The following is a 72,089-nucleotide window of genomic DNA, read 5'->3' as shown; positions in this document are numbered from 1 at the left end:
AGCAGAGGAAGTAGTCGACGTCGTGTACATCGTGGAAGAAGCCGTCGCCATCCGGTTGCTGCGGGAACGGAGCCTCCACGGCCACCGCGTCCTCCTGGTGCTGACGAAGAGGCGGAGGAGCACGAACTGCTGCCTGTTGCGACCTCACTGAAGCCGTCCCATGGCGTCGGCGTCGGAGGGCTTCGACTGGAGGAGAAGGGGGAAGTGGAACGGCCTAGGGCTGGAGAGGGCGACGAGCCGCTTAAATGGCCTCGGGAGGCGCGCTTGGAGCCGCAAGATAATAGGGGAGGAAGGATCAGTGGCTGGCCTTCGGTCATACAGTGCTGACGTCGAGAGGAGGAAGGAGACGGTCGCGGGATGGGCTGCGTGCGAGGAAAGAAGGAGATGGGCCCGGGGAAGGAGGGAGCCAGCCCACCTGGCCACCCTGTTTAAAACAAAAGGGTTTTCACGTTTTAAATAACACCTCCAAATAGAAATGCACACAACCACACATGGGTTTGAAGAAAACAAAATAAAAATACCTAGGGCATAAGGGAATTATGCCTATTTAAATAAAATATAAAACAGATTTTTGGAGCAACCAAATTAAATCCAAAACAGGGATTTTAACTGTTGTTTTTGTAATTCACACCCCATTTAGCTTAAGTTTTTAAACCCCAAATCAATGCCCCTTCATCACAAGATATCACCCTAAAAGATCAACATTTTTAAAACAGGGTTTGAACAAGTAAATACATGAGCTCAAATAATAATGGGGAAGGTGGTTTTAAACCTTGTTTGAAAACAGCAATGTTTGGAAATCATCATCACATCAACAGAACACACTTGCACTCATAATGGATCAAACAACATCAGCACAAAGGGGTTACCATGAATGCAATGAATGCCTTGATGCAAGATGGAGACACAATACAAACCACATGAAATGACCACGTGAAATGACAACTCTATAGCATTGAAATCATGATCCAAAATCGGAAAGGGTTCCAAATATGGCAAGTGTTACATCTGGGGCATTACACATGCGCGCCACCAGGTTCACACCAGACGCACGCCCCCCTGCGGTCAGCGGCTGCAAGGCGCGAAGGAGGGGTGGATGGGCCCCCCGACAGGTGGGGTACACCTGTCGAGGTAGTCTTCCACCTCTCGTCATAGGGGAAGAGAGGCTCGCCGGTGTGGCTACCGATGTCCTCAGGCCCTAACAACGGCGGGAATGGGTCCGGCTCGTCTTCGCCTACCTGCTGGTGGTTGAGTCGACGACAGGGGTCCTGGTTCGCCGACGACGAGGTGGCCGCGGCGGAGTTGTTTCGGTCGACGGTGGGGATGGTGGCTACGGGCACGGAACCGGTCGGGGAAGTGAGGGGAAAGGTTCCTGGGGTCACGGTGAGTGTGTAGGCGGGCAGAGCGGCGCGAGAACTGCCATGTAGCCGGAGATCGACCGGAGCTCCAAGGCGGAGGGGCCTCGGTCGATCTCGAGCAACGGGCTCTTCTTGCTCGAGGGGGTGGCTAGGGAGACGATTGGGGATAGGTGGAGTGGAGTGAGGGGTGCTGGAGCAAGGGGGTGACCTATTTATAGGCCCGCGACGGTGCACCGGGTGGGAAGCGCCGATGGTTTCACCGTGGCGCGCAGGGGGCGCAGACAGAGGTTGGGGTCGAAACCATGGTCTCAGGACATGGTTTTGGACCTCCGAGCTCACTGCAAGAGAGGGGGAGTGAGGACTGGTGCACCTGCATGGCCGCGCTCCTCTAACCGAACCTGGTGTGCGTGCGCACGCGTCGCACCGGCCCTTAGCACGGTAAAGGAGGGGCCCTAGGGGCTGTTTGATGTAGTGGAGTTGTCGGGGAGAGGAGGAACACCGTGGGGAGGCTGGAACTGGCCGTGGGAGGTCGCCCCCACCTCGGTTGCTCCTTGTAGCGCGCCCAGAGCGCGGCTTTGGCATGCTGGCGCGCTCTGGGGTGCCTTGAACACGCCTGGCGTGTCGTGGGCCCTTACTTGGAGATGCCTAGCCGTTGGAATACCATGGGAGCATCTGCTAGTCAAAGGAGGGGTGGTAAACAGATGTTGTCAGCCTTGGGCTAAAGCTTAGATTGTGGTTTTTGGCTTTTTTACTTAGAACCACAGAAGGACCACTCGTCTGGAGTTGGGCATTGATGCTGGCCACCTAATCAAGGAGTTTGAGAGAAAAGGGAATGGGTGTAGCTGGGGTTAAGTGGGGTTTTGCCATCCTGTCAGAAGGTGCTCGACAATGGTTTGGGGTGGTTACACTCCACCACTGGCTATGAAACTTAACAAGACTAGGGTTGGTGCAAAAACATGAGGCTACACCAAGTTTTGGCTCCATTGGACAAGTTTAGCAATGTAAACTTGAAATCACTCCTAAATGGCCAAATTTGTTCCTTCCAAAGGGAGTGTGGGCAAATCAAGTCCCACAAATCCCATTTTTGGCAGAGGCTCCTCATTTGGGGTGTTCAACATCTCCACAAAGTTTCATCCCATTTGGAATTCAAAGTAGGAGATACCTTTGAAGCCTTAGCCATAAGGCAAAAGTGAGTCACAATAGATGATGATGTAGGATCCCTTGAAGCATCATTCAAGGCCACATCTTGTTCCATGGAGTGATGAATTTCCTCTACATTGTTAGCACAACAACTCGAGGAAATATATACATTTGTTTATCATGGCAACAAGATATAGGAGGCATATCATCATGAGATTTAGACAGGCAGTTTTTACATGATATGCACGGACTATGGACACAAGCATGTGAAACATTTAGAGTGCTCGAAGTGTTAACACCCAAAGATGAAGCATTGCAATAATATAGTGATGAGGGATCATCAACAATAAACCCACTTTCATTATTGCAATGGTCACCACTACTCACCATATCATTACCTTGTGGCAATCCACATGTAGGTGAAGTAGATGAAGTTGAGAAGACCACACGACCGGAGGTGGAGGGAGAACAATCATCCCTGCAAATCTTGGACACACCATATTTGTCTTGAAGCTTTGTCCACAACTCATGAGCATCCCGGAATGGCATGAGTTGAAATATAACTACATTGCTCAAAGCATCAAAAAGCACATTAGAAGCTTGAGCATTGAGATAAGAGTTTTTCTCATCCTCTAAAGATATACTTTGAGAATCCTTTGGAGGAGAAAAACCCATATCTACAATTCGCTCTAAATTTGGGTCCATGACCCTAAAGTGATTAAGCATGCGAATTACCCAAACATCAAAATTTGTGCCATCGAAACTAAGAGTGTCAGTGAATCCTAAACCCCTAGTCGACATCCTTACTCTCTAGGTGGTTAAACCTGATAAAGAGAGACCTAGCTCTGATACCAATTGAAAAGGACGTGGATGTCGCCTAGAGGGGGGGTGAATAGGCGCTTTAAAATAGTTAAGGTTTAGGCTTGAACAAATGCGGAATAAAACTAACATTTAATATGTCAAGCATAAAACCTACAAACAACTAGGCTCACCTACGTGCACCAACAACTTATGCTAAGCAAGATAAACAACTAAGTGATAGCAAGATATATTACAATAAACAATATGTCTATCACAAAGTAAAGTGCATAAGTAAAGGGTTCGGGTAAGAGATAACCGAGGCACGGGGAGGCGATGATGTATCCCGAAGTTCACACCCTTGCGGATGCTAATCTCCGTTAGAGCGGTGTGGAGGCACAATGCCCCCCAAGATGCCACTAAGGCCACCGTAATCTCCTCACGCCCTCGCACAATGCAAGATGCCGTGATTCCACTAAGGGACCCTTGAGGGCGGTCACCGAACCCGTACAAATGGCAACCCTTGGGGGCGGTCACCGAACCCGTACACGTGGCAACCCTTGGGGGCGGTTACCGGTACCCGTACAAATTGCTCGGGGAAATCTCCACAACCTAATTGGAGACCCCGATGCTTCCCGGAGCTTCACACCACAATGATTGAGCTCTGAGACACCACCCAGCTTCTAGGACGCCAAAGCATCCATGAAGAACAATATCAAGGGTACTAAGTACCAAAGGTAGTAAGCTTCTCAACTTATCACTTCCACGTATCACCGTGGAGAACTCAAACCGATGCAACTAATGCAATGGCAAGAACACACGAAGTGGTCAAGTCCCTCACACTCAAATCCCTCCACAACAACAAAAGCTATGGAGAAATATGAGAGGAAGAACAAGGAGCTCACAAAGAACTCCAAGATCAAGATCCAAGGGGTTCCCCTCACATAGAGGAGAAAGTGATTGGTGGAGATGTGGATCTAGATCTCCTCTCTCTTTTCCCTCAAGAACAAGCAAGAATCATTGGAGGGATTGAGAGTAAGCAAGCTCTAAGAGAGTCAACAATGGAGGTAGAACAAGAGCTCAACGGATGGATAAGTCCAAGGGGGAAGAAGACCCCCTTTATATAGTGGGGCAAAGAATCAGACCGTTACCCCCACTCTCTGCCCGAGCTCCAGCGGTACTACCGCTGGCTGCAGCGGTACTACCGCTGGCGCTCCAGCGGTACTACCGCCAGCTAGCGGTACTACCGCTGGCTGCAGCGGTACTACCGCTGGCACTCCAGCGGTACTACCGCTGTCCCCAGCGGTACTACCGCTGGGCCCCTGGTAGTGCAAAGGCACTACCACCGCCAAGAAAGTCTTCGCAAAAAGGTCCGTCCACGAACAACCGCTAGGCAGGCGGTACTAAGCTCCTGGAGCGGTACTACCGCTGACCAGGGGCGGTACTACCGCCAGCCAGCGGTACTACCGCCAACTGCGGTACTACCGCTAGGTCCAGCGGTACTACCGCTCGCCACTGAAACAGTCATAACTTTTGCATACGAGCTCCGAATCGAGCAAACCCAAGCTTGTTGGATTCAGGACGACAAGGGCTATCCAAACAGCGACCATGCGGTTATGAATATGCCAAAGATATAGAGATGTGAGATCTCTATGAATGAAGAACCGACAAAAACTCCAACATCGAAAACATCATAGTAGATGCATATGGACTCTGTTTTCGATGAACTCGAGCTTGTCACGAAGATGACCATAAGCTCTAAAACTCACAAAGAGAAACACCAAACAAGAACCAAGAATTATGATGCAAGGATGCAAATGGTTTGAGCTCTCGACGAACGATACGATCAAGCTACTCACTTGAGAGACCCCCTTGATAGAACAACAATCTATCCTAACCAGAAAACCTATCAAGGGCAAACCTATACCTTGCACCTCGTCCTCTTGAGCTAGATGATGATGATCTTGGCTTCCTCAAGATGGACCACCTTTCTTGATTGTGTTGGCTTGATGAAGACTAGTTGATTGCTCCCCCATACTCACTATGGGTGAGCCACTCTTCAGCATATCTTCACAAGTCCATTGCCACCACAATGGATGGCAAGCTTCAAGCATGCTATCTTCATGCTGATCCACTTGAACTTGCACATGGCAATCTTGATGACGATCACAACTTGACGTCATACTCCATGGGTTGTATGAGATCTTCCCTTTGATGCAAGCCCATGGAAACACACCTAACCCCCACATAGAACTCTCACGAAGACCATGGGTTAGTACACAAACACGTAATGGACAATGCTTACCATACCATGGGATCACTTGATCCCTCTCGGTACATCTTGTACGCTTTGTGTGTTGATCATCTTGGTTTACTCTTTGTCTGAGATCTTGATCAACCATTGATGATGATCACAACTTGACGTCATACTCCATGGGTTGTATGAGATCTTCCCTTTGACGCAAGCCCATGTAAACACACCTAACCCCCACATAGAACTCTCACGAAGACCATGGGTTAGTACACAAACACGTAATGGACAATGCTTACCATACCATGGGATCACTTGATCCCTCTCGGTACATCTTGTACGCTTTGTGTGTTGATCATCTTGATTTACTCTTTGTCTGAGATCTTGATCAACCATGTGTCTCTATGACCATTCTTTGGATAATACCTTGAATACCATCTTGGTCATCATATAAACTCCTTGAACCCAACAGATGGACTTCAAGAAGTGCCTATGGACAAATCCATACCATGGGATCACTTGATCCCTCTCGGTACATCTTGTACGCTTTGTGTGTTGATCATCTTGATTTACTCTTTGTCTGAGATCTTGATCAACGATGTGTCTCTATGACCATTCTTTGGATAATACCTTGAATACCATCTTGGTCATCATATAAACTCCTTGAACCCAACAGATGGACTTCAAGAAGTGCCTATGGACAAATCCTATAAATGTGACTTAAGGCAACCATTAGTCCAGAGGAATTGTCATCAAGTACCAAAACCACATATGGAGATATATGCTCCAACAGAGATGTTGAAGACGACAGTGGTTCAAAACGCCCAGTTCTCGCATAGCCTAGATAGGCTGCATTCCACTCCCCAGGCAAGCCACACCAGGAGTCGGCCAAAGGACCAGCCCGCTATAAACAGCGGACCGCGGCTCATCCCCCAGGACAACTCGCCCGATCATCAAGACCCGCCAGGCCGGGATCATCCGGACATCCAAGTCGCCCCAGCCCCTCTTGTAGGGAGCGGCGAACGAGTGGGGGTGCCATGCTTGGCCCCCGCCCTTCGCAACGAGCGAATGCCCAAGGATTTTAAAGGGCCAAGAAAGGTGCCTAACTACACTCCGGACCTTGAGCCGGCGTCGTGGGTCGAGAGTTATGAAATCGTCATGGACATGCTCGACGTAAACGAAGCAGTTTGCGCCAGATACTTGACAATGATGCTCGAAGGAACGGCGCGTACTTGGTTAAAAAACTTACCTCCCAACTCCATCCAGACTTGTGCTGAATTGAAAGAGCGTTTCATTAAAAACTTCTGAGGAACTTGCAAGCGTCCAATGACAATTGTCGATCTACAGCACTGCGTTCAACGCCCCGATGAGTCGGCCCACCACTGGTCGCGGCGGGTCGCGGAAATCATTCACTCATCAGACGGTATTACGGCGGCTCAGGCTGTGCTGATCCTCGAGCAGAATTGCCACTACGAACCTTTGGTGCAGAAGTTGGGGCGACTCAAACGAAAGGTCCAAGACATGGGGGAGCTAATGGATACCCTCACTAGGTACGCTGAGGCAGACGACACCAAAGATCCCGGCGAGGATGGTAAAGCTAACTCGCCAAGGAAGGGCGAGTCATCCAAAAATCATACCCGGTTCCAGGGACGCGCCCACCACAATCAGGGAGCGAATAGCAAGAGAAGGCAGCAGGAAGAATCTTCGGACTTAGTCGCCAACACCAACACCAATAATGGCAACCAACACCAGAAGAAAAGCGGGGGATACAGTGGTAAAAAGTTGCGCAACTATAATGAGTTAGTCAAGGGCCCATGCCTGCACCACGCCATGGCAGACGGATCGGCGACTCATTCCTGGGAGGATTGTTACGTGATGCGGGAGTTTCGGGCGGAGGCAATCAAAAATGGACAAAGCGATGACCCGGACCAACGGCAGGAACAGTTCGGCGCGCCCAATCAACGTCAGAACCCCTTCGGCGGTTTCCCCGAACCGGGGGCTCAGGGTGGCTCACAGCCGAACAGCGGCCAATATCCGGTGCATCACCAGCGACGGTATAACCCGCCCGGAGCGTTTCAACAACCACCCCCACAAGGGGCTTCGCAGGGGCAGGATGATAATGGCGGCTTCCGCAACAATCCCAAGCAGTTAAGCAATGGGCAGTACCATGTTTTCACCACCAATGCTTGCAGGCGCGATAAAAAGGTGAGTCACCGAGCGTACAGTGTTTCTGAGCCGGCACTCCCTAGATACCTCCACTGGTCCGAGCAGACCATATCATGGAGTAGGGAGGACCACCCGCCAAGAGTTGACAATCCCGGCGACTTAGCGTTGGTCGTGGCTCCCCAAGTGGGGGGTATACCTTGTCGAAAGTACTGATGGATGGTGGCAGCAACATCAATATTCTGTATTTCGACACTTTCCAAAGGATGAACCTGTTGGAGAAAGATTTGATGCCTTCAACCACAGTATTCCACGGAATCGTCCCAGGCAAATCGGCGTACCCCATAGGCCGAGTCAGGCTCACAGTTGCATTTGGAACAACATCTAATTACAGGAGTGAGTCGCTGATGTTTGAGGTGGTCAAATTAAAAAGCCCCTACCGTGCGCTGTTTGGGCGGCCGGCTTACGCCCGGCTCATGGCCCGCCCATGCTATGTTTACCTTAAACTCAAGATGCCTGGTCCTAAAGGACCCATCACGGTTGATGGTGATAGAAGGATTGCAAGAGAATGTGAAGAAGGGGACGCGGCTTACGCGGAAGTCGCCTGCGCTGCGGAGGAGCTCAAATATCATCAGGCCAATGTTGATCCGGCTGATATGTCACCCTTAAAAAAGCCAACGACAGATGCTGAGCCGCCCCTCAAGTTCAAACCAACGGACGACACTAAAACGGTGGATTTCGTCCCTGGCGACTCAACCAAGCAGTTCACTATTGGGACGGGTCTGGATCCCAAATAGGAAAGCGCACTCATCGAATTCATCCGTGAGAATCGGGACATCTTCGCATGGAAACCTTCTGACATGCCTGGTGTGCCGAGAGAATTCGCTGAGCAACATCTTAATGTTGACCCAAAGGCAAAATCCATCCAGCAATATCTTCGTAAGTTTAACGAGGAACGACGCAAGGCAATCGGGGAGGAGGTTGCCCGTCTCTTGGCCGCCGGATTCATTGTAGAGGTTTTCCACCCCAAATGGTTGGCTAACCCGGTCTTGATGCTCAAGAAGAATGGTACATTCCGTATGTGCATTGACTACACGGACCTCAACCGAGCTTGTCCAAAGGATCCTTTCGCTCTTCCCCGCATCGACCAAATTATTAATTCAGTGGCGGGATGCGAACGCTTGTGCTTCTTGGACGCTTATTCTGGATATCACGAAATCAAGATGGCCATAGAGGATCAAGAGAAAACGGCTTTTATAACCCCCTTTGGGGCTTTTTGCTATGTGTCCATGCCATTCGGACTCAAGAGTGCAGGGGCGACTTATCAGCGCTGCATCCACAATTGCCTTCGTGGCCAAATCGGACGCAACGTCCATGCCTATGTCGATGACATTGTGGTTAAAACCCACCGGAGGGAGACGCTATTGGAAGATCTCAAGGAGACTTTTGATAATCTGCGGGTATATCAGATGAAGCTGAATCCCACCAAGTGTGTCTTTGGTGTTCCTGCAGGAAAGTTGTTGGGCTTCCTGGTGTCTGAGCGCGGCATTGAAGCTAACCCGGACAAGATCGAAGCGGTTACCTCCCTTGGGAAGCCGGCAAATATTAATCAAGTCCAACGAATGGCGGGTCGCATTGCGGCTTTAAGTCGCTTCATAAGCCGCCTGGGAGAAAAGGCTATTCCCCTTTATCAATTGCTAAAGAAATCTGACCATTTTGTTTGGACAGATGAAGCCGATGAAGCTTTTGAAGCCTTAAAACGGCAACTGGTCAACCCGCCGGTCCTGGCCGCCCCGACTGAGAAAGAGCCCATGCTTTTATATATTGCAGCAAACTCCAAAGCGGTGAGTGTGGTGGTGGTCGTTGAAAGGAAGGAGGAAGGAAAGGAATACCCTGTGCAGCGCCCGGTGTATTTTATCAGCGAGGTATTAACTCTTTCCAAGCAGCGATACCCACACTGGCAGAAATTAGTATATGAGGTGTTTATGGCAAGCCGGAAGCTTAAATATTATTTTCAAGAGCATCCCATCACGGTGGTTAGTTCCGCTCCCCTCGGGGACATCATCCAGAATCGGGAGGCAACGGGGCGGATTGCCAAGTGGGCGATTGAACTTGGGCCGCACCACGTGCGGTACACCCCTCGCACGACTATCAAATCTCAGGCCTTGGTTGATTTCGTCAATGATTGGACCGAGTTACAGGTCCCGGAAGACAGGCATGATCTTACATACTGGACTATTTATTTTGACGGATCCAGACAGTTGGAAGGCTCAGGGGCTGGCGTGGTACTGGTATCTCCTCAAGGAGACAAATTCTGTTATGTCCTCCGACTCATGTTTCCATGCACCAACAATGCTGCGGAATACGAAGCTTTACTTCACGGCTTGCGACTCGCCAAGGAGATGAACCTTACGCGGGTCACATGTTTTGGCGACTCTGATCTGGTGGCTCAGTAAGTTTCAGGCACTTGGGATTCTCGAGACCCCGTGATGGCGGCTTACAGGAGGGCTGTGTCTGATGTGGCGGGTCATTTCCATGGCTATCAGGTTGATCACATTGACCGGCGCCTTAACGAGGCGGCTAATGCCCTTTCACGTCTCGGTTCCCAGCGAAAGCCGGTTCCCCCTAATGTTTTTCTGGATACTTTGCATAATCCTTCCGTGAGTTTGCCATCAAAGGAGGAGTTGGCGATACCAGATCCTGAGTCCCAGTTCGTGGCGGATCTCCATTTTACGTCGGATTGGGTTCTTCCTTATTTAGCCTATCTCGCCCGAGGCGAGTTACCTACAGATGAAGTGTTGGCCCGCCAAATTTTTCGGCGAAGTAAGTCCATGGTGATCATCAACGGCGAATTATATAAGCGAAGTACCTCCGGGGGTTTTCAAAGATGTGTTTCCTCCAAAGAAGGGTGCATAATTCTAAATGACATTCATTCCGGAGATTGTGGGCATCACGTCGGGTCACGTTCCTTGGTTTCAAAGGCGTTCTGTCATGGTTTATTTTGGTTGACGTCTCATGCAGATGCAGAGGAGATAGTTCGTTGATGCGATGGATGCCAGCGTTATGGGCGACAGGCTCATGTGCCGGCTCAAGAACTAAGGATGATTCCCATCACTTGGCCTTTCGCGGTCTGGGGGTTAGACATGGTTGGCCCCTTTAAGATGTCATCCAACAAGAAAACCCATTTGCTGGTGGCGGTTGATAAATTCACCAAGTGGGTTGAGGCAGAGCCTGTTGGAGCTTGCGATGCAGAGACGGCGGTCAAATTCTTGAAAAAGTTGATCTTCCGGTTTGGATATCCGCACAGTATCATTACTGACAATGGCACTAATCTGTCTCAAGGGGCGATGCAGGAGTTTTGCCGTCGAGAGCACATCCGGCTTGATGTTTCTGCGGTTGCTCACCCACAATGTAATGGACAGGCGAAGCGGGTTAACCAGGAAGTTTTACGGGGAATCAAGCCCCGACTCATGGTTCCCTTGGAAAGAACCCCGGGGTGTTGGGTTGAGGAATTGCCTTCGCTGCTATGGAGCATCCGGACCACCCCGAACCGGTCCACGGGTTTTACCCCTTTCTTTCTGGTCTATGGAGTAGAAGTTGTTCTTCCCACTGACATAAGTCATGACTCGCCTAGAGTCGCCGCTTATGTGGAACAGGACAACGAACTGGCGCGTCAAGACTCTTTGGACGCCTTAGAGGAGGCGCGCGATTTGGCTGCAGCCCGATCGGCCATCTATCAGCACGACTTACGGCGTTATCACAGCCGCCGGGTCAAGAGCCGAACCTTTCAGGAAGGCAACTTAGTGCTTCGGCTGATACAAGATCGCACTGGCATGCATAAGTTATCACCACCATGGGAAGGACCGTTCGTCGTCAACAAAAATCTTCGCAACGGATCTTACTATCTGGTGGATCTCCGGCCTAACCGGCCAACTACGGAGGCTGAGTCGACTCGCCCCTGGAATATTGCCCACTTGCGGCCTTATTACACTTGAGCTATTAAGCTTTACATTTTGTAAGTTTTTCATTTCTTATAAAGCAATAAAATTAAACGCTTCTCGACTTGGGGGCTTTCCTGCTAATTCATCTTATTGAAAGGTACGGATCTTTATTCTTTTATCAACAAGTCGCCCAAACATGGACGCTATCCATACCAAAGAGCTTAAGTCGCCATGATGCGCTTATTACCAAACTGGGTATTGATGAGCCAAAGAGGATCGAAGTCGCCACAAGCGCGCGATTCAAACATAGGCGCCTTATATGATTCTGTGGATTAGACCGACTTACTTAAGGACAATGTATTCCCAAGTCGTTTTGTGGTAATAGCGTATACGCTTCTACAATCCTATGACAGTCTTTCCCTTAATCATAGGTCACTTGGGGGCTTCCTCTCACTGAGATCAGCCTTACTACCCATTTGGCCTGCGAAAAATTACCGCATTACAAATGGTTATACTGGACTGTGTGTTGGCCGAATCGCCATATGGACCGATGAACTCGTGGCGAGTTATTCCGCTCATGGACCCTGAACTTGCTTTGGTTAAAACATGTCTGGTACCGGCAAGCGCCTCACATGGAAAATAGAGAAACCATTGGTTCATTGAACCCGCTTCACTGAAGCTTGACTTGTGCCTGATCAGCCGGTCTAAATACTTGAGCTTTTGATACAAAAGTCTCCCTTGGGTGGCGCTTGAGCTTGTTTGACTCGCCCTATCCTGTCGCGACCTTATGAGCCGACGAAATTGCTATTTTTTACCTCCCTAGCACTGCCACAAGGTTTTTCAAATTTTTTTTCTCACTCGCCTCAAAATATCTTGGGGCGATTGCTATTTGTTATCACCTATTACTCACTGAGATGGTTTGATATATGCTTTCAAGCTTGGAACAGGTTGATGATTAAAATCACTTTAGCCATGGCGGATCAAGCATCATAAAAATGCCTCAATGGCGGGTCAAGTATTATGATAAATGCCTCAAACGGCGGATCAAGCACTTCAAAACGCCTTAAGGGCGACATAAGGGGTTTTTGAAATATCACAGAAGCAGTTTTGATTCCTAAAGAGACTTATTACATGGCTCTCATGGCCAAATTTATGAAGTATTATTCTGCTGACGCCCTTGGATCAGCCTGCTGCGAGCTTTGGCCGACTTCAATTTGCAAGTCGCCCAGTACCCAGTTACACTTGGACAATGCGGCGAATTCATCTTCATCGGTCAGCACTAATGAGAGGTCCGCGTCCAAGTCAAAATGATTCTTGGGTCGACGCGAGTTAAGCTGGTCGTCACAAAGGTTGGCGGGTTAACCTTTTTGTTTTTGTTGTCATAGGCAGCTTGGTATTTTGATAAATCCAGGCTTGCAGCAAGCTGAGTCGCCGCCAAACGGGAGTCCTTGACAACACGCTGGTAGTCTTCTTCAGCGAATTCTGACCCATCGTCCTTGAGTTGAGGAAAGCCCGCTGCTACTTCTTCTCGGTTTATTTCTGGAGCATATGCTAAGCACCAACTCAGTGTAGTCAGTGCTCCTTTCCGTGCGGCTGACCGAGTTAACTCGCCAATTTGGGGAGGAAGAGTGGATAAGCAGCCAAGCATCTTCTTTATTGATGTTATAGGTTCCTTGGCGCCCATCACTGCTTTCATGGTCAGCACACTCCCGGTATACAGCTGCTCCGTCAGCGTGTAAATCGCCTTCAGCATCAGGACGCAATCATCCTAAAGGTTGGCGGCTCTCGGACATGTATAAGAGGTAATGATAGTCAGCGATTTATTCAAAGCTATTTGTTTACAAAGGTCAAGATTTGGTTTTTACTGAAGACAGCTTGCGCCATGTTTGAGATGTGTCGCTTTAAGCCGGACAGCTCCTGTTGCATAGTATCCAACTTGGCTTTAGCTTTTTCTGCTCACTTTGTTAAAGCATCTTGATCGGCTTGAGCCCTTTTTAAGTCGGCTTTTAGCTTCTCCATCTCAGATAAGATCAGTTGGTACTTCTCTTCTGATTTTGCCCGGGCATCCTGCTGATCGGTTAAACTTTTCTTCAAATCGCCAAGTGTTGATTCAGTTTGAATAAGTGATTCCTGTTGAAACATATAGTTAAGGGGCAAGTCTCAGAATTATTGCAAGCAATATCCCTGACACTTGGTGGCTAATGTATAATTTTTGAGACAAAATTATACAGTGTCAAGACCCGACTCATCTTTTCACTAATGACCCGGCCCTTGGGAGTTACAGGTCGAAAGTTTTTCAATTATCAAGACCCGGCTCATCATTTTACTGATGACCCGGCCCTTGGGGGTTACAGGTCGAAAGTTTTTCAATTATCAAGACCCGGCTCATCTTTTTACTGATGACCCGGCCCTTGGGGGTTAATGAGGATAATACAGTGTACGACAAAACATACCTCATGTTTGCACTTCAGCATTTGAAGCAGGCTCTTCTCCATCTCATAAATCGCCTCCAGGCGACTTGCAAAGCCAGAGCAAAGTTCTTTGAATTCGAGATTCTCATATTGGGAGAGCTTAGCCTTGGAAAGTTCATGCTGAAACACAGGTTGAGCTGATGATGATACATGCTTCGATAAAACCGTTGTGGCCGGTTTAGAGAAGCGGGTACCGGTGATAACCACAGCATCCGCGTCTTCTGCTGTTGTCAATGGACTTGGCGGGTTAGGCGCTTCCATGGTTTCCTTGGGTGAGCTGGGGAGATCCACTTGATCTTCAGGTTTTTCTTGGTCCGGGTTATCCTGAATCAGCGCCGATTTTTTGATAGGCTCCAAAGTTGTAATGGGAGTTGACCCGCCAATTTTCCTTTTCTTCGCCTGTGCCCTGAAAGGAGAAGAGAGTGCATTTAAAGGAATGGATATTATCGCCATCAGACTAAAGGTAAATATTATCAAAAGGCCTACCCAGGGACACGGATCATCGGTGGGAGTGCCGACATCACTGAGTCGCCAGATGTGGGAGGAGAACTCTGCCAAAAATCATACTTCGAAGATATGAGCGAGTTACAAACGAGATCCAAAAGGACTTGAAGAAGTGTTATTAAAAGATACCTCATTTGGCCTTTTCTTATTTCTTGTTCGTAACCCGGACACCAGGTCTCCAGAAAGACTTCGTGTTTTCCGATTTGAGGTGTGTTATGCTTTCTTCAGAAGGAAATTTGGATCCAAACAAGCATTTGGGTGTGAGAAGGCAACTTTCCCACATATTCGCCTGGCCGGCTTAGGTGGAGAAGGAGATGAGTCAGAGGAAACAGAAATTACCTCTACGGAATCCTCCTGGCTTTCATTATCTTCATTCTACATAAGAGATACAGAGGTGTAAACACAAAATGATCAGTAATGGATGGCGAGTTAAAAAGAGGTTGGATTTTTTACCTCCAAAAGTGCGTTGCCGACTTGGGATTCATCGGCTTCAGATGGCTCGGTAACAACAGCTTTACCCTTGCCCTTGGATTTCTTCTTTGGAGGCAGCCAAAATTTATCACCTTTCTGAAATGGCATATGTTATAAGAGGTCATAGTTCAAGTAAAACATAAGGAATAAAGAACAAAAGGCGGGTTAAGTTATTTACCTTTGGAGCCGGGTTAATCTTGCAGAAAGGTTTAAGACCTATTTGGCCTCATTTAGCCGCGGGTTCGCCGGTCAACTTCTTGATCATGGTTACGATATCATTTTCCCTCAGAGCCGTGCGGAAGTAGCACTGAGGATGGTTTAGGGTGCCATCAAATTCACACATTAACCCGTCCCGGCGGCTCAAAGGGAGGATACGACATTCGACCCAGCAGCGGATCAAGTCAACCCCAGTAAGCCGTTGTTTGTCAAAGATCTTAACTCGGACAATACTGGGATGAAGTCTGACTCCTCCTCTTCAGTGAGCTTGTCTGGGAGTTTGAAATTTGTTGGGAGGCGATCCGCCCTATAACCCAGAAGCTTGTTCTCGCCTTCAGGTGAAGTCTCCTCGCAGTAGAACCAAGACTCGCCCCAGCCTTTGGGATGGCTTGGCATGGCGAGTGACGGGAATGAGCTATCCCTGCGGCGCTGAACATTGACACCACCCAGCTCCAAGCTAGGGCCATTGTGAAATTCTGTTTGGCGATTCAAGTGGAAAAAGTACCAGAATAAAGGAACTGAGGGTTCCATCCGCACGTAAGCCTCACAAAACACCTGGAACTCGCATAGATTGCTTATCGAGTTGGGCCCTAGATCTTGGAGGCGGACATTCATAAAGGTCATGGCGTCTCTGAGGAATTTCGATCCGGGCGGCTTAAAACCCCGCTCAAGGTGTTCAACAAAAACAACTATCTCCCCTTCCTTGGGATTGGGGACTTCTTCTCCTAACCCGGTGCGCCAACCAATAACCTCTTGAGGGTCCAGATTCCCCGTTTTCACATAATCGTTGAGTATAACATCGTTAACCTTGGTTGGGAGACAGTCACTTTTGAAAACAGCGCCCATGCTACAAAGGGATAAAATTACGGGTGAATTGACATGCCAAGCATCTACAGGAAATGGTGAAACTAAGTTTGTTTAACTCGCCAAACAATTTGCCTGATGACTGAGGGAGTTTTTTGACCCACCAACGGAGGCCCGGGTCAGGTTGCCAGGGCGACTTATGAAACCCTTGCTACTTAAGGGAGCGATGTTTCAGAGCATCAGTGGTGTTTGTCAAAGTGGAAAAGTATGAGACTACAAACAGTTTTCACTTGACGATCGATAAATTACGGATCTACTCAGACGGAAATGAATGCGGAGAATGACTGGATATGACAACCTGTGACTAAAGTGGGGGCAGTACTGTTGATTTGGTGAAGCCCTACTCTAAAGTAGGCAAGTAAAAGCCGAACGAACAGAGGTATGCAAGTCATTGTTGCGCTCATTATCATCGCCGCCAACTAGTCGGGAACAAATAAAGCTATTCGGGAGGCACCAAGAACGCAACAGTGATGAACTTCAGAAAGAAACTTGGATCTGCTCTTGAAAGACAGAAAACTAACCTGGTGGATTCGGCTGGAGACGGTCGACGGCGACGAATTTCTCGGCCACGATGAGGTGCGCGGACGGCGATGAAGGTCTCGGACGGATGCGAAAACCTCGGGCGGCGACGAAGGGTTCAACGGCGACGAGGTGCTCGATGGTGACAAGACAGTCGACGGCGACGAACTGCTCGGCCACGGCAAAGTGCTCGACGGTGACGAAGTCTTCGGGTGGCACCGAAGCTTTCGGATGGCGACGAGGTCTTCGGGTGGTGGCGGAGCTCTCGGGAGGCGATGAGGGTTTTCGCTGTGGTAGTGGGGAAGAGAAGGGCGACAAGACTGGTAGGTGGAATGTGCCCAGTCCCTTCCTCCCGCCTATTTATCAGGACAGGCGCTAGGATCGAAGCGCCACGAGGAGGAACCACCAAAAGATAAAGATTCGCCATGATGGCACCCCGAAATTTTTGGGATAACGATGCCGAAGGATCCGTTGGGGATTACGTCATTATCTTTTCCGGGATTCAAGGGATAAGGAGGTACCAACAAGAAATGGTTTGGCGACTCAAGTTTTTCCGCAACAGATGGCGGGTTAAGTTCATGGCGTATAAAAGGGGTGAAGATGAATCGCCCTTAATTGAGTAAGGATATTGGCGTGAAGGAAATTCAAGTCAATCTGGGGCCTAATGTTGGGGATATTATCTGTTGATAACCCACCCTAGTTGGGCCGGGTCACCAAAGCTAGCGATTCATCTAAAATATGGTTCGGGCCTTGGCCTGGTAGGACCGAAGGTTGTATGGCGGTTTAAGACTTCCGGAAGGAGTCCATAATAGAGAAGGCCTCCAAGCTTTGGAAAGGTGGCGACTTAGAGATCGTAAGAGTCACGGTTTGTATAAAGGAAAGGACCCTTGTAAACCCTAGGGGCTCGACCTGTATATAAAGGCGAGTCCCAGGGAAGAAGAGGGCAGGTTAGAAATCATCGAGTGCTAGGTTAGGCGAGTTACGCCCTCCTTGTAATCGAAACTCTATCAATACAACACAAAGCAGGACGTAGGCTTTTACCTCCTCATGAGGGGCCGAACCTGGGTAAATCTCTGTCTCGCTCCCGTTCAACCCCTTTGAGTCGCCACCAAGGTGTGATGGCTCCAACACTAAGTCCTTTCACGAGGACATTTGCCGTGACAAAACCACGACATACACTATTGTATTCTTTGATCTGACCAATGCTATTTTCTTGCTCACATAGTTGTGGAAATCCATTTATATGGGTATTTTGATGAACTGTTGTTGAGCCCATTATCAACACCTTTGTCTTCTCCATAATTTATGTTGGACATTAAGCTAGTGCTGGAAACTTTGTAGACATTGTCTTCGTGTCTCGTGCACGAGGTGCATGTTAGGTGTAAGAAGTAAATTCCTCTAATTAATGTGCATCTGATGCAAGTTGTCGTCGTGAATTCAAGAAAAGTTAATTTGTTTTCTTCGGAATCATCTCAAGTCAGTCATGCACGTGCGAAGTATTCTATGGTCTGAGAGATTAGCTACCTCCATTCCATATGTATCTCCTAGCACACCAAGCCACTGATTGATTTGTTCAAGGAAAATAAGTTAGGTGTCAATCTCGAAGGGCCCAGACGGAGTTGCACATGGCTTCGATATCCGCAATGATGGTTCCCAAATCAAAACTCAGTAGTGTTTTGTTGTAAGACTTTTTCATGTGCTCATCATTGTCTTGGGCAGAGTGTTCACATGGGTCTTGCAATCCAACTCATGTTTTGGAGCTGTCTTCCGTAGTTCATTCCTGAGAATCTTGCAACGTTATCCCGTCGATTTGTGTTGCAAACCATATTTTCGGACATGCTGAGTCTAAAGCATCGTGTCACCAACCGGAGCTGAATCTCACGCAGTTATAATGGTTGGAACTTTCCCCAAGAATTATAATATTGGTCTCTATGTAACACGGTAAAGTGATGTAATGGCTAACACACCTAGCCGGAAGACCTAATATTATAATATCTTGTATCAGCAACCTTAGCCATCTCCCCGTGAGGACTATGTATGACTTATTTCAGAAGTTGTTCCTCATGGACTCCATTTGAGCCCCGAATCCCGATCTATACTTGATGTGCTAGATATCAAGCATGATCTATAATTGGGTTGTGCTAGTACATCAAGGAGAACATTAGAAGCGGAGTGCTAAATGTCTCTCGGTCGATCAGCCAGATTTCGTTCCCTTGGCACAGCTAAGGTGAAATCTGAGGAAGTGTTGTCTTCCTTTGCATCTGCATCCTCCATCACTGTTCATCATGGTAGTATGTTGTGTCACCAGGATCCTTGGCACGGATGTTGGTAAACCTTGATGAATATGGAAATGCTCAAGTTCTTGAAAGCACGCCCAGACACTAGGTTATATCCTCGGTAGTAACTAGAATGTGCCTTCCGTTCGCCGACTTGTTCTATAACCCTAGTTTCTTTCCAACCTGAGTATGCCATTCTTTCAAATTCCTTCAAACAATCATTTGTGAATTGCCTTACTCTGGTATGAAGAGTTTCAATGATCTTTGGATCAAAAGTAATTATTTTTGCCACTTAAGGGAATAACTCTACGAGTCACCCTCCTAGGTGCCCCGATGTGGTATGAAGGGCAACTTAATCCTCGCTACTTTGAAAAAAAACCTCGTCATCATCTATTTTAAGTGTGGATTTGCTGCCTACCAATTGAACCTTTGTCTTATGCCTCACTTCCTTGTTTCCATCATGAGTGTTGTGTCTCAGCTCAAGGGACGTTCCTACGTCTCATTCTATGAGTTGATCATGAGTTGCCCGATCTTCGAGAGGATCGAGTCTTGTAGAGTCTATCTGTTCTTTTGTTGTCGAGCTAGATGAAGACCTCAAAGACAAAGATGTCAAGATCAACATGATGCGATGACTCAACATCCTAGAGAGGAGCAAATGGATCATGAAGGTTGTGATAGTTTAGTGTCCCCTCTTCCTCTTCCCGACTACGCTTGAATCTCGGGACGAGATTCTTGTTTAGTAGGGGTGAGCTGTCACAGCCCTGGTTTCATCTTGCTTGACAAGCATTCATGCATGCATATTTAAACTCTTTTGTTTTTCTTTTGGGAAGTGATCAAGCCAAATGAGTTGAAATTGACACAAAGGCAATAAAAATATTACCTTAAAAGGAACCAGAAAAATGTTCCAAATATTTGGGAAAATAGTGACATGGAATAAATTTGTCAAACCAAATTTTAAGTCATAGGAACATTTTGAAAAGGATTTTTGATTTGATCAAATAACTGTTTGGAATGGAGTTATTTTGTTTTCTTTTAAAATAAAAGTTTCAGAAATGTTGAAACTATTATGTGGCATTGATTATCTTTATCTCTATCACATAACACTAATTTAGGGTTTATAAAATATTTAAACATTTTATTTAAAACCTAAACCTAAATGCCAGAAAGAAATAAAAACAAAAAAAGGAAAAACAGAGGGAAGCGACTTACCTGGCGCCTACCTGCTGGCCCAGCCCACCAGGGGGGTCTCCCCTGTCGTCTTCCTCCTCGTGCCAGAAGGCCGAGGAGAAGGAAGGCACGGCGCCCCCTCGCCACCTCCTGCTTCCACCTCCTCCCTGCGTGCCTGCCTCGTCGCCCTCCTCTCCCTTATCTTTGCGCCGCTGAGCCGTCCCGATCTCCCCCTCTCCAGTATCTCCCCTATCTCTCTGCTTCTCCCTCCCCCATGGATTCCAGCAAGGCCGTCGCCGCCGTCAGTCGCAGTCGCAGCCGCAGCCTCAGGCTTCCCCTCGCCTCCTCGAGAAGACCAGAAGGAGCCCCTCGTTGCCTTGCTCCTCATCGCCACTAGAATCGGGCCCGGGAGCCTCGGAGCGCCGCCACTGCCGCCATCTTCCTCATCTCCGGCCGCCGGATGCCATCGTCAATTCGCTGCTAGCAGGGCCTCCTCGAGCGTTCTGAGCCGCCAGTCGAGCCCCCCGTAAGCCACCGGTTCCATTTTTCCTCTTCCCGCAGTCGTCCGTCCCCTCTAGCACCTGTTTTGAAGAACACAAGATCCGGCCGCCGCACGAGCTCGTCGCCGGCACCTCCTTCGGCCACCCTAGCTTCGCTGCTTAACTCGCTGCCCAATCAGACCACTGATAACCTTGAGCCTGCATCCAATCAGACTCTGGAGTGATGTCGTCCTCTGAGCCGCTGGAGATATCAACATCAAGTGTCCTCAGGACACGCTTGTGCCTCTGACGGTTCTCCTTCTAGGGCACATGAGACTGGTACTGTCCCTTGGCCTGCATACAGAAGAGAGGCTTCATTTTATCCTTCAGTTTCACTGCCCAAGATGGCATAGCAGAAGAGTGGGACTGAGAAGCGGGGCCTCTTTCAGCAGCAGTCTCTGTGTCAGTGTCCATGTGCTGAGATGAAGTGGATGGGTTGGCCCATTTGTCCTTGATGCGGAGCCTAATAGGATCGTGCACAAAGTAATCAGCTTGAAGGTGGAACTCGTCAATCAAATAGACTTCGTGCCACCTCTGGCGAATATAGGCAAACAAGTAGGGCCCGTAGATGGGAACCTTGAGGTTCATGATGTAGTTCCAGAGCTCATTGAACATCATGTCAGAAATATCGAGAGGGGAAGATTCCTTAGTCCTAGCCTCCTCACAAAGTAGAAGCATCTCAGCTAGATAACCATGCACCTCGTCAAAGTTGCTAATGCGAGGAAAGAGAGTGTTGCGGAAGATCCGATGCATGATATCCAGATGCTTGGGGAGCACAACTTTCTTCACATAAAGTTGTTGCAGCCTGTCCTTGGGGGTGGCAGTAGATGAAGATGGAGCATGAGGATGCAACCCAAGAGGATTGTCAGCTCCCTGAAAGTCGACCTTGAGAAACTTCATGAATTCTGACCAGGAACCTGTCATCTTCTGAGTACCAGTCATCCAAGTCATGGTGCGCTCTTCATCAGGTGAGAAGTGAACAGTGACATAGAATTGGGTGACAAGATCTGGATCAAAGTCGCGCTTGAAGGTGATGATCTCCTTAATGCCAAGCTTGTCAATCAAAGAGAGAGCCTCACCAAAGTAATCCGGGTTCCGCTGAAGGTGAGCCAAGTCAATCCACTGAACTGGAACAAACATCTTCTTGAAGTGCTTGATGATGTCGCGATAGATCCTGCAGTGATCTCGTGACCAAACATGCTCGACATCCTTGATCTAAGCCTTCTCTTCTAGATAGTGATTGCGGGTGTGGAACCACAGAAAGTCCTTAGGGGGCATAGTGCGAACGTTGATCCCCTTGTCCTTGTGAGTTGTCTTCTTGAAAGACTTCTTTTTGGGATGCAGACCAGAAGTGGCGGAGCCCTCTGGAGCATCTGGAGTGCGATACTGCTTCGGCTGGGTGTCCCGTGGGGGATTTGAGCGGCGAGCACCACCTGTGACACACAAGACACACACCGAAAAAGAGCGACAGGAGGAGTCAAGGCAATGAACAAAAAGAGGCATAAAAGTAAACTCACATTGCCAAGAAAATGGAAAAGAAGAAAAATATCCTCCTGGCGGTAGTACCGCCACACCTGGCGGTAGTACCGCTGGGGTCCTAGCGGTAGTACCGCTACCCCTGGCGGTAGTACCGCTAGGGGGTTGACTTTCAGATCTGAATAGAAAAAGACCCATAGGAACGGCTAGATTTGATTTACGAGGGCCATGGGTACTACATAGAATCACTACAAAAACCACCATAGCCCTAAACACATGAGGATCTCAAGAATCATCTAGATAAAGACATGCCTAGTCAAGAGGATCCACGTTTTAGATCTAATCCAAAATAAGAGAAAAAGTGCTTGATCTAAAACATGAAGAACCTTGAGCATGTCAATATAAACGCAATGAATCATAGGACCTACACTCCCCTAGAATATCTCCTTCGTTCCATCCAAGAACTAAGCACAAAACCATAGTCATGGATCCAAATCACCAATGCTCCTACCCTAGAACAAGAAAATACCAATCAAGAGAATAAAGGGAGGAGCTTTACCGGAGTCCATGGCACTTGGTGGAGGAAGGAGGAGTGGAGCAAACCCTCCAACTCAACGGAGAGAAGGGGTTCCACAGATAGAGATCCAAATAGGGGGAGTTCGGGGTTGGGGAAGGGAGAGCCACAAGGAAGAAGAAAGAGGGCAGGAAAAACGGGCTCCCCCTCCTGTATATAGTCCAAGGGGTACGGGCCAACGATAGTACCGCTGGGGTCCTGGCGGTAGTACCTCTACCCCTGGCGGTAGTACCGCTAGAAATGACACAACGAGACATAGGATTGCATGATAAAGACGTGGGCAAACGACAAGTCAGTGTAATAAGAAGATAGCACCAGCAAGATATACTGACTCGTCATTTTGTATCCTTTCTTCCATATGAGAGAAAGGTGGGGGCGGTGGCCGAGGCCACCTATGTTTGAGACAAAGGTATGACACCGTGAAGAATTATCCTTGGGTTCATGACCAACGCTCGTCTTTGAAGCACAAGTGTCATTTGGTAATGGATAAAGTGAAAGACTTGATCAATTTATGCATAATGGGGGGAGGAAAAGTTCATTGAGAGAACAACACTCCCCCTATCTCCATGCCTACATCTAGAACAAGATCGAATGCATAGTGAGGTGCAAAGTGCCTAGCTTCAATCCACATTACTTGAATCAATGATATTTAGCTCATGCCTTAACTCCCGGAACCTTGCTTCATCTAGGGGCTTAGTGAAAATGTCTGCAAGTTGCTCTTCAGTGTGGATGAAGTGAACCTCAATATCACCAAGCTTGATATGTTCACGAATAATATCAATATGCTTGGTCTTGCTATGTTGCACTGGGTTGAGGGAAATCTTGATAGCACTTTGATTGTCACATACAAGAGGCACTTTGTCACAAGTGACACCGTAATCCTTTAAAGTTTGCCTCATCCATAGCAATTGTGCACAACAGCTTGCAGCTGCCACATACTCAGCTTCGATGGATGATAGTGAGACACAATTCTGCTTATCTGAAGACCAACTTACCACTGAGCGACCAAGGAATTGGCATCCTCCAGAAGTTGACTTCCTCTCCACACAATCTCCTGCCCAATCTGAGTCAGAATAGCCCACTAGGTTGAAGTTTGCTCCTTTGGGATACCATAGACCAAAGTTTGGGGTATGAGCCAAATATCGAAAGATTCGCTTAACAGCCATGTAGTGACTTTCTTTTGGTGCGGATTGAAACCGTGCACATATCCCTACACTCAACATAATATCTGGTCTAGATGCACAAAGGTAAAGGAGGGATCCAATCATGGAGCGATATACCTTTTGATCCACTGCTTTACCATTGGGATCACTGTCAAGCTTGCATCTTGTTGGCATGGGGAACTTGACCGGTTTGACATCTTCGAGTTCGAACCTTTTGAGCATGTCTTGAGTGTACTTGGCTTGTTTGATGAAGGTCCCTTCTAGGCCTTGTTTAATATCGAATCCAATGAAGAACTTCAACTCTCCCATCATGGACATCTCAAATTTCTCGGTCATTAGTGCAGCAAATTCTTCATTGAAGGAAATGTTAGGAGAACCAAAAATGATATCATCAACATATAGTTGGCATATGAACAAATCCCCTTTAACCCTCTTAGTAAAAAGAGTGGGATCTATCTTCACAATTTCAAACCCACGATCTTGTAACAACTCAGTAAGATACTCATACCACACACGTGGGGCTTGTTTAAGGCCATAGAGTGCCTTATTAAGTTTATACACATGATTGGGGAGCTTGGGATGTTCGAATCCCGGGGGTTGTTTGACATAGACCAACTCATTTAAAGGACCATTAAGAAAGGCACTTTTCACATCCATTTGCTATAATTTGAAATTATGATGAGAAGCAAATGCAAGCAGCATGCGAATAGATTCTAGACGAGCAACAGGGGCAAAGGTTTCACCGTAGTCAATACCCTCGACTTGGGAGTATCCTTGAGCCACCAATCTTTCCTTGTTTCGAATCACAATCCATTGGCATCTTGCTTGTTTTTGAAAATCCATTTGGTCCCGATGACATTATGTTCCTCCTTTGGTCTTGGCACTAAATCCCAGACTTGATTACGCTCGAAGTTGTTGAGTTCTTCATGCATGGCCATAAGCCAATCCTCACCATCGAGTGCTTCCTGTACCTGTTGAGGTTCACAATACGAAACAAACGCGTGATGCTCACAATAATTCCAAATCTGTTGACGGGTGGATACTCCCTTTTTTAAACCGCCAAGTACATTCTTCATAAGATGTGACTTGACTCTCGGCTTGTTCGCAATCTTGGCTGCTCGACGCTCCAAGAGTTCTTCATTGGATAACTGGGGAGCATCGACTTGTTTACTTTGCTTGCCCTTGTGTCTTGAACCTCCCTTGCCACCGGTTGTTGGTGCTGCAGAAGGGAATTGCAAGACAGTATCCTGATCATCTTGACTTTCGACTTGAGCAGGTTCACTTGTTTGTCCTTGTACTTGTGGTTGCTCTTGATCTTGATCTTGTGCTTCTATTTGGTCTGGATATTGTGGTTGCACTTGATCTTGATCTTGAGCAGGTTCGAAACCTTGGGTAAGTGCTTGAACATGATGGGACACATCACCATCGTTGGGCAATTGATCTTGACCTTGAGCTTGTTCAACTTGTTTAGAGTCTTCTCTTTGTTCATCGGAAGCGTGTGGGGCTTGTGGGGGTGATGGCTCCACTTGAGTAGAGCATTGTCCTTCTCCTTCGGCCACAAGGGGTTCCTCAATGGGGTGTATTTGACCAATTCCCATTCTTCTTATGGCTTGGGGAGGAATTTCATCACCTACATCACAAAGACCACTTTGCTCCACTTGGGAGCCATTATTTTCATCAAACTCCATGTTACACGTCTCCTCAATGAGTCCGGTGGACTTGTTGAGGACACGGTAAGCATGAGAGATTGTAGCATAACCAACAAAGATGCCCTCTTGTGCTCTAGAATCAAATTTAGCTAAACGTGCACCTTTCTTGAGAATGAAACACTTACAACCGAATACCCGGAAGTACTTGAGATTGGGTTTGTTTCCAGTGAGAATCTCATATGGAGTCTTGTTCAAGCCTTTGCGGATATATAGCCGATTGGACGCATGACATGCTGTGTTGATGGCCTCAGCCCAAAAGTTATATGGAGATTTGAATTCCGCCATCATTGTTCTTGCAGCATCCATCAAAGTCCGGTTCTTCCTTTCTGTCGCGCCATTTTGTTGAGGGGTATATGGTGCTGAATATTGATGTTTTATTCCCTCATCACCTAGAAACTCATCCAAGGTGTAGTTCTTGAACTCGGTGCCATTGTCACTTCTAATCATCAAGATCTTTGCTTCATGTTGGCGTTGAGCTTCATTAGCAAAGTTGATGACAGTTTGTTGAGTCTCACTCTTCCTTTTGAAGAAATATACCCAGGTGTATCTTGAGTAGTCATCAACAATCACCAAGCAGTACTTTCTGCCTCCAAGACTATCAAATGATGGAGGACCGAAAAGATCCATATGAGGAGCTCCAATGGCCTCTTAGTGAAAATGAGAGTCGTTGGACGATGAGCAGTTTCATGAATCTTTCCTTCAATGCAGGCACTGCAAGCACGATCTCTAGCAAAACTCACATTTGTTAGTCCACGAATATGGTCCCCTTTGAGAAGACTTTGCAAAGATCTCATATTGACATGAGCTAGTCGGCGATGCCAAAGCCAGCCCACATCAACTTTAGCCATTAAACACGTCGCAGTCTTAGTGGGTCGCTTTGAGAAGTTCACCACATAAAGACCATTTTCGACATATCCAACATAGGCTACTTTAAGAGTCTTGCTCCACAGGAGGACCACAGTATCAAGATTAAATAAAGTGGAAAAAACCCATAATTGCAAGTTGACGAACGGAAAGTAAATTGTAGGCAAGAGACTCAACAAGCATGACCTTCTCAATAGACAACTCTTGAGAGATGACCACCTTACAAAATCCCAATACCTTTCACGAGGATGCATCGGCGAATTGGACATGGGTGGGCATAGATGGAGAAGGATGCACATCCACCACTAAGTCCTTGCTTCCGGTCATATGATTTGTTGCTCCACTATCGAGCAACCATGACACCCCACCGAAAGCAAACTCCTGCAACAGATCAAGGCTTGGTCTTAGGTACCCATTTTTAATGGGTCCTTTGATGTTAGAGACAAGGGTCTTAGGAACCCAGATAGCCCATTCAATGGACTCATAGTAAGAACCAACAAATCTGGCATACACATGCCCATCACCAGCACGACATAAGACATAGGAAGGATTAAGTTTGCCGGCTGTGTTAGTAGGAATGGTTTTGCCCTTCTTGACGTTACCATCATCCACCTTGTTCATGTTCACCTCCTGAGTCCCTTAACCCTCTTTGACAAAGATGTCCATGAGGGTAAGGGATCGTTTGTTCCTGTTCCTCCTTTTTCCTTTTGACTTGGAGGTAAGTCCAAGTCCCTCCTTTCCTACAACACCCTTTTGATTGCTCAAGAGGTCGTTCAGGCTCTTCTCACCTTGTATGCATGCCACAAGGCCCTTCTCAAGTTTCTCCTTTAACTTGGCATTTTCCTCCACAAGATGTACATGCTCACAACAAGGATTAGTTGTACAAGCATTATCAATTAACACAAAGGGGGGACAAGTAGAGATCTCCTTGGTAAGCTTTGCTTGGAGTTGATCATGAGACTCTTTCAGAGAGAAATGAACACCTTTCAAGACCTTGTGAGCCTTGTCAAGTGTGTCAAACTCCACTTTGAGTCTGTCATGGCCAACCCCAAGAGCATACTTTTCAGACTTAAGCATACGAGTAAGAACAGTATCATGATCTAGTTTCTTTTGCATTTTAGCGCGGTCATCGTTGTATGACTCCTCAAGAGCCAAACAAAGAGTGCGCTCCTTTTCTAGTGCAATAGATAATTCAACAATTTCATCGGCATAGTCACGACTATGTCCCTGAAGCTCGGAGATGGTCTCCTCATGAGACTCGATGAGGTCATTGGCCTCACCCAGTTGTTCCAAGAGAGCAACAAAGTGCTTCTTGGATTCTCCCTTAATAGTGCACAGAAATTTTTCAAGATCATGCTCATTAAGTTCCCCAACATCACTATCATCAACACAATTTAACAATGAAGGAGCAGTAGCGATGTTGGTCTTAATGATGGGGGTTACCTGATTGATACCTTTTGCCATGAGGCACTTGGCGATGTGGTTCTCGTTGGGGGCGTTGAAGAGAGACACCTTCTTGGGAGAGGGGGTGGCAATAGCAACAGTTGCCGTTGCCACCATATCATCATCATCATCATCATCGGAAGGGTACTCTTCAAGGGCCACCATGCCCTTTGGGTGGGGTTTCTTCACAAAGTTGTTCTTGATTGGGAATGACTTGGTTTTGTCTTTGCGAATGAGCTTGCCCCCATTGTCTTCCCTTTTCTCATAGGGACATTCGGCCACGAAGTGACTCACGTTACCACAGTTATAGCATGTCCTCACTCGTTGCTTGGGTTTGAACCCACTTGAGTTGTTCTTGGTGAAGGTGGGTCTTGAGTTCCTCTTGTTGCCCCAGAATTGCCTTGACGCAAGAGCCATGTGCTCATGATAAGCATACTTCGTGTCTTCAGGGCAGCTCTCCTCTTCCTCATCCTCTTCTTCTTCTTCAAAAGTTCCTTTTTCCTTTAACGCAAGGTTGGGTGAAGCTGTCTTTGAGCGAAGACGAGCAAGTGCATTGTCAGCTGTCTCGTTCATGACTGACATTGCAATGAATTCATCCAACACCTCACTGGAAGACAAGGAGTGGAAGTTTGGTCGCTGACGAATGACAGATGACATGGCTTTATTGAAAGGCATGATGGCTTTGAGAAACTTGTGCTTGACCCATGTATCATCCACATCCTTGCTCCCATGGTCCTTGAGTGCCACATCAATAGCAGTCACCCTCCGATAAAGATCACGAGGGTCCTCGTCTTCCTTCATCACAAACTCATCGGCCTTATTAAGTACCACTTCATAGTTGGACCGTTGAATGCTTGAGCTTCCCTTGTACAACACCATAATGTGCTCCCAACAGTCCTTGGCCAAAGTGAAGGGACGCAAGTGAGGAAGATCATTAGGTGGCACTGCGGACTGGAGAATAAACAAAGAAGAGTGATTATATTGATTGTCCGCTTCTTCTCTTGGAGTGAGGTTGCTTGGATCATGGGGATAATAGCCTTGCTCGATGATTCTCCACAACTTTGTTGAGCTGTGATCCAAATGAGACTTAATAGAAAATACCCAGTTAGCAAAATCACCTTTCACAAGCTTAGGAGGAGGACCAACAGGATTAAGACGCGGTGTGGGAACCGGTCCTCCATAGACTAAGGGTGGTGGAACAGATGCATACGTCCCATTCCCATCATTTTCGAGAGGACGGGAAGGTTGCATACCTTTAGCCGTTTCCCTAACAGAATTGGCCTCCGAATCCGTGGTGGTGGGATTAACCACAAATGCCGGTTCGGGAGAGTTTTTAATTCCCTCAATTAACTCTTTAAGCATGGTCTTGACCTCGTTCGTCATGGACCTCTTGAGTGCGGCCATAGCCGTATTCAAGTCGTCCCTTGTGATTGAAGTCAAGTCCATGCCCTCGGTTTGTGCACGGGGAACTCCCTCATCATCTTCCATACTCTTCGGGTGGTTAAACCCTTAATAAAGAGACGTGGCCCTGATACCAGTTGAAAGGATCGATATGGTTGACTAGAGGGGGGGGTGAATAGGCAACGACCACTTTTTAACTAATCTTAACAAGTTAGGGTAAGCAACATATGGGTTCACTAAAATAGCAACAACGAGGTGAACCTATATGATGTTAACACCAAGAACAACTAAGACAAGTAAGAGATAGATAACAACATAAGCATACACGAAGTAAAGGTTAGAAATAACCATAAGTGGAACCAATGAAGACGAGGATGTGTTACCTAAGTTCCTTCCCTTTGACAGGAAGTACGTCCCCGTTGGAGCAGTGTGGAGGCACAATGCTCCCCAATAAGCCACTAGGGCCACCGTATTCTCCTCACGCCCTCACACGATGCAAGCTACCGTGATTCCACTATAGGTGCCCTTGAAGGCGGCGACCGAACCTTTACAAACAAGGTTGGGGCAAACTCCACACAAAGCTTGAAGGCTCCCAACAAGACCACGAAGCTTCACCACAATGGAATGTGGCTCTGAGGTGACCTCAACCATCTAGGGTGCTCAAACACCCAAGAGTAACAAGATCCGCAAGGGATTGGTGGGGGAATCAACTTTTCTCTTGGTGGAAGTGTAGATCGAGGCCTTCTCAACCAATCCCCAAAGAATCAACAAGTTTGATTGGCCAGGGAGAGAGATCGGGCACTTTTGAGCTTAGGGAGCAACAATGGAGCTTAGGAGGGTCAAAGGTAGGGTTCTACAACAAGAAGAACCCCTTATATAGTGGGGGAAAAATCCAACCGTTTTCCCACTCACAGCCCGAGCCTAGCGGTACTACCGCCAGCACATCGGTACTATCGCCAGCACTAGCGGTACTATCGCTAGGGCTAGCGGTACTACCACCAGTTCCAGTGGTACCACCGCTAGGCCCAGCGGTACTACCGCTGAGAGACCTTTTGCTTAGATGAGATAAAAATAGAGGCTGGAGCCACTCCAAAGTTGCAGGTAAAGGGAAAGGAGATAAAGTGTGTGCGTGCAAAATTGATTCCACCCAAACCTTTCCACTACGGGCCCCCTCTTAATAGTACGACGTTCCTATGACTCAAAGAAGGAGAATCATAGAGTACACCGTGCTTGTGTTCCATGGAAAGAGGGGGCGAGTCATCTTGTGCCGTTGACATGTGTTATCTGAAATCTTAACACACACGATTAGTCCTTTGCGGTACTGTCATCAATCACCAAAATTACTTAGGCATAAAATATGCCCTAACACTGTCCCCGTTGATCATGATAGTCCCCTTAGGGCCAGGCATTTTGAGCTTGAGGTAAACGTAACATGGGCAGGCCATGAACCGAGCGTAAGACGGCCTTCCGAATAGTGCGAGGTAAGGGCTCTTGATGTTGACCACCTCAAACATGAGGGATCCGCTCCTGTAATTGGATTCCATGCCAAAAGCTACGTTAAGTTTGATTCGCCCAACAGGGTATGCTGACTTACGCGGAACATTGTCGTGAAAGACCGTGGAAGACGGCATCAAGTCGCTTTCTGAGAAATTCATCCGCCGAAAGGTATCAAAATGTAAGATGTTAATGCTGCTGCCGCCATCCATAAGGACTTTGGAAAGGGTGTAACCCCCGACCTGGGGAGCCACGACCAAGGCCAAGTCGCCAGGATTATCAACCCGGGGTGGGTGATCCTCCCTACTCCAGATAATGGGCTGCTCAGACCAATTGAGGTACCTAGGGAGCGTCGGCTCAACCATGCTAAAAGCTTTGCGTTTCACCTTTCGGCCCCGTTTGCAAGTGCTGGTGGTGAACACGTGATATTGCCCGCTGTTTAACTGCTTAGGATTATTCTGAAAGCCGCCATTGTCATCCTGCCGCTGGGGATCACCTTGCAGGGGCGGTTGCTGAAACACGCCCTGCATGTTGTACCGCTGATTGTTGTGAACCTGGTACTGCCCGGCACTAGACTGTGACCCGCCCTGCGGGTCCGGGTTGGGAAACCCACCGAACGGGCTTCGGTGTGGCCCGGGCGTGCCGAACTGTTCCTGATGTCCACCTTGGTTACCTCCTTGACCTTTTTTGAGCGCCTCAGCTCGGAACTCCTGCATCACATAGCAATCCTCCCAAGAGTGGGTAGACGAACCTCCGGCAGTGGCGTGTTGTGGGCAAGGGCCTTTGAGCATCTCGTGATAGTTGCGTGGTTTCTTCCCGCTGAAGCCCCTTTTCTTCTGGCGTTGGTTCCCGTTTCTAGTGTTAGTGTTAGTGACGAAGTCCGTGACGCCTTCCTACTGCCTCCTTTTACTTTGTCCCGCGTGGTTGTGGTTGCTCCGCCCTTGGAACTGGGAGTGGCCTTTTGACGACTCGCCTCTCCTGGCGGTGCTAACTTTGTCGTCATCTTCCCCGGAATCTTTAGTGTCGTCTGACTCGGCATACCTGGTCAGGGTGTCCATCAACTCGCCCATGTCTTGCACCTTACATTTGAGTCGCCCAAGCTTCAGCACCAAAGGCTTGTAATGACAATTTTTCTCCAGAATTAGCACGGCCTAATCCACCGAGATGCCATCTGATGAATGGATGACTTCTACAACTCGCCGCGTCCAATGATGGGCCGACTCATCCGGGCGTTGGACGCAGTACTGTAGGTCAACGATGGTCATCGGGCGCTTACAGGTTCCTCAGAAATTTTTGACGAAGCGTTCCTTCAACTCGCCCCAGGTGTTGATGGAATTGGGCGACAGATTTTTCAGCCACGTGCGTGTTGTTCCTTCGAGCATCATGGTGAAATACTTGGCACATACCACCTCGTTCACGTCGAGCATGTCCATTGCAAGCTCGTAACTTTCGATCCATGACCCTGGCTCGAGGTCTGCTGTGTAATTGGGTACCTTTCGCGGTCCTTTGAAATCTTTCGGCATACGCTCGTTGCGAAGGGCGGGCGTTAGACACGGCACCCGACGTGCCTGCCACCGCCTGTCTCGGTCAACGTGGGAGGAGGCAGGGTGTAAGCCGGATAGCCCTGACCCGCCGCAGCTGCTGTTTCCATCAAGCGGGCGGCTCGCGCCGCATCCACAAGATCCCGAGCCCATGTATCGAGCATCCCGGGCGGATTGGTCTGCGGCAAACGCCGTTGCTCGCTGGTCACCGCAGGCAGGTCATCATGGGGACTCCTGGTGTGACTCGCCTCGGCGTGGAGTGTAGCCTCCCATGGCTATGTGAATACTGCGCATGTTGTACCACCGCTGTTTTCAGCATCTCGATGGTGTTTCTCGCCTCCAACTCACCCGGGGAGTTTCCGTGAATCGGGAGAGATTCCAGGTGGCGGGTTGCCGCCATCACGTTATCCACGGGGTTCGAGAAGTGACCCTGTGGTATTTGAAAACGGGGCGCACGAGCCTCCGTTGGCTGAGGCGGCTGCGGGTTAAGTGGTGGCCGAGCCGGATCGCCTCCTAGGGCGGCCTTCCAAGGCCGATTGGGTTCCATCCCGAGGGTATGCGGGCTATCGAAGAGGCGAGTTGGGTTTAGATCGGTCGGAAGGCGGCCGCGATGTCTCCTCTGGTGGATCGCATCGGAGGCACGCTGCTGCCGCTCAAGCCGCCAGCCTTCAGTATTCAAATGTTGTGTCTCCGCGGCGATCTGGGCCTGCTGTGTTGCCATCCTGGCGGCTTCCGCTTCTACGTCCTGCTGAATCTTGGCCATCTCCTCCCTTAGTTTCGTCAGTTCGGCATTGACCGTTTCCTAGTTCTCTGCCGTCATAGTGATTGCCATGAGCTTGGCTGTCTCTACTGCCAGGTCTGCCATGGCTTGAGCCGGAGTCTTCCCCGACGCGCCAGCTTCATTGTTGCCCGCCGGGTTTGGTTGAGGCGGCGCTGCCCCCTCCATGTAGATGGCGACTTGTCGGTCCGGCCCCGCAAAGTCCTCAGAGGTTACTGCCTGCGGTAACCCTTCGAGTTGTCCCTCATGGAGAGGGTAGATTGAATCTGTGTCGCCCATGGATGACTCGTCGTCCGAGTTGACGGGGGTGATCTCTTGGATTACTGGCCCGTCCGGTAGGTCGGTCCCATGCGTAAAACCAACGAAAACGTGGCGTCCCCTGACCTGATGTTTGGTGGGATGGGCGTACCGGGCCGGCTCGACGATGTCGGTGAAGGTGTCCGTCTCAGGTACGGGTGCCCCAATCTTGTCGATGAAAACGTGGATCTTGCCGAAGGGGACCCTGTATCCAGATTCGATTGAATCGGCCTCAGATCCCCACTGCGAGTTGTTGATGTAGTATTTTCCACGGCGGCTCTTCGTCATGATGCCGACCGCGTAGCTTCTTGACCCTGGCAGGGCTCCCTTTGAGAACTCAACTCCACCGTGCGGAGGCCCCACGGTGGGTGCCAACTGTCCTGGTTTTGTCATGGCAAATGTCCTCGTGAAAGGACTTAGTGAAAGAGCCATCACACCTTGGTGGCGACTCAAAGGGGGTGAGCGGAAGCAAGACTCAGATTTACTCAGTTTCGGCCCCTCGTGTCGAGGTAAAAGCCTACGTCCTGCTTTGTGTATATTGATGATGGATTCGATTACAAGGAGGGCGTAACTCGCCTGACCTAGCTCTCGATGATTTCTAACTTGATCTATCTACCCCAGAGACCCGCCTTTATATACAGGTCGAGGCCCCAGGGTTTACAAAGTCCTGACCATGTTACAAATCGTGGCCTTTCTTATCTCTAAATCGCCGTGTTTGCCAAGCCAAGGAAACTCCTTGGCGACTTATCTTCTTCATCAATCCTGAACCGCCATCTGGCTCATGGGCCCTGGCGGCCTTCTGACAAAGATCTCTCAACACGCCCCAGGCCCGAACCAAGGCTTATATTGACCATGCATGTATGAGTCGCCGCTTTCCTGACCCGACCCAAAAAAAAAGCCCTGCCCTTCCATCTCTTGGATAGATAGAGAGGGATTCGAACCCTCGATAGTTCCTAGAACTATACCGGTTTTCAAGACCGGAGCTATCAACCACTCAACCCTTCTGATTTATTCCTTGCTGGCACTACGCTGACCGAGGGAGGGTTCTGATGAATATTGGTCATCACGCGTGGACTTCTCTTCAGGCCTCGTTTTCCGCGACTTCCTTAGCCCGAGCTCCAAGGAGGGAGGAGAGAGGGAGGCAAGAACCATGCTTTCAGAGAAGTGGCGGTCCGAATCTGTTTCAGTAGAAGGGAAGAAAAGATGGTCACTCCTTTTAGGAACATGGCGAGCCTTACTTACGACTGTTGCACTTCACTCGCTGCTCCCGATCGGGAAATGGGAGTTCTAACCGGTCCTAACCCCAATTCCAAACAAATTGATTGGACCGAGGTTCGTGCAGGGAGAGAATAGAAACTAATAACGATGGAGCAAGAAAACGGGCCTTATTTGCAGCATCAGGTGCAACATTATTCCCCCCTGGAGAGCCAGCGGGTCCCAGGTGGAAGGTCTATCCAATTTGGTTATATTATATCATGGATTTACCACTTTCGAAGAAGTACCGATCTCAAAGAACTGTCCGGCCCACTTTCAGGTTATGAAGGTCGTTGAGAACAAAAGATGTAGTTTCTTTCCTCTCGTTTTCCAATAGAGCTGCAAACGCTACTGTAAGCCGAAGACGAATGCTGGCCAAAAGTAAGCAAAGCAGGAGAGGCGTCGTTTCCTTCAGTTGGTCAACCAAATAGGGCGGGTCATACCGTAGGTAATATCCCCAACAATACCCACTCCACTTATTTCCAGGGTCATCCTTTGAGAAAGAAATCATTCACAACCGCCACACTTCCTCCCCTGCTCTCCCAAATCCTAAACCTTCGATTCCTGGATAGATTCAAAGGAAGATAATTCCATTGCAAGATCGAGTCATTCCCCATACTTTGACCAATCACTTTTGTCTTTGAGCTTAATTTTAATCCTTGGCTAATGTCTTGTTACTCTAGTAGGTTGGAGACTCCTAGGAAGTAGGAGTTTTTCAGTGAGTAATCGATTGTTGTGATTTACTCCAAAAGTTTGTGAAAGTTTTGAGGTCACGTCAATGTCTACCACTAGCGGTTGAGAAATACCTCCGTTGTGTTATCACAAGGAGAATAGGGCGAGTCTGCATGGTGTTGGTCTATCTTCGTGGTTACACCCCACACCTCCAACGATGACAAGGTTTCCTCCAAGGAAGTGAACATCGAGGTACATCCTCGTCTCCGGAGTTTCGGTTATCCCTAACCCTAACTCTTTACTTGTGGTTTACTTTGGTCATTTGACCTTTGAACTTGCTATATCATATTGTGTTAATTGTCTCACCATATTATTCTTATCACCTCTTGTTAGAACATCAATCACCTTAGCAATATTTAGGCCTTCGCTCTAAGTCGGCCAGTGTTAATATTTGTTATCACCTCTTGCTAGAATATTCAGAACATCAACCTGCCTTCCTTCTACCTCGTCATGTAATACCACTAGGAGACCATATGCTGGTCAGTGTTAATTTTTGTTATCACTAACGTGCTATTACCAACCGCTATAGACCCATCATCGAAGGGGCTTAAGCGCTTGTCAATGAAGGATAAATTCAAGCTGTGGTTATATGTGGAACCCATTTACCCGATGGTAGGCTCGTCAACTAAGAGATCTAGAGCACAACATCTAGTTAGCTAGAGATTTGTGTATCAACAAGTAAAGGTGGGACAAATTATCAAACCCGAAGGAATCGAGGTCACGTAATTCATCTCTAGTCATTCCCGGTGACCCGAGCATATCTTCACAACCAAACAAATCACATCCAATTATTTCACGAGATGATACACCGACAAAATTATCCCTGATGAACATATCTTCACAAACAAACAAAATCTTTTTTCTAAAGGTACAAACAAACAAATCACATATAGTTATTACACAAGACGAGACACCGGCAAAATTATCCCTGATATAGTTACACGAGCATTTGTATTATCATTGTTTCTTTCTACTCCCTATGTACTGTAATATAGGTCGTTGTAGTAGCTAAACCAGCGACCTATATTACGGTACAGAGGGAGTAGGTTTCTAGTATTTTATGGATGGTGGTTTTCTTTTACTTCGCTATATATTCCTTGTCTACATGACACTTTTTTTATGGAATCATCCACATAACAAATACTCCCTACGTTCACAAAATATAAGACAACTTAATAAATATTTTAATATAAACTACTCTCTCCGTTCCTAAATATAAGTCTTTTAAGATATTTCACTAGGTGACTACATACAAAACAAAATGAGTGAACATACACTTTAAAGTATGTCTATATACATCCGTATGTAGTCTTCTAGTAAAATTTCTATAAAGACTTATATTTAGGAATGGAGGAGTACGTACAAATGAACATATCTATACATTCCATGCAGCAAGAAAGTTACGAACATCTTATATTTATAAACTGAGAGAGTAAGAACCCAATTATAATTATTTAGAAAACGGAGGAGTAGGATCTATTGAAGATACCGGTTCAATATACTTGTAAAGTCACGCCATACTACTGGATGCGACGAATTCGCCTGCATTTTCCGAGGTTCTACTCCGGCCAACTAGACAGCGCCACAACGGAGGCTCCAAGGCAAGGCGCGAGTGAGCCCGGCTGGGCTGGGCGGGGCGAGCGAGCGGCGTAGTACTAGCGTGGCGACGCGAAATGCAAAGCCAGCTCACCCGCGGCCACACCATAGGCCCCGCCCACGCCCACCTCGTGCCCCGTTCGATACAAACGAAGCAGAGGCGCATCAGCTTAAACCCAAACCCGTCTGCCATCTGCACTGCTCACGGCACAGGCACACGACTCGCACGCCTCACCACCTCATCTCCAATTCCGAATCCAGATGGCGCAGGTGGTGGCGGCGGCGGGCGCGGCGGGAGCGGCCAGGCCGCTCGGCGGCGCATCCGGGGCCGATTCGCTACGGCCCGCGGCGAGGCTGCCCTTCGGCCCGCGCGACGCGAGGGAGAGGTGGAGCGGGAGCGTAGCCTCGAGGGGTCGACGCGAGCATCCGGTCGCCTCGGTGATTAGCGCCGACGCCGAGGTGCTGCCGGTGTCGCCTGACGACGACGCGGTCGTCAAGGTAGCGTTTCCTCGTACTTGACTGCTACCTCAGCTGCTCGCTAGCTGGGGAACCGCTGTTTTTGTGGTCTCCGGTTACTTTGGGGCATGAAATTGGCTTTCCGTGACAGTGAAATCGGATTTATCACGCTCGGGACATCATTTTCGTGTGCATGACGGTGGAATTTGGAGTCCGGGGCTGTTGGAAATGTCATTTTCTAAAGCTTCTCCTCCATGCGTTGTTGCTTGAATTTTGGCGTCTGTTTGTGCTCTTTTATGTTTATATGCATCCATAAGAGCTGCTTGTCTGGTACACCAAATTCTGCCCGTCGTTTTGAATGTTGTAAAGCGTATACAGTATTTCGGAGTAACAGCGCCATATATGATATACCCCCTTTCCTTTTAGGCTATTTTTCATCTGGCTTGAGTTTTAACTGCGAGGAAATTATGTGGCTTAATTTTTAACTGAGAGGATAGCTATTAATTATCTGGCTCAAGTTTTAACTGAGAGGATAGCTATTAATTATGTTATTACTGTTTGCAGAATTGACATTGGAACCATTCAATATAGTTAAGGAACGTTTCCGTGCACTCGAAAAGTCTAAATAATTGGTATACTTTGTAACAGCCCCTTCTAGAAATCATTTGCGGGAATAATTCTCAGCAGAATCTGTACTGGCTTATTTCCTGCCACTGAAAAGGATGGAACCCCTTAATCTTATTTGGAATAGCTCAAAACGGATGAGCTATTTTAAATATGGATGTGCTACTTTCTGATCACTTAGGTTAAATCTCAATTCCGAGTCTTCTCTAAGCCACTTATCCAGTAAGCTATGAACATTTATGATGAACGTGACATATATTCTTGTTTTCTAATTTTCTCTGTGGTAGGCAGTTATTTAACATGACATGTTTTCTGGCTTGCGTGTTGCAGTTATTCATAATAGTAAGGTGTATTTCTATTTTGGAAGCAACCTTATGAATTGAAACTACTGTCAATAATACTTCTTCTTGACAGGAAGAAGAAAATTTCCAGCATCTTAAGGCTATACAGCAACTAGCAACAGCAGCCAATGGTGTGTGGTCTAAACCAAATGTTAGGCGCAAGACAAAGATTGTGTGCACAATTGGTCCCTCAACTAACACGAAAGAGATGATCTGGAACCTTGCTGAGGCTGGCATGAATGTGGCTCGGCTTAATATGTCACATGGAGACCATGCATCACACCAGAAAGTTATCGACTTGGTGAAGGAGTATAATGCTCAAACGAAGGATAACGTGATTGCGCTTATGGTTGACACCAAGGTTTGTATTCCCTTTTTCAGAGCTTATGCATACACTCTGTTGGATGAGCAATCTAGTTCTCAGAATATGCTCTATTTGTGTCAGTCTTAACTATAAGTCTGTCATGCCCATGCTAGCGCATGTTTTGCTCTGTTAATGAATACTGTATTTAAACCTTTTGATGCTGCACTTCTTTCATCATATTGTACCTTGATTTCTCTGATTGAAGCTAGATTTTACATTTCAGGGTCCGGAAGTTAGGAGTGGAGATTTGCCTCAGCCTATATTCTTGGAAACCGGCCAGGAATTCACCTTCACAATTAAGAGGGGGGTTGGGACTGAGACATGTGTTAGTGTTAACTATGATGACTTTGTTAACGATGTAGAAGCCGGTGACATGCTCCTTGTGGATGGTATGTGCACGTTCTTTTCCCATTCTGGTATTTGATCATTTGATCTTTGTTGGTGAGACATGATTTTTTACAGAATGTGCGGATGCAGCAAATCAGTTTATCTGAAATAGTTTACTACTAACTTTTAGCTAGTGACTGAATAAATTTGTATGGCCGCATATAACTGTATATAGTGAATTGGATAGGTTCACGAAGAGCTGGTCTTGCTTAAGTCAACTTTCTGAGATGGAGTTTACCAGCACTTTTATTTGCAGGTGGTCTTGCTTAGTGTGCACAACTGATTAACATTTAAATTAGAACATCAGATACCTGTGTAACATCCTTCTACTTTTGTTCTCTGTATTTTTTATGCTTGTAATGATGATTATATTTTTTGATTATGTAACTTCGACATTAAAGTGATTTATGTTGTGTTAATGATCATTATATTGGTTATTTAGGAGGAATGATGTCATTTCTGGTCAAATCAAAAACCGAAGATTCTGTAAAATGTGAAGTTATTGATGGAGGTGAATTAAAATCCAGGCGTCACCTGAATGTCCGTGGCAAGAGCGCAACCTTGCCATCAATCACTGGTAATAGTCATCATATATATTTCATTGAATAATATAGATGCTCTTGTCTCATGCACATTTTCCAAACTTGCAGATAAGGATTGGGATGATATTAGGTTTGGAGTGGAAAATCAGGTTGACTACTATGCCGTTTCTTTCGTCAAAGATGCTCAAGTTGTGCATCAATTGAAGGATTATCTCAGAAGTATTATTCCAGACTTTATAAACAGTGTGGGTGTTGTTTTGAGTGTATCTTGACCATGTTTCCTTTTTATTTTGACTCAGGCTCGAATGCGGATATACACGTAATTGTGAAAATTGAAAGTGCAGATTCTATTCCAAACTTACATTCAATCATTACGGCATCTGATGGGGTAAGAGGTTGGCGTTCATTGTTTCTTGAGTTTAGCAAGGGGCACTATACAATACAGTACATCTTAACTATGAAAGATCTTGAGTTGTATGGGCATCATGAAAAGGGCTTCTTCTCCATCTTTAATCTTTTTCTATAGAGTGTATCACTGTTGGTTTTAGTTTTGAAGTACTGACATACGAATTGTCGAGTTCTGTAGGCTATGGTTGCCAGGGGTGATTTGGGGGCTGAACTTCCTATCGAGGAGGTACCTTTGCTGCAGGTATGATCTAGTTTATTGCTCACTGTCGGTTTACAAGTCGACGAGTCGTTCCGTGGTTGAGACTCATAGACTAATCATGACAATTCGAAGTTTCAACTCATAGACTAGTCGACCCTGAAGTGTAGTCGGCTCTGGAATTGCGACTCATTAACTAGTCTATCGACTAGTCTTGACTAGTCCTTCGACTCGTAGTCCATGCTGTCCACAAGTCCATTGCACTAAATGCCCCCTTCTCTGCTTAGTTGTTTGTTTAAGCGACAAGCTACAAACTTGGTTGTGCTCCGTATAATATCAACTACACAATCTACGCTTGGAAGAAAATAATTATTAACCGAGGACTGCTTTGCACTCGTTTGTATATACATCTAGGTAGCTATCCAATTTGGAACCTGGCACTGAACTTTCTTTGCTTCCGTCAGTTGATTCAGTATAGGATATACACGACATGCTTAGAGTTTCATGTGTCCCGATGCAGGAAGAAATTATTAGAATGTGCAGAAGCATGGGAAAAGCTGTCATTGTCGCCACTAATATGCTGGAAAGCATGATCGTTCATCCAACTCCAACCCGAGCAGAAGTTTCAGATATTGCTATAGCTGTTCGGGAAGGTGCTGATGCAGTTATGCTTTCTGGGGAAACTGCACATGGAAAGTATGTGTTTTCGTTTCCTTACACATAACAAAATATTGTTTATATATTTCCAGCAAACTATATGTGCACCGACAGTCCATTGTTAATAATTTAACTAACAAAAGCCAGCCGATTTTATGACCAAGTAATATTTCTGCAGTACTATAGGATGTTATTTTTGTGATTGCATTCTTTAAATGTTCCAGAAATTGTTAGAACCACTATTGTGTGTTCATCAGCTATAAGCTGTTGTAATTGTTGGTGATTTTGCCCTTGTCCTATTATTTGTCCTTAGTAAACTATGATATCTGACTCTACTTTCAATATGTTTGCTCTGAATTTGTGGTATGTTGTTTTGGTTTCCATCCAAGTTAGCTCCTTCAAACGTTTTTGTTGCGTTAAGAATTATTGAACTGCCACATGGATCATGGATTGCTCGATTTTGTTGTAATAAATCATGGATAGGGGAGTTGGTATGTTGATGTTTAGTTACACTCTTTTTGTTGCCCTTTTGGTTTGTTTAAAAGATGCTTGCTATTTGTGACGTGCATTTAAGATGGATACTGACTAAGCTTTACCACTTGATGTCGGACAGATTTCCCTTGAAAGCTGTCAAGGTCATGCATACTGTTGCACTAAGAACTGAAGCAACTATTACTGGCGGGGAAACACCGTCTAACCTTGGTCAGGTGTTCAAGGTCTGAACTGCAATATCCCAACTGGCACTGCATGTCTTTTTCTTCACTTTAACCTAGTTTTTATCTTCCCTATTTACTTTCCTCCCTGTAGAACCACATGAGCGAAATGTTTGCCTACCATTCAACAATGATGTCCAATACACTTGGTACATCAATTGTGGTCTTCACAAGGACGGGATTTATGTCTATCCTACTTAGCCATTACCGCCCATCTGGCACCATATTTGCCTTCACAGACCAGTAAGATTTCTCTACTTTTGCTCCAATGTGTATGACATCAATAAAATGGAACTCCTATGTTAACATGTTGAGAAACAAAATCACAGATGCTGCTAAGATATTCAATGTTAATCATGTGCAATACATAAATTACCAATATATTTTCTTGCCTTGTCATCCAGTCATAATGATAACCTTGACAAGCAATAGCAAATGATGCGCTTAGCTTCTTATTCACCAACATATGTGGGCTGAAAACAAGCTGTGCTTTTCTACTTGATGAACACCGTATCCCTAAATATGTGCATGAAGTCATTCCTAGACTCCATCAGGAACTGTTTGCCTCATGCAAGTTATTTTATTGTTGAAACTAGTACTGTATATCCTAGGAGAAGAGGTTATCACTGATGAAACTGAATTCAGATAATGTTGTGGTGGTATATGCTTTTTATCCTACTGTTGTGGGAGAACTGATCTGAAGATTAGGTCTATTATTTCTGGAAGTATAATATTGTTGCCCCCTTTGTTCATATTTTCTTTTATAAAGTATTTCTTAGCATAATTGATGTCGCTTACTGTTTACAGGGAGATAGTTAGACAACGATTGGCTTTGTACCAAGGTGTATGTCCAGTTCACATGGAATTTTCTGATTGTGCTGAGAAGACATTTGGTGATGCTTTATCTTACTTGCTGGTAATCACTGATATATCCCATCCCTTCTACTCCCTCCGTTCCTAAATATAAGTCTTTTTAGTGATTTCACTACGGGACTACATACGAAGCAAAATGAGAGAATCTACACTAAAGTATGTCTATATACATCTGCATGTAGTCCTCTAGTGGAACCTCTAAAAAGACTACCATTGTGGTTGCATGACATGCTGAGACTGTTAAAATACCCTAAAACAGCCTGCACTAAGTGTTGAAATTAGTTAGGCCATATTGCCTTTGAAACTTGGCAGGCTTTTTGGAGCGTGGATACAGAGGATGTATCAGATGTTCCTGCTCTTCGGGTGCTCATGATATTTGCAAACCCGAAATGCCCCGCAAAAAGTTGTAGAACACATTCCTGAGGCATGATCTACCAAAAGCTAACTAAATTGGTGCACTATAAACAAACGGATGTTAAATATGTGATCGTGGAGTTGGAACTACTTTCTGCCCAAAATAGGTGTAGGAACATAAAGCAGACTTTTGGAAATAAAAATGGGCTTTAAGACAATAACAACCAAGATATTGGCTTTAATGAAGATAAAATGGCCTATAACAGTGACAAACAACTGACTCGATTGTGGTCACAAATGATGATGATGCATTTTTCTTTTGGCGAGTTTCTGGGGTTAATACTTGTGATATAGCACTGTCCACTAAAATATTGTTCTTCAGTCATGAGATGTGCAAAAATGTAGCGTGTTCACATAGTTTGGCCCGCAAACTGCAGCTACTAACTGCATTCCTTGTTCCCAAACATGTATCATGGTAAAGCAATCATGTTCCCAACTTTGATCTATACTGAAGCCGGGTGCATAACATTCATCTTTTTCTTTCTCTCCACCGTCTGCTTTCAAATCAAACGGACATAAATACATATAGGAAATAGGGAAATATGGGGTACTCGGCAGCATATTAAATCTAGAATCGTCCTGAAGCTTCTTTATTTTGAAGAGATACTAAAACTAAACAAGCAAGCGCATGTGACCTTGATATGTGTGCTCAATTAGAAGGGTGGGGAAATTACATGATTTTCGCGGCAACATGCATGTTCACTTCCAGTGTACACTATTCCCTATACATTTTGGTACTATCTCTTTTTATTATAACATGAGAATATGTTGTCTAACATGATATGCTACATTTCACAGAAGCATGGTATGGTGAAGGAAGGTGAGGAGGTTGCACTGGTTCAAAGTGGCAGACAACCCATCTGGAGGTCGCAGTCCACCCACAATATTCAGGTTAGGAAGGTTTGATGAGGAATTCCCATTTACGCAAAGGTCCGGTTATGATGCCATGCCGGCATCAGGTTACTGTCCTTGAGCCATGAGCTCGGTAGCATGTGTACTAGATTTGTTGTTTGAGAGCGAGTGTTGTGATTCTGTTCTCTCTTGCTGTTTACTACTCTTGTGTGTAAAATGATTCGGACCAATCATTTTCTCCGTCTGCTTTTTAGCTGTAGGGTTCTTTATTTTGTAAAACAATTTAATGTATTAATAGATGACATGGACTTGTTCGACAGAAACTTTGTTACAAAATGTGTTTGCCTTGAGTTCCAGAGCGCTAGACCACCGTGAAACTCGCACAAGACTGAGAGGACGTTATCAACTTTTGCCTTTCCTAACTCGGTTCTGAGAAGACGTTATGAAATTTTTGAGGATGATGTTGTCCGAGAGGGAGGCGGCGGCACCGTCGCCCATTTGACACCATCAACACAACAGGGAATGCTGCAGATGAGCAGCCAAGGCAGACATGCCGGGCCCGCAGCAAAGCACACCACCACAGCCCTACGTAGAGCCAGCGAAAACGTAAGGACCCGAGGAGATTGCAGACTTCAGGCAGAGCATCTACATCTGGATCTTGTAAATCCGGCCCCTCAAACATCTACAGACATGTCCAGGAATCTGGCCCTTCAAACGTTTGCCGACACGCCCGGACGTGTCCGCGGACATTGATGGGTCACTCTTCATATTTTCTTCTTCACATCTAAGTCTCTCATATTCATCCCTTGAATCCATACAAAAATGCACATATATTGTTACGTACTACGTTCCATACTATTCATATTTCGTCGTCGTCGGAAATGGCCTGTGCCGTAGCCCGCGCCGCCTCCTTCTGCTGTCGATGAAGACGCCTTGCCTCCGCAGAGGACCTCGATCGGATGAAGTTCAGAATGGCGTGCTGCTTCGGCCACACATCCACGTCCTCATCCAGCGGCGCCGCCTCCTCCTCCCCCACATCCAGCGACGACTCCTGCTCCTCCTCCTCTTCCTCGTCCACCACCTCTCCCTCTTCCTCATTCACGTCCTCCTCCTTCACCTCTCCCAGTTCCAAAGATAGACCCGCTTCCTCCGGGTCCGGACCTGCTCAAGAAGGAAGAGACGATGCTCGATCGTGTAGTGGCGGCGGCGTGGGGGCATGGCTGTTGTGCTCGGGTGGCGGCGGAGGAAGGAAGAAGGCGGGTGTGACAGTGTGCTAGGACTGGGGCCTGCCGTCTAGCTTAAATAGCTGGCCCCAACCTCGGGCGGGGAGTCGGAGCGACGACACGCTGCGTTCACACCGCGCCAACGGTCAAGACGGCCGTCGGACCGTCGGTTTTCCCGCCGAGTCGGCATATGGGGCCACACCATCAAGCCGATGTGGCGGGCGTGTCCAGGCTCCCCTATATCCGCCCTATATTTAGGCTAGATATGGGGGTATCGGTTAGCACAGACGTTTGAGGCCGGTTTGAGAGGCCCATATGGATCGCCTTTTTATGACCGGTCAGTGACCGGATGACCTGTCCAGACGTTTGAGGAGGGTATGAGGGTCCGGGCGTAGATGCTCTTAATGCTCTAGTGCTCCCCATCCTTGAAATCTTGACCCGCGACTGAATACTTTTGGGGGACGTGGATCATATAATGTTTACTTAGTCGTCCTGACCGAATATTTCAGTGGGTCAACCATTTTCTATGTTGATTGGAAATTTCTGATTAGTCATCAAATATTGATTGATGTTAGTGCGCACATAATGTTTCATAAACAGGCCAGCAACCGCTCGACACGCACTTCCAGGAACCGCTTGAGAGGCGATTCCGGAGGCGATTTTTGCCTCCTCTCTCCGCCGGCGTGGCTGAGGGTTTGGAGGGTCCTCGTCCCTCCCATCTGTCGCTTCGGTGGTGGGTGTGGACTCTACCTGGCCATACCTCGGGTCGGGCCTAAGAAAACCATGGTACAAAACTTAGACCCAAGCCCGGCATGGCCCGGCCATCGGGTCTATTTTTTGGGCCCAGGCCCGGCCTGAGCCTGAAGAAGCCCGGTCTGGCCCGGCAGGCACGGCCCGACATAGGCCTAAAATCGGGTTTCCATAGGCCCGAGCCCGGCCCGGCCGTCAGGCTTGATTATCAGGCCCGAGCCCGTCCCGTGGGTAAGGTCGGGTCGGGTCGGGTCGGGCTTTTTCGGGCCGGGTTGGGCCGGAGTGCCCATGGCCAGATATAGTGTGGATGGAGACCCCGACGATTTTTTTCGACAAGAAGATAGGGTAGGCCAGTGTTTTTTGAAGGCGTTGCATCAATGTAGGTGATGACACCGCGTCTAAATAATTTGTCTCTCTTTTTTTCTTCATCTTGGTGGTGTTCTAATCAGCGGTGCCGAGGAGCAGATGGTTTGGTGTTCTTGTGAGGCTTCAGATCCGATGAAATTTGTGTCTAGTTGTTGACACTTGGCACTCTTCTGGGTGGCGTTGGGATCGACTGTTCTAGTTATGTTTGGTGTCTTACCCGGTGTCTTACAGTGGGGTACGTGGATGGTGACAGACGGCGACGTTCCTCTTCTTCAACCATGTTGGATGAAATTGATGGCGCTGAGATCTAATGGACACAAGAAAGAACCCCGGCTGACGTGCCACAAAGCCTCGATCTTGTCGCTTGCAGCGCTCTGGTTTATCGGTTCGAAAAACATCATTGTATGCAAAGGAGTTACCTAAGATTTGGTGTTGCTTTGGCGATGGCATAGAAGAACGGTGGACAACGATTCAGCGAGGCACAAGGTTCTCTACCCGTGAAATTATAGTTTTACTGGTTGCAGGATCCTTGGTGCAAAAATGTAAGACATTTATATATGTCTCATGTAATGATCGTCTATGTATTCTCTGTAATATGTTTGTCTAATAGAATATATGTGGTTATTTTAAAATAAATAAGTATTGATTGATGTTTTTTATTCTAACTTTGTATCTTTTTAATCATCAGTGAGCACAATATGGTCGCCAAAGTTTTGTTGCACGTTTTTGGTGCCCGTTAGTTAGCCCGCAATTTGGCAAAAATAAGATTGCCTAATACTTTTTTTCTATTGCTAGTTTTTTTCAATTGTTGTAATACTAGCTTTGATGTCAATCGAAACGATAGCAAACCACATGCATGCCCATTTTTTTGGGGTGTAATGGTAGCAAAACATACCATTAGCACGCCCCTAAAAGAAACCTTAGTTGTAGTGTGATCCTTTTTATTTCGGTATCTAGTACTCTCTTTGTTGCTAAATATAAGTCTTTTTAAAAGGGTTTTTTAGACAGAAGCGTAGAACAATTGTTCTACACTAAATTTCTATTAATTATAATGAAAGTACAAATAAAATTATTACATTCAGATTACCCAACTCCTGTTCTCTCAAACATAATGGTTAAATTATAGGTTCTCTTGAATCCAGGCTTTGATCTTGTCTATTTTACTTTGTTTTGCTCTGATTTGTGCCATATGTAGTCTCTCTTTCATGTAGTACTTCCACATGTTCAGTGCTTGTGGAGATCTTTTGAATATTTTATCATTTTTCACTAACCATGTACTCCAGCATCCTATAATCACAATATCCATTGCAACATCAACAGGTAATTGCTCCATTGTTAATAGGACCTCATCTAAAATGGAGATGCCTCTGTTCTTGGAAGGAGTGATAGAGAGCCAGCATGATAATGCAAATTGGCAATCCCAGAACAAGTGGGTGGCAGTTTCCTCCACAACTTCTGCACATAGTGCATAATTATAGTCTTCAAGATATATATTATTTCCTCTGTGACATATTCCTTGTGTTGAATCTATCATGTAGTAATAACCAGAAGAAGATAATATGTCTTGGTCTGCATGCTATCTTTCATCTCTGCTTGAAAATATTGTGTAAATTTACCTGATGCAATGGTACTCTTGTACATCTTTTTAGCTGAGTATTGCTTTCCCTTCCATCTATAAGACCAAACATCCTTTTCATTGGGTATAACTCTATTGTCAAGAAGTTTCTGGAGTTGATTGAACAATTGGTATGCTTGGATTGATAGAGGTCTGTGAAAACAATTGTTCAGTTCTTGTGCTTGTATCTGGGCAAGTGAGATTTCTTTGATGATGATAACATAGGAGTACAGTTCAGGGTATTTCTCTTGAAATGGGATATGCTGCCATCTATCATTCCAAAGCAGAATGGTGTTCCTCATTCCTGCTGTGCAAATAACCTGTTGCTTGAATGTTGAGAGAAGTTTAAGTATAGCTTTTCACCAGAAAGAACCTACTGTCTCTCACCTGATAAATGGTTTTGATAATAAGTCTCCCAAATAATGTTCATCCATGAAATATTTTCCGTACTGTAAAACTTGTGAAGAAATTTCATCAGAAGTGCTCTGTTATGATCATGAATATCTAGCACTCCTAGTCCCCCATGAGATTTGGGTTTGCTCATTTGTTCCCAAGAAATGAGTGTAGCTGTGTAGCCCCCTTGTCCAAAGTATATAGACATACATACGGATGTAGTCCTTTTAAAGGTTTTATTAGGGGACTACAAACAGATGCATATAAATATATTTTAGAGTATAGATTCATTCATTTTGTTTCATATGTAGGACTCTAATGAAATTTTAAAATAATTCATATTTAAGAACGGAGGGAGTAATAGATACCAAATCACTTTATTTATCTCAGGGCATATGTTGCAAGTGTACACCAACTTAGCCACTTCATGGCCATGTAATATGTAGTATATATGCATCTAAAATAAATTATGCAACCAATTTATTGTGTACATGCAACCAATTTATTGTGTAGTGCATGGTCGCACTTCCCCCGCGCGCGCGAAGACTCAGACGCTATCCTTCACCTGCTCGCTGTAGCTGTTCTGCACGTCGTTGTAGCGGTCCCACACCATGATCCCACCGTAGTTGCTGGCGCCCGTCACGCCGGGGAGCACCGCCGACGTGAGGTCGCCAGGCGACACGTACCCGCTCCCGGCCGCGGCCGTCGACGCAGGCACGCCGAGGTAGAAGCCCCCGGACACCTTCACGCTGCTCGTCCACGTGTTCCACGCGCTCTGCAGGTTGCTCGCGTCCCCGCTCGCGTACTGGCACGGCGGATTGTTGTAGAACTGCACCCACACGTTGTCGAACAGCCCCGTCTGCAGCGCCGGCGCCAGCGACGCGTCCGGGTACGGGCACTGCGGCGCCGCCGTCAGGTACACCTTCCTGCCCTGCGCGCTGTATTGGGACAGGAACGTGGCCAGTTCGTCGTAGTGCGCCGAGTTGCCCGTTTCGATGTCGAAGTCGATGCCGTCCAGCACGGCGTCGCCGAGCGGGCGGGACGCCGAGCTGCCACCCAGGAAGTTGTCCCACAGGTAGGTGGCGACGCTCTGGGCGTCCTCGGTGGAGGACAAGCCGTAGCTGCCGGCGCCGCCGCCGAGCGAGAGGAGCACCTTGACGCCGTTGGACTGGCACGTCGTGATGTCGGAGCTGAAGACGTTGCAGTTGCCGGAGGCTGGATCGCAGTGTCCAGCGAGGTTGATGGCGGGGGTCTGGCCACTGCCGAAAGTGCTGAGGAAGGAGACCATGACGTACGCGTAGAGGCCGGAAGTGCACGCGTCGGCGAGCGTGCCCTCGTTACCGTTCTGGCCCCAGTAGACGGCGATGTTGCCGGCATGGGAGATGCCAACCATGCCGGCGAGTAGGAGAATGGGGAGGAGAGGAGACCGTTTGAGCTTACAAGCCATTGCTAGCTGTGGCGCTGCACGAGATGGTAAAGCTTTTACGAATGCTTATGCTTCGTCTTGGTACGTGTGATTTGCTTGGCGGTGAAGAGGTGTTGTGGGTTCCATTTATAGGGACGAATTGTTGAATGATTCCAAGTTTGGAGTGGGCTCTTTCCAAACTGGACAGTGTTTGTTCTATTGTACCTAATGTACCTAGAAAGTTTGGCACGTAGACTTGAAAGACTTGATTATCTTTTTTTCATAGTAATATGTGTCTTATTCATATTATAAAGATTAAAGTACAAGTTATATATAAATTGACATGACAAAACTGAAAAGATAGCAGAATATTTCTGAGCTTGCCACCAATGCCCGCCACCTACCTCCGGCACCACCACAACAGCCATAAAAAAATGCCGAATCACCTCCTCACTCGAGCTCGACGCGGCTACATCGCTGATATGCAGCTTTGCGGACCTCCAAGATGGCTCACCAAAAGTAAAGCCTTTACCGTTGAACGAATTAGACCGGGGCAACACCCCGGACACACCATCGAACTCCAGATATGGCACTCCACTACGACTAAGACGCTGAAGGACGAAATCATACCTGCCATCCACGAACCGTGAAGTCATCACACGTTATGTCTTCCAGATGTTGTTGAAGCATGCCACAATCTGCATCCGCTCCTGGACTACCTCCCAAGCTCTGCGCCGACGGGGATCAAACGTCACCGCAACGACAGAGCCTGAGGACACAGGCCCACCACGAGGATGCCGCCGTCGCCACACCATCGATGCTTGAACATACTGGTTTTCAAATCCATCCCCAACCATAGGACCGATGGCCTCGTGAGGGGAGGATCCGAAGAATCTTTATTAGTTTCATCATTGACGTCGCCAAAGTCAAGATGATGAACAACCTAAAAACTTAGACTACAAGGACTAAGAAAGATCCACGCGCGTGGATCCGACGACCCCCCCCCCCCCATCGACGATCGAGGTCGCCCGCGGAGGGGAGCCGCCGGAGGACGACGCTGGAAGATTTTCTCTCCTGGCGGCGGGTAGGGTTACAGCCGCGAGAGAAGAAGTGTTTTGTTTAGCTTAGTGCAAATTCCACATGTTCAATGTATTTGTAGAAAATTCTTATTTTTTGACAATATACTTGTACAAAATCATTAAATGTTACACACAAATAAAAAGAAATCATTTTTTTGAAATAAAGAGTTGTATTAATTAAAAGAGGAAATATTGTTCTTAAAATCTTGCAAGGCCACACTCAACACGCAGGTTGGCACTGTCCCTTGCATAACACTATCACACAACTCTCTACGCCCAAACCGGGCAAGACCATGAGCTAAACTATTGACCTTTCTATCTACTTTACAAACTTTATCTTTTCTGTTCCATGCTTGATTGCATGAAATTCCTTCACAATCACTCCAATTTTCGATCTATCCACACATGCGGGGTCGAGCGCCTTTGCCACCGAGCTGCTATCTGCCTCGACAACTAATGGAGGTCTATACAGAAATCACTTTTGGTAGTTCTTCTAGACAAGCAGTAGCCTCCGCGAAATATGCACCTTTGCATCACGGGATATAGTCCGTGGAGGATAAAATAATCTTTCCTTGATGATCTCACACCACACCTCCCTCCAAGAAACATCCATCAACATTAACCTTGACCCATCCTAGATCAGGCTTTTGCCAATCCTTAACCTTGGTATTATCATGTTGTTCCAATCTTGGCAGTTTCATCATAGGTTTTTTTTCCCTTTAAGACCAATTTCGGAATTTCCGCTTTCAATCATGTGTATGCTTACAAGGTAGTTTTGCAAAAATCTAGTAGAATGTGATTTTTTTGCTTTACCTTTTTCGAAGATCGCATCATTTCTGTGTTTCCACACTCGCCACCAAAAAAGCATAAACTTTTGTCTTAGTTCTTCACTCACCTTATCTAGCAAGACAAAAATCCAATCCTTTCCTGTGTAGTTTATTTCATGTTCAGGGGGAAGTTCCAGAGATCCTTCAGTTCATACCAATTGTTGGGCATATTGATCTTGGGATTGTCTAATTTGCAGCGAGCTATGTTTCATGAAGTTTGACAACTACTCAAACCGGGAAGGCTTGAACATTTACAAGTTCTGAACTTCTGATTCAACATCTTCGGATATACTTATACAAAAAAATCAATTACTGAAAGTACGACAATGATATTATTACAAATATGATTTAAAATGCGTATATAGCATATATACTTGAAATCGTTTACAATCGCCCGACCAATCTCTTGCGGTGGATGTCAAAACATTGTTTCCTTGAGGAAAGTTGTATGTGATACAACCAGAAGGTTTTGTCGATCCTAAGGATGCTAACAAGGATGCAAGCTCCAGCGATCCTTCTATGGACTGGAGCAAGCATCTCGGAGTTGGAATATACGCTTTGATGAGATGATCAAAGCTTTTGGGTTTATACAAAGTTTATGACAAACTTGTATTTACAAAAAAGTGAGTGGGAGCACTATAGAATTTCTGATAAGTATATGTGGTTGACATATTGTTGATTGGAAATAATATAGAATTTCTGGAAAGCATACAGGGTTGTTTGAAAGGTGTTTTTCAAAGGAAAACCTGGATTAAGCTACTTGAATATTGAGCATCAAGATCTATAGAGATAGATCAAGACGGTGTTGGGGAACGTTGCATGGGAAACAAAAAATTTCCTACGCACATGAAGACCTATCAGGGCGATGTCCATCTATGAGAGGAGATTTGGATCTACGTACCCTTGTAGATCGCACAACAGGAAGCTTTAAGAAACGCGGTTGATGTAGTGGAACATCCTCACGTCCCTCGATCAGCTCCGCGAACCGTCCCACGAACCGTCCCGCGATCCGTCCCACGATCCGTTCCGATCTAGTGCCGAACGGACGACACCTCCGCGTTCAGCACACGTACAGCTTGACGATGATCTCGACCTTCTTGATCCAGCAAGCAAGACGGAGAAGTAGATGGGTTCTCCGGCAGCGTGACGACGCTCCGGTGGTGGTGAAGGATCTACTCCTGCAGGGCTCCGCCCGAGCTGTGCAGAAATACGATCTAGAGGTAAAACTATGGTGTCTAGATCTGAGTTGCACGTGGCAAAAGTTGTCTCAAATCAGCCCTAAATCACCACTATATATAGGAGGGAGGGGGAAGAGGCTTGCCTTGAGGGCCAAGCCCTCAAGGGTGCGCCGGACAGGGAGGAGGAGGAGTCCTACTCCAATCCTAGTCCAACTAAGATTGGAAAGTGGAGTCCTTCTCTTCCTTCCCACCTCTCCTTTTTTTTCTTTCTCTTTGGTTTTTCTTTCCTTGGCGCATATGCCCTCTTGGGCTGTCCCACAAGCCCACTAAGGGCTGGTGCGCCACCCCCAGGGACTTTGGGCTTCCCCCGGGTAGGTTGCCCCCCTCCCGGTGAACATCCGGAACCCATTCGTCACTCCCGGTACAATCCCGGTAATGCCCGAAAACCTTCCGATAACCAAATGAAGTCATCCTATATATCAATCTTCGTCTCCAGACCATTCCGGAAACCCTCGTGACGTCGGTGATCTCATCCGGGACACTGAACAACATTCAGTAACCACACATATAACTCAACTATACTAAAACATCGCCGAACCTTAAGTGTGCAGACCCTGTGGGTTCGAGAACTATGTAGACATGCCCCGAGGTACTCCTCGGTCAATATCCAATAGCGGGACCTGGATGCCCATATTGGATCCTACATATTCTCCGAAGATCTTATCGGTTGAACCTCAGTGTCAAGGATTCATATAATCCCGTATGTCATTCCCTTTGTCCTTCGGTATGTTACTTGCCCGAGATTCGATCGTCGGTATCTGCATACCTATTTCAATCTCGTTACCGGCAAGTCTCTTTACTCGTTCCGTAATACAAGATCCCGTGACTTACACTTAGTCACATTGCTTGCAAGGCTTGTGTGTGATGTTGTATTACCGAGTGGACCCTGAGATACCTCTTCGTCATACGGAGTGATAAATCCTAGTCTTGATCCATACTAACTCAACAGACACCTTCGGAGATACCTGTAGAGCACCTTTATAGTCACCCGGTTACGTTGTGACGTTTGATGCACACAAGGTATTCCTTCGGTGCCAGTGAGTTATATGATCTCATGGTCATAGGAACAAATACTTGACACACAGAAAACTATAGCAATAAAACGACACGATCAATATGCTACGTTCATAGTTTGGGTCTAGTCCACCACATGATTCTCCTAATGATGTGATCCAGTTATCAAGCAACAACACTTTGCACATAGTCAGAAAACCTTGACTATCCTTGATCAACTGGCTAGCCAACTAGAGGCTTGCTAGGGACATTGTTTTGTCTATGTATCCACACATGTATCTATGTTTTCATTCAATACAATTATAGCATGGATAATAAACGATTATGTTTAAACAGGAAATATAATAATAACTATTTATCATTGCCTCTAGGGCATATTTCCAACAGTCTCCCACTTGCACTAGAGTCAATAATCTAGTCCTCACATCGCCATGCGATTTACATTGTAATAAATCGAACGCCCATACAGTTTTGGCCTTGATGATGTTTCGCCCGTGGAAGTGGTTTAGTCAGCGGGTCTGCTACATTCTGGTCCGTTTGCACTTTGCAAATATTCACGTCCTCTCCTTCGACATAGTCGCGGATGAGGTTGAAGCGTCGTTTGATGTTCTGGTCTTCTTGTGAAACCATGGTTCCTTTGCTAACGCAATGGCACGAGTGTTGTCACATAACAGAGTTAAAGGATCTAGTGCACTCGGCACAACTCCAAGATCTGTCATGAACTGCTTCATCCAGACACCCTCCTTAGCTACCTCCGAGGCAGCCATGTACTCCGCTTCACATGTAGAATCTGCTACGACGCTCTGCTTGGAACTGCACCAGCTTATCACGCCCCCATTAAGAATAAATACGTATCCGGTTTGTGACTTAGAGTCATCCGGATCGGTGTCAAAACTTGCGTCGACGTAACCCTTTATGAAGAGCTCTTTGTCACCTCCATAAACGAGAAACATTTCCTTAGTCCTTTTCAGGTACTTCAGAATATTCTTGACCGCCGTCCAGTGATCCACTCCTGGATTACTCTGAAACCTGCCTGCCATACTTATGGCCAAGCCGACATCTGGTCTAGTGCACAACATTGCATACATGATAGAACCTATGGCTAAAGTGTAGGGGACGGAACTCATTTGTTCTCTATCTTCCGCAGTTGCCTGGCGTTGAGTCTTACTCAATTTTATACCTTGTAATACTGGCAAGAACCCTTTCTTGGACTGATCCATTTTAAACTTCTTCAAAACTTTATCAAGGTATGTGCTTTGTGAAAGTCCTATCAGGCGTTTCGATCTATCCCTATAGATCTTAATGCCTAGAATGTAAGCATCTTCCCCTAGGTCCTTCATAGAGAAACTTTTATTCAAGTAATCCTTTATGCTCTCCAAAAGCTCCACATTGTTTCCAATCAGCAATATGTCATCCACATATAATATTAGAAACGCCACAGAGCTCCCACTCACTTTCTTGTAAATACAAGATTCTCCAACCACTTGTATAAACCCAAATGCTTTGATCACCTCATCAAAGCGGTTATTCCAACTCCGAGATGCTTGCACCCGTCCATAAATGGATCGTTGGATCTTGCATACTTTGTTAGCATTCTTAGGATCGACAGAACCTTCGGGTTGCATCATATACAACTCTTCCTTAAGAAAACCGTTAAGGAACGCCGTTTTGACATCCATCTGCCAGATTTCATAATCGTAAAAGGCAGCTATTGCTAACATGATTTAGATGGACCTAAGCATCGCTACCGGTGAGAAAGTCTCATCGTAGTCAACTCCTTGAACTTGTGAAAAACCCTTTGCCACAAGTCGAGCTTTATAAGTGGTCACATTACCGTCTGCGTCCGTCTTCTTCTTATAGATCCATTTGTTCTGAATAGCTTTGCGGCCTTCAGGTAGTACTTCCAAAGTCCACACTTTGTTCTCGTACATGGAACCTATCTCGGACTTCATGGCCTCCAGCCATTTGTTGGAATCCGGGCCCACCATTGCTTCTTCATAATTCGCAGGTTCATTGTTGTCCAACAACATAATTGTTAAGACAGGATTACCGTACCACTCAGGAGCAGTACGTGATCTTGTCGACCTGCGAGGTCCGATAGCAACTTGATCCGAAGTTTCATGATCATCATCATCAACTTGCTCCTCAACCGGCGCCGCAGCAAGACGGGTTTCCCCTTGCCATGCGCCACCATCTAGAGGGATTAGAGGTTCGACAACCTCATCAAGTTCTATCTTCCTCCCACTTAATTCTTTCGAGAGAAACTCCTTCTCAAGAAAAGCTCCGTTTTTAGAAACAAACACTTTGCCCTCGTATTTGAGATAGAAGGTATACCCAACTGTCTCTTTTGGGTAACCTATGAAGACGCACTTTTCCGCTTTGGGTTCCAGCTTTTCAGGCTGAAGCTTTTTGACATAAGCATCACATCCCCAAACTTTAAGAAACGAAAATTTTGGTCTTTTGCCATACCACAGTTCGTATGGTGTCGTCTCAACGGATTTTGATGGTGCCCTATTTAAAGTGAATGCCGCTGTCTCTAATGCATAACCCCAAAACGATAACGGCAAACCGGTAAGAGACATCATAGATCGCACCATCTCTAATAAAGTATGATTACGACATTCGGACACACCATTACGCTGTGGTGTTCGAGGCGGTGTCAACTGTGAAACAATTCCACATTGTCTTAAGTGAGCACCAAACTCCAAACTCAGATATTCACCCCCACGACCATACCGTAGAAACTTGATCTTCTTGTTACGATAATTTTCAACTTCACTCTGAAATTGCTTGAACTTCTCAAACGTTTCAGACTTGTGCTTAATTAAGTAGACATAACCGTATCTACTCAAATCATCAGTGAAGGGGAGAAAATAACGATATCCGCCCCGTGCCTCCACACTCATTGGACCGCATACATCGGTATGTATGATTTCGAACAAGTCACTTGCACGCTCCATTGTTCCGGAGAATGGAGTCTTAGTCATCTTGCCCATGAGGCATGGTTCGCACGTGTCAAGTGAATCAAAGTCAAGTGACTCCAAAAGTTGGAGTTTCTTCATGCACTTTACACCAATATGACCTAAGCGGCAGTGTCATAAAAACATGGCGCTATCATTGTTAACTCTAACTCTTTTGGTCTCAATGTTATGTATATGTGTGTCATCGCTATCAAGATTCAATATGAACAATCCTCTCACACTGGTTGCATGACCATAAAAGATATTACTCATAGAAATAGAACAACCATTATTCTCTAACTTCAACGAGTAACCGTCTCGCAATAAACAAGATCCAGATATAATGTTCATGCTTAACGCAGACACTAAATAACAATTGTTTAAGTTCATAACTAACCCTGATGGTAACTGAAGTGAAACTGTGCCGATGGCGATTGCATCAACCTTGGAACCATTTCCCACGCGCATCGTCACTTCATCTTTCGCCAGCCTTCGCTTATTCCGTAGTTCCTGTTTCGAGTTGCAAATATGAGCAACGGAACCGGTATCGAATACCCAGGCACTACTACGAGAGCTGGTTAAGTACACATCAATAACATGTATATCGAGTATACCTGATTTTTCCTTGGCCGCCTTCTTATCAGCGAGATACTTGGGGCAGTTGCGCTTCCAGTGACCCATACCCTTGCAATAATAACACTCCGTTTCAGGCTTAGGTCCAGCTTTGGATTTCTTCGTCGGATTGGCAACAGGCTTGCTGCTCTTCTTGGAATTACCCTTCTTTCCTTTGCCGTTTCTCTTGAAACTAGTGGTCTTATTCACCATCAACACTTGATGCTCTTTACGGAGTTCTAACTCTGCGACTTTCAGCATTGCGAATAACTCGCCGGGTGACTTGTTCATCCCTTGCATGTTATAGTTCAACACAAAGCTCTTGTAGCTTGGTGGCAGTGATTGAAGAATTCTGTCAGTGATAGCCTCTTGCGGGACTTCAATCCCCAGCTCAGCTAGACGGTTTGAGTACCCAGACATTTTGAGCACATGTTCACTGACACACGAATTCTCCTCCATCTTGTAAGCATAGAATTTATCAGAGGTCTCATACCTCTCGATCCAGGCGTTCTTCTGAAAGATAAACTTCAACTCCTGGAACATCTCAAATGCTCCATGATGCTCAAAGCGATGTTGAAGTCCCGGTTCTAAGCCATACAACACTGCACATTGAACTACTGAGTAGTCCTCCTTGCGTGCTAACCAAGCGTTCTTAACATCTTGGTCAGCCGCGGCGGGTGGTTCATCTCCTAGCGCAGCATTAAGGACACAATCCTTCTTCCCAGCTTGTAGGAGCAACTTAAGGTTACAAGCCCAGTCTACAAAGTTGCTTCCATCATCTTTCAACTTAGATTTCTCTAGGAACGTATTAAAATTCAGGGTGACTGTCGCGTGAGCCATTGATCTACAACAGAAATATTTTCAAAGTGGACTTAGACTATGTTCAAGATAATTAGAGTTTAACTAATCAAATTACTTGCTAATCTCCCACTCAAAAAGTACATCTCTCTAGTCATTTGAGTGGTACATGATCCAAATTCACTAACTCAAGTCCGATCATCACGTTAGTTGAGAATAGTTTCAATGGTAAGCATCTCTATGCTAATCATATCAACTATACGATTCATGCTTGACCTTTCGGTCTCATGTGTTCTGAGGCCATGTCTGCACATGCTAGGCTCGTCAAGCTTAACCCGAGTGTTCTGCGTGTGCAACTGTTTTGCACCCGTTGTATGTGAACGTTGAGTCTATCAAACCCGATCATCATGTGGTGTCTCGAAACGACGAACTGTAGCAATGGTGCATAGTCGGGGAGAACACAATTTTGTCTTGAAATTATAGTGAGAGATCACCTCATAATGCTACCGTTGTTCTAAGCAAAATAAGGTGCATAAAAGGACTAACATCACATGCAATTCATAAGTGACATGATATGGCCATCATCTTGTGCTTCTTGATCTCCATCACCAAAGCACCGACACGATCTTCTTGTCACCGGCGCCACACCATGATCTCCATCAACGTGTCACCATCGGGGTTGTCGTGCTACTTATGCTATTACTACTAAAGCTACTTCCTAGAAATATAGTAAACACATCTGCAAACACAAACGTTAGTTTAAAGACAACCCTATGGCTCCTGCCGGTTGCCGTACCATCGATGTGCAAGTCGATATTAACTATTACAACATGATCATCTCATACATGCAATATATCACATCACGTCATTGGCCATATCATATTACAAGCATACCCTGCAAAAACAAGTTAGACGTCCTCTAATTTGTTGTTGCATGTTTTACGTGGCTGCTATGGGTATCTTGTAGATCGCATCTTACTTACGCAAAAACCACAACGGAGATGTGCAAATTGCTATTTAACCTCTCCAAGGACCGCCTCGGTCAAAACCAATTCAACTAAAGTTGAAGAAACCGACACCCGCCAGTCATATTTATGCAATGAGGTTGCATGTCAATCGATGAAACCAGTCTTTCGTAAGAGTACGAATAATATCGGCCCGGGCCGCTTCAATCCAACAATACCGCCGAATCGAGAAAAGACTAAGGAGGGGAGCAAATCGAACATCACCGTCCACAAAACCCTTTGTGTTCTACTCGAGATAACATCTACGCATGAACCTAGCTCATGATGCCACTGTTAGGGAACGTTGCATGGGAAACAATAATTTTCCTACGCACACGAAGACCTATCATGGTGATGTCCATCTACGAGAGGAGATTTGGATCTACGTACCTTTGTAGATCGCACAGCAGGAAGTGTTAAGAAACGAGGTTGATGTAGTGGAACATCCTCACGTCCCTCGATCTTCCCCGCGAACTGTCCCACGAACCGTCCCGCGATCCGTCCCACGATCTGTTCCGATCTAGTGCCGAACAGACGACACCTCCGCGTTTAGCACACGTACAGCTCGACGATGATCTCGGCCTTCTTGATCCAGCAAGCAAGAAGGAGAAGTAGATGAGTTCTCCGGCAGCGTGACAGAGCTCTGGTGGTGGCGAAGGATCTACTCCTGCAGGGCTCCGCCCGAGCTCCGTAGAAATATGATCTAGAGGTAAAACTATGGTGTCTAGATCTGAGTTGCATGTGGCAAACGTTGTCTCAAATCAGCCCTAAATCACCACTATATATAGGAGGGAGGGGGAGGAGGCTTGCCTTGAGGGCCAAGACCTCAAGGGTGCACCGGCCAGGGAGGAGGAGGAGTCCTACTCCAATCCTAGTCCAACTAGGATTGGAAAGTGGAGTCCTTCTCTTCCTTCCCACCTCTCCTTTTTTTCTTTCTCTTTGGTTTTTCTTTCCTTGGCGAATATGCCCTCTTGGGCTGTTCCACCAGCCCACTAAGGGCTGGTGCGCCACCCCTAGGGCCTTTGGGCTTCCCCCGGGTGGGTTGCCCCCCTCCCGGTGAACATCTGGAACCCATTCGTCACTCCGAGTACAATCCCGGTAATGCCCGAAAACCTTCCGGTAACCAAATGAAGTCATCCCATATATCAATCTTCGTCTCCGGACCATTCTGGAAACCCTTGTGACGTCCGTGATCTCATCCGGGACTCCGAACAACATTCGGTAACCACACATATAACTCAACTATACTAAAACATCGCCGAACCTTAAGTGTGCAGACCCTTTGGGTTGAGAACTATGTAGACATGCCCCGAGGTACTCCACGGTCAATATCCAATAGCGGGACCTGGATGCCATATTGGATCCTACATATTCTCCGAAGATCTTATCGGTTGAACCTCAGTGTCAAGGATTCATATAATCCCGTATGTCATTCCCTTTGTCCTTCGGTATGTTACTTGCCCGAGTTTCGATCGTCGGTATCCGCATACCTATTTCAATCTCGTTACCGGCAAGTCTCTTTACTCGTTCCGTAATACAAGATCCCATGACTTACACTTAGTCACATTGCTTGCAAGGCTTGTGTGTGATGTTGTATTATCGAGTGGGCCCCGAGATACCTCTTCGTCATACGGAGTGACAAATTGCAGTCTTGATCCATACTAACTCAACGGACACCTTCAGAGATACCTGTAGAGCACCTTTATAGTCACCCAATTACGTTGTGACGTTTGATGCACACAAGGTATTCCTCTGGTGCCAGTGAGTTATATGATCTCATGGCCATAGGAACAAATACTTGACACACAGAAAACTATAGCAATAAAACGACACGATCAATATGCTACGTTCATAGTTTGGGTCTAGTCCATCACATGATTCTCCTAATGATGTGATCCAGTTATCAAGCAACAACACTTTGCACATAGTCAGAAAACCTTGACTATCCTTGATCAACTGGCTAGCCAACTAGAGGCTTGCTAGGGACATTGTTTTGTCTATGTATCCACACATGTATCTATGTTTTCATTCAATACAATTATAACATGGATAATAAACGATTGTCTTTAAACATGAAGTATAATAATAACTATTTATCATTGCCTCTAGGGCATATTTCCAACGGACGGTTGATAAAAGTTTCAATGAATACATACCTTGACAAGTTTTTGAAGGAGTTCAAAATAGATCGGTGAAAGGAGTTCTTTACTGTGTTGTAAGGTGTAAATTTGAGTAAGAGTCAAAGCTCGACCACGGCAGAAGAAAAATAAAGGACGAAGGTCATCCCCTATGCCTTAGGTGTAGGCTCTATAGTATGCCATGCTGTGTATCACACCTGATGTGTGCCTTGCCATGAGTGTGTCAAGGGGTACAAGCGCGATCCAGGAATGGATCACTGGACAACTGTCAAAATTATCCTTAGTAAGTTGAGGACTAAGGAAATTTTTCTCGATTATGGAGGTGATAAAAGAGATCATCGTAAAGGGTTACGTTGATGCTAGCTTTGGCACCAATCCAGATGACTCTAAAGTATCAAACCGGATTTGTATAGTGGAGCAATCATTTGAAATAGTTCCAAATGGAGCATGGTAGCAGCATCTACAGTATGACATAGAGATTTGTAAAGCACACACGGATCTGAAAGGTTCAGACCCGTTGACTAAAACCTCTCTCACAAAGCAAACATGATTAAACCCCATAACTCATTGGGTGTGAATCACGTAGTGATGTGAACTAGATTATTGACTCTACATGAAGTGGGAGACTGTTGGAAATATGCCCTAGAGGCAATAATAAATTATTTATTATTATATTTCCTTGCTCATGATAATCATTTATTATCCATGCTAGAATTGTATTAATTGGAAACTCAAATACATGTGTGGATACATAAGCAACACACTATCCCTAGTGAGCCTCTAAGGACTAGCTCGTTGATCAAAGATTGTCAAGGTTTCCTGACCATAGACATGAGTTGTTATTTGATAAGGGGATCACATCATTAGGAGAATGATGTGATGGACAACACCCAAACTATGAACGTAGCATATGATCGTGTCAGTTTATTGCTACTATTTTCTACATGTCAAGTATCTTTTTCTATGATGATGATATCATGCAACTCCCGGGCACCGAAGGAATGCCTTGTGTGTATCAAATGTCACAAGATAACTGAGTGACTATAAAGGTGCTCTACAGGTATCTCCAAAGGTGTCTGTTGGGTTGGCGTGAATCGAGACTCGGATTTGCCACTCCGTATGACAAAGAGGTATCTCTATGGCCCACTCGATAATAAAACATCACATTGAGCTTGCAAGCAATGTGACTAAGGAGTTAGTCATGGGATCTTGTATTACAAAATGAGTAAAGAGACTTGTTGGCAACAAGATTGAACTAGGTATGGAGATACCGACGATCGAATGTCGGGCAAGTAACATACCGATAGACAAAGGGAATTGTATACGTGATTGATTGAATCCTTGACATCATGGTTCGACTGATAAAGATCTTCATATAATATGTCGGTGACAATATGGACATCCAGGTCCCTCTATTGGTTATTGGCTGGACAGTGTCTCAGTCATGTCTGCATTAATCTCAAACCCGCACGGTGTGCACACTTAAGGTTTGGTGACGATTTGGTATTTGTGAGTTGTGTGTGATGGTAACCGAATGTTGTTAGGAGTCCTGGATGAGATCCCGGACATCACGAGAAGCTCCGGAAAGGTCCGAGGTAAAGATTTATATATGGGAAGTCATATTTTGGCTATCACAAAAGTTTTAGGTTTTTCCGGTATTGTACGAGGAAGATTCTAGAAGGTTTTGGAAACTTCCAGAGGAGTCCAGAATTCCGCAAAGGGTTCTACCACGTCCCAAGGGTTTGCATGGGATGAGGGGAGATATCGTGGCCTTACTGGGACAAGCGCACAAGTCCCTCAAGGCCCATGCAATTGGGAAAGGTGGAAAGTCCACCTTTGTATGGAAGGGAAGGAGGGGGACTAGGATTCCACCTCCTCCCCCTTGGCTGCGCCATAGGGCTTGGTGGGGCTGTTCCCCAAGCTCCTCCACCTATATATAGAGGGGAGGGGCTCCCCAAGAGCACACAGGAAGCCCTTGGCGCCCCCTCTCTCTCTCCCTAGATCGTTTTCTCCTCCGTTTGCGGTTTCGGTAGCGCTAGGCGTAGCCCTGCCGGTATAGGACCACCACCGCCGCCACCACGCCGTCATGTTGCCGGATAACTCATCTACTACTCTGTCGTTGCTCGCTAGATCGAGGAGGCGTAGACGTCATCGAGTTGTACGTGTGTTGAACGCGGAGGTGCCGTCCGTTAGGCGCTCAATTAGGAGTTCATGGGACGGATCGTGATTGGATCGCGAAGATGTACCACTACATCAACCTGTTCTTTAACGCTTCCGCTTAGCAATCTACAAGGGTGTGTATATACAATCTCTCCTCTCATAGATGTGCACCTCCTAGATTGATCTTGGTGAGCGTAGGATTTTTTTTGTTTCCCATGCAACGTTCCCCAACACTCTGTGCACTGCATACAAGAGAAACCAGGGACCAAGTGTAAGGGTATGGAACTACCTTCATATTGACTGGTCTCCGGGGAATACTATGAGATAAGTGGTCATACATGCGAGGAGAGAGTTTGCAAAGCCCTTTTTCTCTGAAGTGGTATTCATTACTTGCTGGAATATTTGGATTATCAGAAATGCAAAAGTATTCAGGCATGAAAGGCCCAGATTTAATAGGTGGAGAGCAGCCTTTGTGCATGATATTTCTCTCATGCAACACAGAATCAAGTCAACTTTCAAGGATGAGCTTTTGAGATGGATTTCATATTTACCCCTTGATTGCTCTTTTGTATATCCTTGTATATTAGTTTTATTTTAGTTCCTTAACCGTACTTTCAAGTTACTCCTTGTAACATCTGTAATTCTCTCTCTCTTTCAATAAAAGTTATAAATGATGTGGGGGTTTCCCTACAGTTCTCAGTCAAAAAAGTGCTATCAGGATATTCTACACATTTTAATGAGTTGAGACATAGGTTTTAAAACCACGAATACGTCCTATAATCAAACCGATGATTGTGCTACAGTTGACTATTGGTGTACCAAACGATCTCCGAATGGGACGAAATTTGTGAGCCGGTCTACCTACAATATAACAAGACCGCACGCCAAGTTTCATCCAAATCCAAGAAAGTTTGTGGTTGGTCTCGAAACGGTTAACGACAAAAACAGAGAGAACCGACAACTAATAACAGATGCAAGTTTTGAAAAATGACGGAAAACCGAGTGCTGATGCTATGTAGTGATGCGCATGATGCCATGATGAATGCGACAACCAAATAAATCACACAGCGACAACAAAATAAAAAAGGAATGTTCTAGAGCGTTGGTTCTGGGCTGTTACAACTCTCGTCCACTAACAAGAGATCTCGCGACGAGATTTTAGACTGAAAGGGGGAAGAGGATGAGAAAACGAAGAGGTAAAACTTTGTTGCTTCTCTAACAACGAGTGAAACCAACAAATCTTGAAGGTTGCGAAGAGAATGGCATGAGGAAGAAGCAAGAATTCGAAAGAAATTTCGGCAGCACTTCAGTAGGAAAGAGAGACAAAACTTGATAATATGAAGAGAATGGAAAAGATTACACAACACTTTAGTTAAATGAATAAGCAAGGAAAGAACATGATCTTGGCAAAACAAAATGATGGGTTGAAGAGAGCAACATCATAATGCCTCCGGAACAAATGAATAGAAACTATGTCATTTGATGGATAAGAAAAAAGACAACTTCTACCACAATTGAATTGAAAGCACACTTACAAAGAAGAATTGAATGGAGTTGTTAGAAAATCAACAATGAAAGGAAAGCTTGTTGTAGACCTATGAAAACCATCTCATATAATGAGGTGACAACCGACCACTAACGGAAACAATTGATTGCTTGGGAGCAAAAAGAGAGGCAGACTTCTCACAAACATGATACATTGAGAACTTGGATCAATGATAAACACTATAATAGCAACAATCCTTAGGAAAAGCTTTAGGTGAAATCCAATCCAAAACAGCTTCAATGAAGAAATCATGGGTTGAAAAATCTCATGATCAAATAATTGTTGGGTTTACTTATCTCATGCTTGAAACTGATTCTCTTTGATACTCCTCATGAGTCAAGAATGCTATGAAACCACCTAAAAGATAGTGGAGGAAGAATTGCACATCAAAATGCAAGATAAAGAACACTTGAGGTTCTCCAACAAGAATATTGAAGAACAACTTGAGAAAGAATTACATACTCTATGAAACACCATGCAAAACCACTTGAAGAACACCGACATGAGAGGATGATAGAAAGAGTTGAAGATTGCAAAAAGAACAATATTGAGGCATTACCAGATTTAGATGAAGCTTGGCAACGAGATACTTGAGAAAGATTGGAACTCCGGAAAGAAGGATTGAAATCATCTTGGTGAAACAAGAATAAGAATTATGTTATGCTTATCCTTCATCAAGTTAAATTGATGACAAACAACAGATTTGGCATACCACTTATTCCTCTTGAAAAGATTGAAGATAGATGAGAGCACAAACTTGAAGAATTCTTGGAAGAAACACCAGTAGGAATTGAAATGAATGGAATACTATGAATGAATGGAGATACACGAGAACAAAGAGACCATGATCCGCCTTGAAGAAAACTTGAACCAAGGCACCAGAATAATTGAGAGATGAACAAAGAGACAACAATTGATAAGAATTTGAGAATGAAAGCTGAAAGCTGATAACGAAGAAATCTTCTGACATGATGGCCTCCGAAGGATCGAGAAATGAAAACAACTTTGAAATGCACCAGATAGATATGGAAGGAATTTCTCATGATTGAAAACAATTGAGAGGACAACACGAAGCTGAGATGACAAATCTTCAAAAGCACGAAGAAACATTTAGGAGAAACTCTTCTTCGGTCTTGTATGTAGAGAATGATAGTTAGAAACACCATCAAGAATTATTGAGACACTCCAGGATAACGAATTAGGAAGGGTTGAGCCAATGATGAGAAATAATTTGAAGCAATCTTGGAGAAGGAATATGATTGATGGAAACCATACTTAGGTCATACTTTAAAAGAATTAGAGATCTCCAGAAAACATTAGAAGAGCGAGGTAAGATCCTGGGAAAACCTGTGGGTTATGAGCCCACTCAAAGAGGAAACACCATTGAAATGATTGCTAAGGAAGAGAGATTGCACCGGTATAAATAAAAATTTGATGAGATTGCACCAAAATAATTGAAAGGATTTGAAATGAAACATGAATCTTTTGAGATATCTTCAACACTTCGGATAGAATAGAGAGGGATGAATAAACAAGAGAGGTTTGAATAAGTATTTACAACACATGAATCATTTAAAGGATGAAAAGGATATGATGAACTCGGGAATCTTGAAGTGAATCCACCGAAGAAGAACACAAACAAGACTAATGATGAACTTGAAACTCCCGAGAATCTTCATAATGAATCACAAGATATGATACAGAAGGGAAGATAGAGGAAGCATCAATGAAAAGATAGACACTTGGATAATAATTGAATCACTGAAGAAAAATGGCGGGGGGGGGGGACAAAGACAATTGGGTCAGATGAGACGAACTCCGAAAAGAAATGAGAGATTGATCTTGCAAATATTGAAAAGGGTTGAATTCACTTGAAGAGAAGAACTCTGGTTGAAAAGAATTAACATGCCAATTTGATTGAAAAAATTGATTAACACTCCTATAGAAATATACCACTTAGAAAATATATGAATTCACCACTTGATATCGAAGCAACTCGAATTACCATACTCCAACAAAACAAAGGATGAGGCTTACGAAACAAGCCGAAACAAATACATAATAGAGATTTTGTTCGATATTTTCGTGGTAAGGTTCGCACAGGCTCGATCGTACATTGGATTCACATATTGAAATGATGCTCGAATATGCTCCCTAGGTGTAGCAAACTACAAGGCTTGACGAAGCATACCTGATGACATATATCGAGACTGTCCTCTGTAAGAAAGACCGTGAACAAATGAATCCACTAGATGTCGAACCCCAACCTCACATCATGCATATGTTGGAACATAATCATAGGTAACTACATGAAATCCCACCTGAGAACTTCCGAAATCTTTCTTGGTTATGCTATCAGGTTGCGGGTCCGGAACCTACTCAGTGTAATTAGCTACACCTTTCCCGCAACTATCAACACATATCCGAGAAGTTACGCAAACTAATCTATCTCGGACCCTCGTAATCACCACGATACCAATTATGGAAATATGTCTCGACGCTGTCCCTAGTACTGGGTGATGCCAAACTCCTCTTGCCACAATGAGTATTGAAGCAATTTCGAACATCCTCCGTCCTTAGATATTAAGGAAACTGAATAATCCCGTGGAGCTCAACTCCCCGGAACAAATCAAGTCATACAGGAGGCACCAAATAATAACTCCATCACATCGATATCATATAGATTCCAAAATATCTGTGTGATCCTAAAAAACTTTGAGTGAGAAGAGGAGTAGAAATAAAATTCCTAAGTCGTAATTCCTCACGAGAGCATAGAAGAGGAGTAAAAAGAATCCTACTCTCCGGTATAACTAGACGCAATTTTTTTACTAGACTTGACTCGGCCAAGTTCGATCAATAAAGAGGTCTCCTAGGTCGATACTGCTCTGATTCCAACTTGTAACGCTGAAGATGCCATGCTATCCTTATTTTGTCTTGAGGGCCTCGACAGGGATAGAAGCGCATCTCATCGTTTTGCAAGAATGGATATCATTACAAGTACATGTACAGAAGAAATGAGTATATGGAATTGGCTTACACCCGCCACAAGCTACAACACGAACATCTCAATACAACAATACATACAAACATCGACTATGGACGAAAAACAAACGATAAAATAATGACGTCCGTCCTTGCTATGTCGGGTTGCCGGCCTGGAACCCGTCCTGGATCGATGATGAAGAAGAAGAAACTCCAAATAGAACAATCATCGCACTCACGTCAAGTTTCACGTTATATGTACTTGCAACTGTTGTTATAGTAATTTGTGAGCAATAGGGACTCAACAATCTCTTTTCCAAAGGTATCAAGACTAGCAAAGCTTAGTGAGTGAGGTATGGTTAAGTGGTAAGGCTGCAGCAAGCACTAAGCATTTATTTGAGTGTTTAACTTATGAGTACAAGAATAAGAGGGGGTGGTCTACGCATAACAGACATGAACTAATAATGATCTCTAAGTGATCCTAAACACCTACTTACGTCAAACATAACCCCACCGTGTCCTCTCTCGGATACAGATCTCACGAGAAGAGACAATCATGGTTACGCACATAGTTGTCAAGTTTTAATTTAGTTTACTTCAATTTTGCTATGACCGGGTGTTAAACAAAGTTTCCAAGTTGCCACATAAGCGCGGGCACAACTCTTAGAAAGACTTAACCTTATAGGGGGTGCTCCAACTAGTCCATCACAAACTACCACAAGCTGCATCAAAAACCTCGACCATAGAAAATCCGTGATCTCCTCGGATTCCTGGTGGAAAACCTCAACCTCGAGATAGCCCAAAGTATCCTTGGAATCCCTTGCACAAGACGTTCCAGAAGGGTAAAACAAATCCAGCAAGGCCACCCGACGTGCCGATGATCCCGATAGGAGTTGCGTATCTTGTTCTCATGGCACAATCATTTGGGACTAGCTACGAGTAAAACCAATCCTCGAGTTCCCTCGCGGTGGCCCTGCAGGCAACCCGTTTGGGACCAACACCATCAACACTGCCCCCTGTATTATGTTGAATTAATCCTCGGGTTCAGGACATCCTATGCTTTACTAATGGTGTTCAGTATTATTATGTTGAGAAAATATAATAGCAATGTCGGGACTTGCCAGAAGAGTAATATCCCAAGAAGAAAGTCAAGGGAGTCCCCATAACAACCCCAAGCATGTTAGGAGCGTTCTAGGGCGGCAAAGATGAAACAAAATACGAGGCTAGAAGGCCAAGCCTTCCACCTTTTACCAAGTATATAGGTGCATTAAATTAATTAGCAATAATATGATGATATAACAAGGAATCCATGTTGTCACATGGAAAGCAACTACACCTGCAACTAGCAACGCTATAAGAAGGCTGGGCAAGCAGTAACATAGCCAAACAAGGGTTGCTGGGATGTAGAGGGGTTAGAGGTTTTTCATGGCAATGTTGTGAGGCTTGACATAACAAGTGGTAGGCGGCGAGACATAGCAATAGAAACAAGACAACTAGCATGGCAATGATAGTAGTATTATCTAGGGAAATGATCATCTTGTGTGTAATCCCGCTTCGAAGAAGAACAAATCCATGAAGCAGACGAACCAACATAGTCAAACAAATCCTCACACTCCGAAGCGGTTCGTAACTCTATCGAGAAGAAACAATCCAGAAACAACAATCAACACACAATTAACACCACAACATATGCATGACATGATGCACAATCGTAGATGATGCACGTCCATTTAATTATGCACGACACGATAAAGCACAACAATTTATTACTACACATTAAATGAAGCTCAATAGGCAACGAGTTGCATATTGACAAATCTTCATATTGAATTACTTAGTTCATCCCTGTTTAGGTACACAACAATATTAAATGTTGTTAAACATGGCAAGAGGTGAAGCATAAATAAATTACATATCTAAGCATTTTAAATGGGGTCAAAAACAACATATAGCATTTCCGAAATGACCCATATGTTAATTTAGAAATTGGTCCATATCTGAACTAAACACATTTTATATTTATTAAACAGAAAAATAAAATGGACCATGTGATTCTACATGTCATTCTAGTCGATTTACATATGTAGATCATTGAAAACGAAGCTATGATTTAAAAGATATGAGCAACACAAGATGATGTGCCTTGAATGCAAAATGTATGCAAATGACAGCCACAAGCATGTTAAAACATGGATGCAATAAGATATTAAGACACTACATGAAATTCTACGCAAGTTTAAATGAGCCCAGAACAACGAATAATAATTCCGGAAAGTCCCATATGCAATTAAGATTTCGGAACTGTTCCGCCCATAACACAATTTTATAGTTGTCAAACAGCAAAATAAATGCTACCAGACTATTATACACATTTTTATGGTCAAGTTACATATGTGGATCATTTTAGTCAAAGATAAAGTTAATTAATTATGAGACCAATCGTTTTAACATGGCATTTGTGCAAATTAAATTAAAACAACAAGTTAAATATTTTAAACATATGTGAGGGTTGGATATTGTGAAACTACATAAAATTGTAAGAATTTTTCATGTATGAAGTTTTTAAATCCGATGCACGGTTATTTTGCTAAGAATTAAATCATTTGAAAATGACATCATGCAAAACAATGCAAATAGGAGGTTTAAATAGTTTTAACATGTGTGAAAGTGGGATATTATTAATCTACACAATATTCTACACATTTTACATATCTAATTCATTTTAATCCAATGCAACGATTAATTATATATGAGCATTTTAAAAATATGCATTTTTTCTGGAATATGAAATTCCCCGACTAATTAGACAAAATTGTAGAGAGCAGAAAAAATATGTTGGGCCGAATCTATCTCACGTTTTAAGTAGGAGATCGAGCGCTTCATAAATTAAACTACACATGGGGTGAGGGATAGATGGGCATCTCACCCTGGGCCAATTGGCCGGTCGGTGAGGAGGCCCACGAGCCGAGCGACTCGGTGACGTGATTGGGCCGGCTGGAGAAGGCTCGCGGGGGTGGGCCTTGGCATTGGGGGTGGCCCGGCTTGGCACGGGAACCGGCTGGCGGCCTCGGCTTAGCCTGGTGCGGTTGGGGCTAGCTGGGCCGATAAGCGGCAAGGCGGAGATGGGTCGGCTAGGGCACTGGCCGACGTGCGCTAGCGAGCGACGCACTCATCGTCTTCCTCCGGCCGAAGGGAGCAAGCATGAGACACGGGTGACGGGTCAACGCGACATGGCGATGTGGTGGAGGACTGGTCGCGAGATCCGGCAGGACAAGGTGCCGGCGACAGCGCGGGGTGGCTTCACGTCACGGGTGGCCGGATTCGATGGGGGTTGATGGTCTGGTGACCTCCGGCGCTGTCATGCGATAGGAGAGAGAGATCGGTTAGGAGAGAGAGAGAGATCACGGGAGGAGGAGAGGGACGACGAGGTCGGCAGGGCGGCGCAGTACTCACCGGCGGCGGCGCTCCGACCGACGCAGAGACGAGGCTGTGCGGGGCGGACGCAGGACCTTGGGCTGGCGCGGCCATGGGAGGCTCATGCGTGAACTCCTGATCGAGATTGGGGTGAGGCAGCACACTGTGTGGTCGTGCGCGACGGCGACAGCTCGATCCGGGCGAGACGGACCAGATCTAGGTCCTGTTGGCCTGGTGCATCTGGTAGAGGAGAAGCACAGTGGAGGCGCCACTTGGCGACAACGCTGGTGGTTGGGGGCATGGGGTTAAAGGAGAAGGCCAGGGTTTGCCTTATTAGGCAAGGAAGGGGCTTTTATATATAGGCACGGATGCTAGGGTAGGGGGATTTAGTCCGTTTTCGGACCGTGTGATCTATATCGGGCGGTCCGAAAGCGGAGGGGGGCTAGTTGGGATAGGTGGGCTATGTAGGGTGTTTGGGCTAAGATGAGAGGGAGGTGGTGCGTCCCGGCACAAGATTTAAAACCACGAATACGTCCGATAATCAAACAGGTGACGGTGCCGCTCCAGTTGACCGTTAGGATATCAAACAATCTCCGAATGGGATAAAATTTGGCAGACGGTCTACCTACAATATAATAAGACCGTACACCAAGTTTCAACCCAATCCGACAAAGTTTTTATACACACTTTTAAAAGCAATATTTAAACGATGCCGCGGGCACATGCGTGTGTGGTTGG

General features: G+C 45.8%; 2 protein-coding genes across 2 annotated transcripts; one reads left to right on the top strand and one right to left on the bottom strand.

Annotated features, from left to right (window-relative positions):
- Positions 1-37,246: 37,246 nt before the first annotated feature.
- On the top strand, positions 37,247-44,150 carry LOC123444016 (plastidial pyruvate kinase 2). The gene is made up of 12 exons (XM_045120610.1): positions 37,247-37,498; positions 38,495-38,782; positions 39,009-39,174; positions 39,615-39,749; positions 39,823-39,933; positions 40,014-40,102; positions 40,301-40,363; positions 40,839-41,014; positions 41,589-41,691; positions 41,783-41,931; positions 42,496-42,604; positions 43,774-44,150. Exons 1-12 carry the CDS (start codon positions 37,262-37,264, stop codon positions 43,879-43,881), a joined length of 1,734 nt encoding a protein of 577 aa, XP_044976545.1. The 5' UTR covers positions 37,247-37,261; the 3' UTR covers positions 43,882-44,150.
- A 4,385-nt stretch (positions 44,151-48,535) lies between these two features.
- LOC123440056 (acidic endochitinase-like) lies at positions 48,536-49,717 on the bottom strand. The gene has a single exon (XM_045116649.1). The coding sequence runs from the start codon at positions 49,619-49,621 to the stop codon at positions 48,722-48,724; it is 900 nt and encodes a 299-aa protein (XP_044972584.1). The 5' UTR covers positions 49,622-49,717; the 3' UTR covers positions 48,536-48,721.
- Positions 49,718-72,089: the final 22,372 nt, after the last annotated feature.

The sequence above is a fragment of the Hordeum vulgare genome, chromosome 3H (assembly GCF_904849725.1).
Source record: "Hordeum vulgare subsp. vulgare chromosome 3H, MorexV3_pseudomolecules_assembly, whole genome shotgun sequence".
NCBI lineage: Eukaryota > Viridiplantae > Streptophyta > Magnoliopsida > Poales > Poaceae > Hordeum > Hordeum vulgare.
The sequence above is the reverse complement of the archived record's forward strand: the minus strand, read 5'-3'. Positions and strand labels throughout refer to the sequence as shown.

Bases quoted from the DNA above. Each gene is read 5' to 3' on its own strand.
- LOC123444016 (XM_045120610.1), top strand. From the start codon at position 37,262: ATGGCGCAGGTGGTGGCGGCGGCGGGCGCGGCGGGAGCGGCCAGGCCG. The intron at 39,750-39,822 runs GTAATAGTCATC...CCAAACTTGCAG, and splicing joins AACCTTGCCATCAATCACTG to ATAAGGATTGGGATGATATT. The intron at 41,932-42,495 runs GTAAGATTTCTC...TACTGTTTACAG, and splicing joins ATATTTGCCTTCACAGACCA to GGAGATAGTTAGACAACGAT.
- LOC123440056 (XM_045116649.1), bottom strand. From the start codon at position 49,621: ATGGCTTGTAAGCTCAAACGGTCTCCTCTCCTCCCCATTCTCCTACTC.